Source organism: Gallinula chloropus (genome assembly GCF_964237585.1).
Source record: "Gallinula chloropus genome assembly, chromosome: 3".
Lineage (NCBI taxonomy): Eukaryota > Metazoa > Chordata > Aves > Gruiformes > Rallidae > Gallinula > Gallinula chloropus.
The window spans coordinates 87,942,412-88,014,500 of NC_140087.1; the positions used below are offsets into that span (position 1 = coordinate 87,942,412).

The 72,089-nt window shown below is 43.8% G+C and overlaps 1 protein-coding gene across 1 annotated transcript; it reads right to left on the reverse strand.

The window, feature by feature from the left end:
* Nucleotides 1-16,096: 16,096 nt before the first annotated feature.
* SH3BGRL2 (SH3 domain binding glutamate rich protein like 2) lies at nucleotides 16,097-57,718 on the reverse strand (the record flags this gene model as incomplete). Its single annotated transcript, XM_084261390.1, has 4 exons — nucleotides 16,097-16,141; nucleotides 17,260-17,340; nucleotides 35,570-35,755; nucleotides 57,674-57,718. The coding sequence occupies 4 exons, from the start codon at nucleotides 57,716-57,718 to the stop codon at nucleotides 16,127-16,129; spliced, it is 327 nt and encodes a 108-aa protein (XP_084117516.1). The 3' UTR covers nucleotides 16,097-16,126.
* Nucleotides 57,719-72,089: the final 14,371 nt, after the last annotated feature.

A 72,089-nucleotide genomic window follows, 5' to 3' on the forward strand; every position in this document is an offset into this window, starting at 1 on the left:
CTGGGAAGAATATAGGAATGTTGTCAGGGCCTGTAGGGACACGACTAGGAAGGCTAAAGCCCACTTGGAAATGAAGCTGGCAAGAGACATAAAGGATAACAAAAAGGGGGTTTTTAGATATGTGAATAGTAAGAGGATGACCAGGGATAATGTGTGTCCCTTGCTGAATGAGGAGGGTGTCCTGGTAACGGGGGATACTGAGAAGATGGAGATACTGAATGCCTTCTTTGCTTTGTTCTTCACTTCAAAGGCCCCTCGGGACCCACAAACACTGGAAGAAAGTAACAGAGTTTGGGAAATGAAGATCTTCCCTCTAGTTGAGGTGGGGGTGATCCAGGAATGTCTCAAAGGGATTAATGCACACAAATCCATGGGCCCAGATGGGTTTCATCCACATGTGCTGAGGGAGCTGGCGGAGGTGATTGCTGAGCCGCTCTCTATCATCTTCAGCAGGTCTTGGAGAACAGGAGAAGTGCCTGAAGACTGGAGGACAGCCAATGTCACTCCAGTCTTTAAAAAGGGCAAGAAGGAGGATCCCAGCAACTATAGGCCAGTCAGCCTCACCTCTGTCCCTGGAAAAGTTATGGAACAGCTTGTTCTGGATGCCATCTCTAAGCTGTTGGAAGAGAAGAATGTCATAAGGAGTAGTCAGCATGGATTCACCAAGGGGAGATCATGCTCGACCAATCTCATAGCCTTCTAGGATCTCATGACATTGCTGGGTAGATGGAGGGCGAGCAGTGGATGTCATCTACCTTGACTTCAACAAGGGTTTTGATACTGTCTCCCATAACATCCTGGTAGCAAAGCTGAGAGAGCACGGGATAGATGAGTGGACAGTGAGGTGGGTTGAGAATTGGCTGTCTGACATAGCTCAGAGTGGTGATCAGTGGAGCAGAATCTGACTAGAGACCTGTGACTATCTGTGTTCCCCAGGGCTCAGTGTTGGGTCCAGTCCTGTTTAATATCTTCACTGACGACCTTGATGAGGGAATAGCATCCACCCTCAGCAAGTACCCGATGATACAAAGCTGGGAGGAGTGGCTGACACGCAGGAACACTGCGCTGCCATCCAGAGAGACCTGGACAGGCTGGAGAGCTGGGCAGGGAGAAACCAGATGAGATTCAACAAAAGCAAGTGTAGAGTCTTGCACCTGGGAAGGAACAACCGCTTGTAACAGTACAGGCTGGGGGATGACCTGCTGGAGAAGAGCTCTGTGGAGGAGGACCTTGGGGTCCTGGTTGATGACCAGTTGGCCATGAGCCAGCAGTGTGCCCTGGGGACTAAGAGAGCCAATGGGATCAGGGGGTGCATCAGGAGGAGTGTGGCCAGCAGGTCAAAGGAGGTGATCCTCCCCCTCTACTCCGTCCTGGTCAGGCCCCACCTGGAGTATTGTGTCCAGTTCTGGGCTCCCTGTTATAAAAAAGACAGGGATCTCCTGGAGAGAGTCCAGAGGAGGGCTACAAAGATGATTATGGGCCTGGAGCATCTCCCCTATGAGGAAAGGCTGAGTGAGTTGGGACTGTTCAGCCCGGAGAGAAGAACATTAAGGGGGGACCTTATTAATGTTTATAAATATCTTAAGTATGGGATGCAGGGGGGAATGGCCAGCCCCTTTTCAGTGGTCTGTGGAGACAGGACAAGGGGCAATGGCTGCAAGTTGGAGCACAGGAAGCTCCACACCAACATGTGGAAGAACTTTTTCACAATGAGGGTGACAGAGCCCTGGGACAGGCTGCCCAGGGGGGTGGTGGAGTCTCCACCTCTGGAGATATTCAAGACCCATCTGGATGCCTATCTGTGCAATATGAGCTGGGGAGCTGCTTTGGCAGGGGGGTTGGACCCGATGATCTCTCGAGGTCCCTTCCAACCCCTATGATTCTATGATTCTAATTTTTGACACTGGTCTGCACAATATCCTTGTGTCTAAATTGGAGAGATATTGATTTGATTGATGGACCACTCAGTGGATAAGGAATTGCCTGGATGGTTGCACTCAAAGAGTTGTGGTCAACAGCTCAATGTCCAAATCAGAGATGAGTGGCATTCCTCAGCACTGTTTCACATTTTTGTTGGAGACACAGACAGTAGGATCAAGTGCATCCTCAGCAAGTATACTGATGACACCAAGCTGTGTGGTGTGGTCAACAGACTGGAGGGAGAGGATGCCATACAGAGGGACCTTGAGAGGCTCAAGAGGTGAGCCCATGCGAACAAGACCAAAAGTGGGTCAAGGCAATCTCAAGCACAATTGGGACTGGCTGTTTGGAGAAGCCCTGCACAGGACTTGGGAGCGTTGCTGGATGACAAGCTCAATGTGAGCCAGCAATGTGCACCTGCAGCCCAGAAACCAAACCTTGTCCTGGGCTGCATCAAAAGAAGCGTGACCAGCAGGTTGAGGGAGGTGATTGTCCCTCTCTGCTCTGGTAAGACCCCACATGGAGTACTACATCTAGCTCTGGGATACACAACATAAGAAGGATATGGAGCTGTTTGAGCGAGTCCAAAGGAGTAGCACAAAGATGATCAGAGGGCTGGATCACCTCTCCTATGGAGAACGGCTGAGAGAGAGTTGGGCTTGTTCAGCCTGGAGGAGAGAAGACTCCAGGGAGACCTTATAGCAGCCTTCCAGTACCTAAAAGGGCCTACAGGAAAGATGGGGAGTGACTGTTTACAAGGGACTGTAGTGGCAGGACAAAACAAAGGGTGATGGCTTTAAACTGAAAGAAGGTAGATTTAATTTAGACATAAGGAAGAAATTCTTCCCTGTGAGGGTGGTGAGGCACTGGCACAGGCTGCCCAGAGAAGCTGTGGTTGCCCCCTGCCTGGTAGTGTTCAAGGCCAGGCTGGATGGGCCTTTGGGCAACCTGATCTAGCAGGCGGTGTTCCTCCCCATGGCAGGAGGAAAAACTAGATGAGGTCCCTTCCAACCCAAACTATTCCATCAGTCTAGGATTCTATAAAGCTTTCAGAAAATGGTATGAAGCAGTACGTCAGTCTCCGCAGTTGTTTTCTGCAAAGGTTGGTGCCAGCAGAAAGATGTGGAGAAGATGTTCTATCTATAACAACTTAGATCTTCATCTTCTTTAGCTGTGCCAGGAAGAGAAGTGCACTGTCAAAATATATCTTTGAAATTAATTTCCCAGGAGCCTCCCTACTTATTTTCTTTAAAAATCTGGTTCCCATTGCATTAACAGGGGCTTGAACAACATATTTTTTTATAGGCAGGTATAAAATACACCTAATACAAATGGTGCTGACAGCCTCTCCTCCAACCAAAAGGACCTATCCAGACCCCATTCCTGGTGAAGTAGGGCAGCAGATACACCTTGTAGCAGGACTTGTATCATGTGGTGCTCAGCAACACCCCACAGCCTCCTGTCAACTCTAAGATGGGTGCAGGCTGCCAAGCAGCCAAATGGACCCCAGCATTGGAGCCCCAGGGGCTATACTGGTGCCTGGCCTCCTTTACCTGGTTGAGTAAAGCCCAAGTGTTTCAGTCGTGAGGGCTGCTGTGCCCGTGAATGGTGCCAGGGCAAAGGAAGCATCATCATGCCCCAGGTTTCGTCACTTTATAATGCTTCACAATATGTATATTGTCTGTGCTGTCCTCTAGATGTCAGTGACAGCCAGCACATCCCAGCTCCCCACTCCCACCCACACCCCATCGTGGCTGGACAGGGCTCTTTCCTCCTCCCCCTTCCCTGGCTTCATTGTCTCTGACACAGAACTGCTCCTTCGTGGCAGCACCAAAGGAGATGGTCCTTGAAAACAAGCTGAGATGCAAATCTGTGACCTAAGTTTTTGAAAAGCCTGGTCTCAGATGTTCCTGCAGGTTACTGACCATTGGTAATGATGGTTTCTCACTAGGTGCTGGTAGGACCATCTCACCCAGATCCCCTTCGGTGCACCTTCCAAAGGCTGGTGTGCTCTCCCCAGAAGTAAGCAGAGAAGGATTGTTGCAGCCCCTTGCTCAGGATGGGGAATGTCATGCCAGCATGTGCTGAGGGTGTTGCAGGAGGATCTTCAATAACGGATAGATAAGGAGGTGCAGGAGAAACAAAAGGCTACCCAACAACTCACTATCTTAATTTGTATGAAAGTGAATTTATTATTAATGGAGCTGCTGGTAGAAGAATAATCCATCAAAATCTTTCTCGGTGAAAAATGAGGTGGGTCGAAAGTACACCAAAGAACTGTCAACTGTCTATTTTCTTTGGGGCTTCTGTTTTTGAAGGAGAACGTGAAAAATAATTCATGTATTTATTGCATTGGCTTGTTTTCCATCATTTTATTCTAGAAGGGAAGTGGACCATGCCTTTCATACCCCCCTTTTCATTCCCCCAGGATGTCAAAAAGGTCATCAGAAAGGTGCAATCTGCCTTTATTGATCCCCTACAGTGTTAAGGGTCTATAGGAGGATCTGTTATGACAACTGTTGCTGCTGATTGGTTGAAGACATTACTAGGAAACGGACATCATAATGCTTGGTTCATTGGGACAGGGGAAGCTAAGAATGTCTGGAATGCATTTCTTATTTCAACCATCACCATCCCTGAAGACAGCTTAATTTATACTTTAGGTCACATGTAATCCCGAGAGGTTGTTGAACTGGTCTTAATGGTAAAGCTCCTGTAAAGCTACAGTGATAAAAACTCTCCGCAGTCTTCAGCTGGGAAAAACTGCTGAAGTCGCCTCCATTTCATGTGTCATTCTCAGTGGTTTTAGTACATGTACAACACAGTTTTCTTATTATTATTAACCATGAAGAATGTCTGTCCCATTGGGGTTTGGAGGGCATAAACTCCAAGCATCCCTTGGGCAGTGATGAATCTGCCCTACAGGCTTTCATCTAGCACAGTGAGAGGTGTTTTCTGATGGGTGGTGCCTTGTAACGGCAATTGAGTATCCTGGGGAGAAGGTAAACAGGGTGTTTGTTACATTTCCCCTCAACAAACATCCCCAAACCTCTCACCTATCTTCATAACCTCTCAGCTGGTGACACAAGGCAGGGAGACTGACATGAAGTTGGGGAGGGTGGCATACGGAAGAGGCCATCAGCATGGAGTTGTATTAGAAAGTACAAGGTGTAAAGCAAGAAGATTGGAAGATAAATATCAGGATAAACCTGCTGGAAGCCCAGCTAGGATGGTGTGACAAGGGGGGAGGATTCCGTTGTGGGAGCCTGCCGAGGGCTGGGTGCGGGGAGCAGGTTGGAGCAAACACCTCAAGAACAGTTTCTGGGGCAAACACAGCAATTTTGGCTCACCATGAAGGAAACCCAGGCAGCAGGACTGCACTGGGAGGTGAAGGAGAGGCAGCAGCAGGAGCCAGCAGAGGACAGGGAAGTGGGAGAGCCTGAGCCCTGGGCAGCAACAACAGCATTTGGCTGCTGAAAGGCTGGAGACAAATTGGGGACGTGCTCAGGGAAAGGCGGGCTCACCATGGCACACACAGGTAAGGCCACGGCCGCAACAGCTCTCAGGCCCCTCACGTACAGGGTTTTACACCGGGTCACTGCTGCCTGCCATGGGGAGTCACGCTCCTTGTGCCAATCAGTGGGGAATTAGGATGTACCTTTAACGACTGGTTTTAATGCTCATGGCTACCTATCAAACTGAAATACATTTTTAAGAGATGGCTGGTTACTCAGGCTCTTCCCAAGACCTGTATTTCACTCCTGCAGCTGGTGTGAGTTCAAGGAGCACATCCCTGCCTATCGATTTTTCTGACACCTTTGAATTAATTGAAGGTTAAAGTCTGTCAAGAAAGCGTTTAATTCACATATTTAGCGCACACAGTTCTTTCATCTGCCTCTATAACATGCCCCAGATATAAGTTATGCTGGAGAAATAGTTTGATCAAGGCTAGAATGAAAAACTGTTAAATAACAAGACTTCTGTCAAGATGCTGAATTCCTGAAAGGTGCCTGTAAGCAAGCTGGGGGAGAACTGTTCCCGAGGGCATGTAGGATTGGGACAAGGGGTGGTGGTTTTAAACTAGAAAAAGGGAGATTTAGGTTGGTTATTAGGAAAAAGTTCTTCAATATGAAGGTTTCCCAGAGAGGTAGTGGAGGCCCCATCTCTGGAGGCTTGATGGGGTTCTGAGCGACTAGATCTAATGAAGATGTCCCTGCTTACTGCAGAGGGGCTGGACTAGATGACCTTTAAAGGTCTAGCCTTCCAACCTAACACACTGATTCTATGCTGAAAGCAAGTATCAGGACCACCTCTGTCTTTGTTACACCTCTAAATTACCAATTCTGCCAGCTGAAGTAATTAAAGAGCTTATTCTGGTCTTGCTTCATGGATTTGATATATACTATTGTATAGAGGAGACTTCCACATCCTTGGGATCTCAGCTGTCCCTGGACATCAGTGGCGCTGACAGCAAAACCAGACGATGCTGCAGTGGCTCAGCTTCTTCTTCCACCTTGGAAAAGTGTAGCTAAGGCAGCACAGGAAATGACTATGTAACTAATGGGACAGGTAATTCCTGCCAGGGAGGCTTATTTAAATGACCAGAGAAGCTGGTCATGAATAAACTTCAGCTAGAACTTGAAAGACATTCTGGTTTTGGTACAAGAGAAGTGGGATTTTTGAAACAACCTTCCAACTGGCAGTAGAGGGGGTGAAAAAAAAACCAAACAGGAAAAACAAACCAAGGAAAAAAGTCTTGACTCAGACCTGACCATTGTTTTTAGCTGGAGTTTGGTTGTTTTATAAAACAGACTCTGTGATGATGGAAGCAGCAGAGGATTTGGCTCTGCGACCCAAGAGATCTCCTCCAGGTTGACTAGTTACTACAGACTAAAATTTTGTTGCACAGAAACACCATGGACTCTGCAGGTTCCTGTGCCTGTAAGTGGGTTTGATGGATACCCACGCTTTGCTCGGAGCCAGAATGCTCCAAAGGACACTAAATGACCACTTAGGACTTAAGTATTATAGCCCGGCAGGAGCGGCACTGATGCTACAGCAATTTACCTTAATGACTCAAGAGCGTATTTCACAGCAATACTGTATAACTGTCCTGACCTAAAAGCCCTCTTATGGCTTAAGCTGAAATTTATGCCACTCACGGAAGGAATCTAAAAGAAAAAGCACATCCAACAAAGCCAGGAAGGAAAACAGAAGAATTTAAGGCTGTGAAACCCCGGGGAAGAGAATGTGTTGAAGGAAAATTATACTCGTGGTGCCGATGATCACACAAGTCTTGCAGTAGGAAGACCATTAGCTCAGGGGTCAGCAGTGAAAAGCCATTATCAGCCATTACCAGGCACAGCATGGCAGGACGGTGGCAGGACACCCAGGCTCCGTGGGTCATGGCGCCAGGCAGGGACAGCGCTTGGGGTGGGCTACAGCCAGCAGTTTTCCTATCTTGTAGAGATGACATATGGCCATGTCACTGCTGCAGACGGGTGACGTCACCAAAGGGCTCTGCAAGGGCCATTCCCAGCAGAGACAGTCATTAGGTCATTGCTCAAGAGGACAATATGGGTTCATTGGCAAAGGAGGCTGAGGCAGAAAGAACAGGATGCCTCTCCAGATACAGCTTTAATTAGGAAACATATAATCAAATTATAAAAAGCATGTATTTGGACATGTTAGTATGCTGCTTATTTCATGCTTAAGAGTGATTCAGCCCCCTGTTCTTCACACACAAGCACCTGATCACCCTCTGCGGGTTTCTCTCCCTGCCAGCATCGATCTGCATTTTACTCCTTCAGCTGAACATCAGGGAAACAAATCCCTCATGCAAAGGTGCAGCCAGTGGAGGCCTGGTCCCGTTGGGAGGCAAAGGGAAAAGCAGCTAAAGTCTGGCAGCCAGGGCTGGAAGTCCTGCTCTGCTCCCAGCTCTGGTCCTTCAGCATTAGGTGTTCACAAAATCTTGCTGATCCCCAAAGTGCCTCAGCGAAAGAAACAAGCTAAAAAAAACCAAGGTACAGCTCAGGTTTTTGTTCTGCTGGTTGCCAGTAGAATAACTGACTCTGCCAAATTTATGGAAGGCACTGTAACACACGTGGGCTTGTGTAGGCTCCAGGTGAGGTCTCACCAGAGCAGAGTGGAGGGACAGAATCACCTCTCTCAATCTGCTGGCCACACTTCTTTTGATGCAGCCCAGGATGCTGTTGGCTTTCTGGGCTGCAGATGCACATTGGTGGCTCATGTCCAGCTTCTCATCCATAAGCATTCCCAAGTCCTTTTCCTCAGGCTGCTTTCAAGCACATCAGCTCCTAACCTGTATGAATAACAGGGGTTGTCCCAACCCAGGTGCAGGACCCTGCACTTGGCTTTGTTGAACCTCATGAGATTCACATGGGCCCACTTCTCCAGCCTGTCCATGCCTGGATGGCATCCCATCGCTCTGGCACATTAACCCCACTACCCAGCTTGGTGTCATCTGCAAACTTGCTGAGAGTATGCTCGATCCCACTGTCAATATCATTAATAAAGACATTAAACAGCACTGGTCTGAGTATGGACCCTTGAGGAACGCCACTTGTTACTGTCTTCCATCTGGACTTGGAGCCACTGACCACCACCCTCTGGATGTGACCATCCAGCCAATTCCTTAACCACTGAACAGTTCACCCATCAAATCTGTATCTCTCCAACTTCAAGAAGGATGTTGTGGGGGACCGTGTCAGAGGTTTTGTAGAAATCCAGATAGATTACAACATCTTTTAGTCTAAGTGGAATTGCTCTCCATCTCCAAATAGGTGCAAGGAAAAGATAAGCACAGTTTGATGTTCAGCAGTTATGGGAGACAGCACCTGGACCTGGAAGAGGTGTCCCATCTTTGGGACTCAAGGGGCACCAAAACATTGTGCTGCTTATTCCCACAGTGAGAAATTTACCTTCTCTTGGCACATCAAGGAGCAGGGTGCACGCACGGCTGCTGCATGATGTGAGGTGTCTTCTGATGGCAGTAACATCACATAAGGGGTCCTTCCCTTACAGGGTGACCCCACTGGGACCATCCCAGAGTGTGGGGAGAGGGATGGGGAGTTCGAGGGTCTGCCTGCTTCCCCAGGCAAAGGAAGGAATTTCTTCTGTGCCTACCTACCCTGGCTTTGCAGCAGAGTTCCTCGAGAGGGGAGCTGTGGCTGTAAGACACAAGGCACCTGACTTCTCAATATTACCCTGGGATGAAGTCAGTCATGGCCAGAAGTGCATGCTTTCCCTGGAGAGTGTGAGGTGTGTGAGCAAATGTAGCTGTTCATACTGTGGACACCTAAACTGGGCGGGCAGGTAGGAGTTGGCTCATGTTTCCCAAGGACTCTTGCTTCTGAAATCCCTTTTTCCAAGTCAGGATCCAACAATTCCTCTCCTGACTTCCAAAGGTTTTTGCAAGGCTGCAGCTGACCTTTTGTTTAGGGTGCTAGTTCCTTAGTCCTGTGACTTTTCCAAGGTTTCCCAAATTCATCAAGGGGTTGAATTATGTGCAATGCTCACTTTAAAGTAATTAATTTGGGAAGGACCACGACGCACTGGGCAGCCTGAGGGAAGTCACTTCTGAGGAGAGTGTGAAGGCACCTTTAGCAACAGCTTGGCTCAAGTCTATGGAGCAAATGTGGAAAGTCCTTCTGGCACCCAAAAAGCAAACGAAGTGGATGTGCCAGGTTCAGGAGAACCTTCTCACAGCCCAGATGGGCTGCTCTGGGGGAGGTACAAAAACATGCAGACAGACTGACAGACACACGCACACATTGATGTGTGCACACGTACCTTAAGTGCTTTAGCCTGCTGATGCTCCCCTGGCACAGAAAGCAGATGCAGAGTGGGGCATGAGGGACACAGCTTGTCATCCCATGTCATATGACCTCTGCCTGCCCTCAGCATGTTCTCTGGCAGCCACGTAGGAGGAATAGCAGTGCCACAGGTCTACACACAGAGTGCTGGCAGCGATGCTGCACAAGCAAAGTGATACAGAACAGCTCTTCATCTTCCTCTGTGGAGGTCAAGACATTTCTGCCCACCCCTGCAGCAAAATCTGGCTGCTCCTACCCACCGAGCCACAACAGCTGAGCTGCCACAACTCTGCTCACTTCAGATAGGACCTTACAGCAGCCCCCGATCTCATTTCAGGCACTTCAGGCTTGCCTTCCCACCCATATCTCTGTCACCCCTTAGAGCAGGCAGTACAGTACCTTGCTCCAGGGTGCAGAAGCAGCCACAAATGAGTTTCCATTGTGATACTTAAACTGGAGACAACGGGCACATTTTAGATGGGAATGATAAAGTATTAAAAACTACATACTAGACTGAGAATCACAAGGTTGGAAAAGACCTTTAAGATTGAGTCCAACCATTCCTGTCCTGTGCTAAACCATATCCCTAAGTACCTCATCTACCCAAGGAACGACTGCAGCACTGCAAACCTGTCCCCTGTGTTACTTACCAGGTAAAACACAATTAAATACCTTCTTCAGACTGGCAGAGTAGAGAGGCAAAGAAGGAACTCGCGTCCCTTTCAGACAAGGAAAAGTAGCACTCCTGATGCACTGAGCTTCGGTGTGTGAAAGCTTCCTGGCCCCACTGCCCAAAAAAGCCTTCCCTTTATTTCCACAGGACTTATCAACAAACCCAAGCACAAAAGATGACGACAATAAATCAATCCTTTTTTGTTTCTTTCTTTACTACCATTTACCCGGGGAGCACCTGAACCCAAACCCAGCAGGTCCTCTGCTCACTGCAGTTCTCTCCAAGCCAAGAGGGACGGAAGCCGCTTGGCATTGTACAGAGCCGGGCTCACCCTCCCCGGGTGAAGAGCCCTGCAGTGCTTCCAGCGGCACCCGGCTGTCCCCAGAGGGAGCTGCAGCAAGGATAAAGACCGGCTCTTTTTCATTCCCTGGCACATACACCACAGCCCGGCTGTCTTCTTTTGAATGGCGTTTATTAGACGAACACAGGTTTAATACACAATTCAAAACTCCGCGTGTACACAGCCCAGGATGCAGCGTGCTCCCTCCCCCGCCGAGTTACCAAACAGCAATGCTGTGAAGGTGAACACCAGCCCTGTGTCCTCACAGGGATGTGACAAAGGGTTGGGAGTGGAAGCTTCGCACGCAGGAAGGTCTACGCAGGACAGGACGCAGCACGTTAGGAAGAGGTAAAGGGTAGGGAGTGAGCTGGATCTGCCCTGGCTGAAGAACTGCTCTCAGGAAGCTGTTCTCCATTTCCCCTCCCAAATTCCTTAGGAAGCAAGAGAGTGACAGACAGGTGATGACGCAGCCAGAGTCCCGTGGAGAGCAGCACTGTGTGGTTTCATGCAGGGCACTGCCAGCCACGGGTCCTTGGGAGAACTGCTGCTCAGGGTGCTGTCAGTGAGCTGCGGGCTGTTCTGCACCGCGCCTTCTCCCCTGGCAAACACCCAGGGCTCTCTCCTCCCCCCCACTGCTTGCACCAAGATCTAGCAAGAACAGCAGACAAGTCACTGGAGACTAATGGGATTTGGCACTTTCCTGGTGATGACCCCACTCTTGCACTCCTGTGAAGCACCAGGAGGCACTGCCTAAAACCTCAGGGTCCTACTTCTGAATCGTGGTATTCCCAGAATTGGACTCCTTAAATGAGTGGCCTGACAGGGGACAGGGCAGGGAGGGACAACCAAGAAACCCACTGACAACTTGACAGCTCCTCCTTGTCTCAGTGATAGGACTCGGGCTGCTCAACACCTGAATCATAGGGTTGTTTGTTTTTTAGAGTGTAAACATGGATGCAGGGGCTTTACTCCAGGTCCACTTCCCTTAGAAGGTTTGATTCTAGACAGTCAACAAAAAGAAAAATAAAAAAGATAAAGCCACACGAAGAAAAATCAAGATTTCAGAAGACTTATCAAAAACTGTTTCAACCTTACAAAGCATACATCTTTTGATTCAGGCCTCAAAACCAATTCACTGCATTATTACAAAAATAGCACTATAGAAACTATACCCCCCCTTCTCAGTTCAAAGCTTAAGTGCATCTAAAAGATCCTACAGAAACAGTTCTCTTTCTGGCAAGGCACTATCCAGCAGCGTGTGGCACAAACAAAACTGCCTCTATCAGAGCCACTGATACAGTGAATGTGTGAGTGCAGGTCAGCCCACACAGCAACTTTAGCTGGCTACAAAGAGTTACAACTTTACTCACACTGCTCTCCCTTTTGAAAAGCGGGGTACTCACAAGCATGAGCAAAAAATCAGGATCTTTCGATTCTCAAGCATATGCAAGTATTTTAAACAAAATTAAGAATTTGCTATTTCTTTCCACAAATGGCTCTAGTTTCCACAGACCACTGCAGTTACACCTGGTAGTTACGTTTCATTATTACAAAACCAGTTTAAAAAACTCCAAATCATCTCGTGTAACAAACTAGAACTCTACTCGCTGTAGTTACAAAAATAAGGCTGTCACACAACAGACCAAGTTCACGTTCAAGGAACATATATACACTTCTGTATGGGGTTTTGTTGGGTTTTTTTAGTTTTTACTAGCCACTTATAACTCAAAAGCACATTTTCTAAGGGGCTTGAGCTGCCGACCCACGCAAGCAAGCCGGGCATCCTTGGAGCCAGGGTCGTGTGCTCCAGATGACTCACTACACCCACACATGTGCTCTGGAGCAAGCTAGGTTTACCCAACAGCTCTAACAGGACCTGCTCCCCCCCTCAACGAGAGGCTTCTACTCTACAGTTATCAAAATTGAAGAGGAGTTTTGCAAAAGCTAATTTCATCCCTGGGGAAATCAGTGTGGGTTCTGCCCTTCGCATGGGTGAGCCCGGGACTCCAGCCCGGCTTGCTCATGTGGAGACGCTTCCACACTGAGGTAAGTGCTTCCAAACTGGGACTTCAGGCAGTTCTCAAAGCTTGCAACATATCAAGTACATGATAAATCCAGGATGGCTTCTCTGTAATCAACTGCATAATTATGTAAATTTCTATCTGTATGAATTCACAAAGGTGAATAGTTTTGGGGTTTTTTTAGGAATAGCGATATCGACCTCGGTGAAGTTACCAACATACAGCTCCACCTCGTGCCACATTCCCATCCTACAGGGAGGGTCGTGCCTCAGGAAAACATGCACTGGTGAGAAGAATGTCACAATAGCTTACCACAGACAACAAAATTCTTTAAAATGCACATACAGGTATGTACACGTACATATCTATATATACAGAGATGTATATGCATGTTACCAACTCCCATTCAGGATTCCTCTAGAGAAGGTGCTATAGTTAAGATTTTGACCAGTGAATACAACCACAGACTTTAAATCTGTGCACGCTCTTGCTCCACCTACCCTTTATCTGAGCTGAGAAGGCATCAGAGGAACCAGAGAAACTGATTTACAATGGACTCCTTTAAATAATCTCCTTTTTTAAAGCTTTCTTGCCCTTTGTACTAGAGGAAAAAAACACACAGCTTTAAGCAGTCTGTATCTGAGTCAACACAAACAGGAAGGTAACTTGTATTTTTACTCCAGCAACTGGTAGTCATGAACATTGTCCACATCATACCTCTGTTGTCACGAGTAAGCCATCATCCAAAATCTGAAAGCCTTCAATTCTCCTGCTGTTCAGCATCTTCAGCAAGGACCTGGATGCTGACCTAGCATGCATGCTCAGCAAATCTGAGAGTGGCATCTGAACCTGTTTCAGTGGGTGGTAACAGCTGGCAGATCTCCAGTCCAGTGGCATCACAACCACCTTGAGGACTGGGCTAACAGGAGCCTCATGAAATCTGATATGGACAGGTTGCTCAGAGAAGCTATGGCTGCCCCCTTCCTGGCAGTGTTCAAGACCAGGTCAGAGGGGGCTTTGGGCAGCTTGGTCTAGTGGAGGGTGTCCCTGCCCATGGCAGGGGGTTGGAAGCAGATGATCTCTGAGGTCCCTTCCAACCCAAAGCATTCCATGACTCTTATGTAGAAAGTTCTGCCCTTGGGGATGATGAAGCATGAGCTGGGAAGTGACTGACTGACTACTAACCCTGCTGAAGGGACCTGGGAATTTTAGCAAATGCCAGATTGACCATAAACCAGCAACATACTCACTGCAAACAGGGGAAAGCATGTGGCATGGCACTTCGGGAGAAGTGTGGCCTGCAGGCTGAAGAAGGTTGGGTTGTTATTCCCCTTCTACTCAGCACATCCAAAACATTGTTTTGGGACCTCCTCCCAGTTCTAGAGCTATGTGAACAAACTGGAAAGAGCAGCCTTCATCAAAGCAAAGTAGCCAGGGGCCTGAAGCACACAGCCTGTAAAGAAAGGTCTGAGGAAGCAGGTTTCTTTAGTCTGGTAAGAAGGTGGCTGAGAGGTGATCTAATGGTAGACTGCAGCTATCCTGAGGACAGTTACAAAAAGGATGGCAGCACTCTCTTCCTCTGAGTGTTGGAAAACACAGCAAAGACAACAGCCACAAGTTACAGCCTAGGAGTTGAGGCTGGACATTGAAAGGAAGTTTTCACTCTGAGATACTGCAGCACTGGCACAGGTTACCTAGAGGGTTACGAGATCTTCATCTTTGAATATTTTTACACTCTGCTAGACAAACCCAGACCTGATCCAAGCCAGTGTATGCATTAGTCCAGATTTTGACAGCACTGGCCCAGAGACCTCCAGCTGTCCCTTCCAACTAACATGTCTCAGATGCCACGGTTCTTGATACCATCAGAACATGCGATTCGTGGCACAGACAGTGGTTCTGACACCTTTAAAAGTTTGCCTTCCTTCAAGCCACAGAGTCTGGGAGATGCTGTGATTGCAAAGGTTTCCCACATAACAGCTGTCCTTCATTTACTCAAGGACATAAGGGCATTTAATGGAATGGCACTACCCTGTCATTATGAAATCACTTGAGTAAAAGCTACATCACAGCATAGCTGTTATTTCCATAGCCAGACTTGATTCAAAACGGATAATGCAATTTCACTTCTGTCTAGAACGCTTTTTGTAATGGCTATTGGGAAGTCACAGGCCTAAGTTCTGCTACGTGCATCAACACAGCCCCACTGGAATGATTTCCACTTCCTTTACCTAGCTCTTCCTCTTCGCTGAGAGGACCATTGTGGCCTCATCCAGCAAAGCTTACTCAGCTTTCTCACTGTTTTTGAGGCAACTCCACATTTCCACACCTGGGGATATAACTGGGACAACAGCTGGCAAGTTCAGCATGCTCCTGGACCCTGGCAGAATGTTCAGCCATCAGTGGGACTGAGCTCTGGCTCTTAAAGCGTCCCCCTGACTCATGTGGCTAATGGTGGAGCTGTGTTTTGCTGGCTAAACTCAAGGGTTTGGCAAAATTTCATTTTAAGACAGCCCAACTGTAGTTCTCCAACCTTTGGTGTTAAGCCTCTCTCAGTTAAGAGGTAATGTTATCATTAGCTTTGAGACTGCTTCTTCTGAACTGCCCAGTATTTTCCACCAAGTGTTTCCCTGCACATTTCACCTGTATTTGCAATATGTCAAAATATTTCACTTTGGCACCTACTCTGTGGTAACAGCTGTTTTTAAACAGTCAGTTGCAATGTACATCATGAGACAAACCAAGTTTTCATGAACAAGGTTAGCAGACCATGTCTCCTACAATAAACATGATCTAGCATAAACATCTCAATAAATGCAGGGCAGAAACATGGTAGCTATTGGCTTAGACTGAGATCTTAAGATTGACAGTTTTAACCTTCTGGATCATAACCAGCACAAACATTCTGAAGACCATGAGCACTAACTATCATGATGAGCTAATTTCAACTACAGTAGTTGGATGAATATAAAAAGGCAAGGAATCTGACTATGGAAGTGTATCTGTGAACAACAGGAGCCCTACACTCCTGCTCCTTATCCTCAAACATACATGTCCATTAGAATGTCAGTGCCAGTGGCAAAAGCAATCCAAAGACAAAGTGAAACATCAACAATGAGTATTTTTAAAAAGGAAGATGAGTAGCCTGGCCTTAATCCTGTTTGATATATGTGTTATTAACTCCACATGATTGGAGAGCACCGTCTCACGGCAAGCAGACTACTACTAATGGTGCATGTTTGCTCCGTCACAGTGATCCATTAGGGAAGCTGTTGTGTGCTGAAGAACAGGGTCATTCATCCAGGAGATGTGTTTGTCGACACTTCAGATAGACTTCCTAGGGTTCTGACTCCTATTTAAAAGAAACAAAAATATTATTAGTACTATGAAGAAATATTCACTATCTGTGACCTTTGCCTAGAAAGTGCCCCTACCCCTGGTCCACACAGCAGCTGAGGATGCATCACTTTGAAGTACTACCAGGCTGAAGCAGTGATCTGTCCAAGCTTAGAGAGATACTCCTCTGGGTGGACAACAGGTTATTTCCCAGGAACATAGCTGCATAGAAGCTGCTATTTCTGATTGCAGTAGGCCATCATCTTTTTCCTGGACCACTTCAAGCTATAAAACTTGCAGTAAGGCTGCCAAAACAATGCTGAGGTTCTCTCCTACTCCTCTCCCTCAAAGGGTGAAAAACTACACAAATCCCTGTAAGAAGAGGAACTCCACAGAAACCCAAGAGCTACCATCCAGGCCTGAAACAGTACTGCTACCAAACACAGCTGTGTCCACACTGACCAAGAGAAGAAAAAACCTCTCCCACGTCTGGTCTACTGTGTCTGATATCAAAACTGCACCATACAATCTCTTTGAACAAGTGTCCAGGCTTCCATATGGCAATAAAAATCTCTATTATACTGCAGATATATTTCAATTGAAGTTAAGTGTTCAATGGAAAGATGTTAACTGGCTTTGTGTTCTAACCTGTATAAATGTATTTGTTAAAACTAAATTCTTATCCAAAAAAGTTTGGTACAGCTCCTGACTGCTTCAGCACTTTAAAATACATACTGTGTAATCAATAAATGCCATCCTGGTTGTTCCATTATGCCAGGCAGTCCAGTAAGATGTTTCAGTGACATAAGCTGCAGATATTCCAGTGATTAAGATAATTATAACAGGAAACAAAACTACTAAGTCACTCTCAATTTACACTGATAACATGAAGGAGAATGTATTCTTAAAACTTCCTTTATCTGCTGCCTCGAATTAACATCCATGTATATGCTTGGGTTTATTTAAAAGGCTTTACTTCTCATGACAACAGCTTCAATTACATCACTGGCATGAATTTGATACAGACAAGGTATGGATCAAGGCAGCAGTACATCCAAACACACAGAGTTCTTTTGGTTCAAACAAAATTCAATCTTCAAGAATTCCATTAAAAGTCTCCAATACAACACTGACCTTTGACGCCAAAGTAGGTTTCAGTCCAAGAAAGGAGAAGACAGTGTTGCTCTCCTTTGATTCAAAAAAGCCATCGTAATCCTAGAGAAGAAGAAAAATTCAGTCAACAATTGTATTTGTGTTTTCCTGATTGATCCTACCAGGCCATGTATTAGACTAATAGACAATATGAAATGATGCTCTGGAAAAAAAGGATACTCCTGGACATACCTACAAGCTATTCTAAGCTGCACTGGTATCACCAACTACAAGGGTGAATGAAAACACAGATTCTCTAGCTGCAACACTTTTACTGCTTTATTTGGCAAGAAAACACCAACTTTCAAAGGAAATTTATTGTGGATGTATTTTAAAGGTACATAAGAGCCTAGCAATGCAAGTAAGTCTCTGACCAAATTTCCAGTTTGTATTTTAGCACACAAAGTACTTCCTGAAATGGAAGCTTCCAAAAGTTTCTAAGGCAGCTGAACTCATTATTTCTTCTGAGGTGGAACAGGGACATCATAGAACCATAGAATGGTCTGGGTTGGAAGGGACCCCAAGGATCATAGAGTTCCAACCCCCCTGACACAGGCAGGGCCACTGACGTCCAGGCCTGGATCTACACAGGGTTGCCCAGGGCCCCATCCAGCCTGGCCTGGAACACTTCCAGGGATGGGGCATCCACCACTTCTCTGAGCAGCCTGTTCCAGCACCTCACCACTCTCTCTGTAAAGAGCTTCCCCCTAATATCTAATCTAAACCTTCCCTCCTTTAGCTTTAGTCCATTCCCCCTTGTCCTGCCATTGTCTATCCTTTTAAAAAGTTGATTCCCCTCCTGTTTATAAGCTCCCTTCAGGTACTGGAAGGCTGCAATGAGGTCCCCCCCCAGTCTTCTCTAGTCTCTCTTTGTAGGAGAGGTGCTCTGGCCCTCTAATCATCTTTGTGGCCCTCCTCTGAACCCTCTCCAACAGTTCCAAACAGTTGACCATCGTGTCCTCTGAAATCAGCAATCATATCTCAGCCTTGGACGACCACATAGTTAAATATAAAATGTTACTAAAAAAAAAAAAGCCCTTGTTGTATAGAAAGGTTAACAAATAAGCTTCGTTATCACAATGAGGTTCCTTTTAGGTTTCAGCTGATTAAGATTGGTTTCTGATCTCAAAGTGTTACTACTGGTTTTACTGCTTTGCTTATTGCTCTGGACACATGCTACTCTTCTATCATCAGATGACCTGACAATATTTGATTTTTAAGGGGAAAAAAAGAGAAAGAGCACTGTTGAGTGAATGGATTTGGGATATGACAAGAAGCCAGGAAGTTTCAGGTTCTCTTAAGGGTCTGGCAAAGATTTCCTCTATGACCCCGAGCAAACAATACAGCACCCAGTTTAGATTCCTTTCCCCCTCCACATAAGTGCAAAGTGGAAATATGAATCTTTACTTGACCACTTCTGGCACATAAAATACTCCACAAGTGACAGGAAATTTCAGGTATGTGCTCATCATTACATAGCAATTATCTCTAATGCCTAATGGTAGTTATGCTTAACTTGAAAGCATTCAATGAGAGAAACACCTTTAAATATTGACTGTGCACATACATGCTTTCAACACAGAATATTAACAGGCAGTCTGTGTGTCTTCACATACTTCCCATTCCTGTAGTGGCCATTCCCAATGCACCTGACCCCCAAAGTTATCACTTCTTTGGCTCCTATCCTCTAATCTCACTACTTTTTGAGAGGTCATGTCTCATTGTGACAGTTACAGGTCCTTTTCCTACAACTAAGCCTCAATCTACCTCAGCAGCAGCTGCTTTGCCCACTGGTCTCTCCTTCCACTCCCACCTTCTTTTGAACCTGTAAATTCACAAGCTGCCACCACCACACACGTGCAGTCACAGGGGATTGTGTAAGATGAACAGAATGAGCTGCAATTGGAAAGCAGCAGTCTTTTGCTGACCTGGCTCTTCTTGAAGACAGTCACAGGATATGAAAAGATCAGGAACCTTCTTTTATCTTCCAACCAGTTTACTCATGCCTAGCCAATATCAACTTGTGCTTATATTTTGGCTTCTCACGTCCTAAGCAGGAAGCAAAAACATTCTGGGCAGGCATTCTGCTTCTCAGTACTTCTCTGGGTCTTCACAATCACAAGAGTGAATCCATGAACAGACCTGCACCCCACCTGCCAGACCCAATTATGAGATATATCAAATAACATCCTAGCAGAAAGATGGCTAGTATTTTGTAAAATAACTTTGTAAGGAAAGTCTGTGCTTGTAGATGAAGGCTTTACTTCTCTTCATTGTCTTTTTTCTCACCACTAACCTAAAATAAAAGACTGTTCACACAGAAAATACATAGCCACCATGACAGGGATAATATACCTCCCATGAGATCCATAATAATTTTGCAGATGTGCCAAATTTCTCTTAAAACCTTTACAGTGCACTAGGCAAAGATGCTTTACTAGCATTTCCATAATAATATCCTGCTAAACTAATGTGAACACAACAGTCCAGCCAAAGTGATACTTTGCAGTTGCATAATCACTCATGTAACCACAGACCAGAAGAAAACAGAGCTGCACAGAGGCAGTTTCCCAGCCCAACCCTCTACACTAGAAGTATCTGCCTTGAAAGGCATGGGGAGGCCAGCAGGAGCACATGATGGTTAGGAGGCCTCAGACACACAAGCTTACATAAGCAGGAGTAAACCTTCCTCTTAAGATGTTTTTTTGTCATCATCTTCTTACAAGATGGCATATCACTGTGCTATACACTCGGGCAAGAAGTTGGTATTCCAAGACCAAGCTTTATGCCTACCCATCCCTTCAGCTTTCATGCACATATTTGTAAAGAATCAAGGAAACATTTAGGTTGGAAAAGACACCCAAGATCATCAAATCCAACCACTAACCTAGCCTCAACAAGTCTAACCACTAAATCATGTCCCTAAGCCCCATTTCTACAAGTCTTTTAAATTCCTTCAGGGTTGGCAAATAAACAACTTCCCTGGGCAGTCTGTTCCAATGACTGGCAACGTTTTCAGTGAAAAACAATTTCCTGGCACAACTTGAAGTCATTTCCTCTTGTTCTATCACTGTAACTTGGGAGAAGAGACCAACACCCACCGGACTACATCCTCCTTTCAGGTAGTTGTAGAGAACAGTAAGGTCTCCCCTCAGCCTCCTCTTCTCCAGACTAAACAACCCCAGTTCCTTCAGCTGCTCTTCATAAGACCTGCACTCCAGACCCTTCACCAGCTTTGCTCCCCTTCTCTGGGCTCGCTCCAGGACCCCAATGTCTTTCTTGTAGCGAGGGGCCCAAAACTGAACACAGTACTCAAGGTGCAGCCTCACCAAAGCTGAGTACACACATTGCTTTCTCTATGCACAATACGTAACTTCCAATGAATACTATCTACTCACTTCACTCCATGGGGAGAGTCGAGTTTATTTCCTCTCCCTGCCAGGGGAATGAAACACTTCAAGGAATAAAGCTGTTCTGGAGCAAGGAAAGGTAGACTCTCCCACAGCAATCAGCATCACAGACTGGGAAGCAGACTTTGCAGCCAGATGCTACTTATCATTATGAAGACAGGACTATTAACATTATTTTTTAAAATGCTTACAGATGGAGGTATTAGACACAGTTTTAAGTTCCTTTATTGTTACTTTTAGGTATGGTCTGTTCCACTTCACCTTGAAATTAAACATATAAACAAACAGAGGAAAGAGGCATATATACATACATTCTTAAAAATCTACATGTGATAAACTGATGCTAGTTTCTGATTTCATGTAAATTCACAATTAATAGCCAGAAAGCAGACAGATCTCACAACTAGGCCATGATGTAAGCTGCAACAGTACTGAAAGCAACCCCAACACTACCGTGGATAAAAAGCAGACTCTGAACACCCAGCAGAGTAGTAATACTGCAGCTCTGCAGAAGGATGTTTGATTAAGCCCTTGACTTGAATAACTGCACAGATGCTGTTAAACCTGAAAAAGGTCCAGCCTGACTCTGCTAAAGCAGATGAAAAATCCATGAGGAACATGAGCTGGAACAGCAACCACATGTGAAGGCAGTGACTGATCTGAGAAATAACCTTCATTTTCTCCACTGGGCTCACCTGCAAGTGAGTCACACACTCACACAGTGAGTCTGGAGTGCAGGTTGAGAAGCAGTGGAGGAGTACAACCCACAATGAGAACAAGGGCACCCCTTTATCATGTTTAAATTGCCTTGAACAGCTCATTACAGCCCTGTCAACTAGAAGCAGCCAATCTGCAGGCAGCTAGTGAAAGCACTTCTGCAGCAGCACGACATCATATCCACTCCCCATTAAGAGCATCCTAAGGACATGGAGTTTATATGAAACCCCAGACACCTGTTTGTCTCAACAGTTTATCCAAGAGAAGGGTCAGTTTGTTCATGTGAATCATCATCTCTCATCACCATTTTTGAGTTCTGGTTATTTCCTTAATTGTCTTAATCCCAGTGCTTCAATTAGCTCTAAAACTCACTTCTGTAAGACCACATGTTTTTCACTCTGGTAGGAATTTGGAAAGAAACACAGGATAGGGAAGGATTCACAGCCTGAAAACAATGTTCTAAGAAATAAGGCTGCATTCCTGGCTCTGACAATGACTTTGTGACTCAACTAATGCACCAATAGCCATGAACATCTGTTTAGCTTAACCTCTGTAAACTAATTTTGATATTTACCAATTTTTACTTGCAGAAGTACCCAGGCCTGATTTAGTATGGTTTTTCCACATTTTTACAGATTATTAAACCTGGATTCACTTACTGAAAAAATTGTGAAGGTTAAACAATGAGCTGAGCAAGCATATGTTTGAAAGAGCACAAAGCCCAGTGGGTAGAATAATTTTAAAAGGAGCAGAATATTTAATAACCACAAGAGATTATCCATGAGAAGCAATCTCCCTGATGTTTTGAAATATCTGCATTGCAAAGCACATTAAAATGCTGTTGACACTTTCCTCCCTTCATGGGGGATGGGAGTGGAAGCATCATGCTTCTAGATAAAGCAGCAGTAAAGTTTTAAATGGGAGAATTTTCCTATTAATCTCTGCAATGAAAAATATATGAATTCAAAGGTGGAAAATGTGTTACAAAAATGCGTAATAGTCCTATAAAATTTGAAAGAAATCACTTCAGTATGATAGTTTCTTAAGAGATTTTTGAGAAGCATCATCTGAAGGACTCATCGGTTTTGCTTTGGCACGTAGCAGAGTTCAAAGTAGGCATCCCTGGCATCCCCTGTAATATGGGCAAGATAACAGATGTTCCAAAAGCATCCTGCCTTTGGCCTTACCTTTTTAAGGAGAGAAAGTCTGTGCAGATCTGAGCTGCATGTAGAGACATTAAATTAATGGGTGAGGACATGAAAATCCTTGTCCTGCACGAAGAACATCCCACAGCTACCAGCAGAAGATGCAAAGGCTTAAGAACGAAAACGGTGCCAAGCTCAGTGGAAGCTGAGAGCATCACACCCAGGCAAGAGCCCAACTCACTTGTGAGCCAGCATGTTCCAGTTGGAAAAACTCTGTGGGATGCTGCCTCCCACAGAGGAGGGACACCATCATCCACCATTTTTGGCAAAGCAGTGGCTCCCTGCTTCCACACCACGCTTCACTGCTGATAACAAGCTACTACAATCCCCTTGCTACTGTGCCAAGCAGCTCTACCAAGCCAGAGGGTGCTGCAGCTCTGCTGGGACCAGCTAAGCACTGGTGCCTTGCCCCTGCATGAGGAAGTGGCTCCCACTGATGTCCCAGAGGTGTTCAGAAAGCAGCTGTTAACCTAAAGATACACGAGTGTGGCAAACTGCCACCCAGTGCCCCAATTCAAAAGGCAACTGTGTGTACAAATATAATTGTGACTGTGTTACTTTAAATTATGATCCCTGGCATTTTCCAGAGCTGCTTATTACACATTAATGTATAAAACACTAGCAATGTTAGTAGCTGATAAAGACTACTAAAAGTAAGGGGGGACAGAGACAGTGGGCATGAATTATCAATGATGCACAGATGCTCAACCCCTCTGGAAAAGTTGAAAAGCCACAAAAATACAGCTGACAAATCACAGAGATGTAACAGAGAATGACAAACACCAGTTAAGAGAAAAAAATATCTCAGGATAATTTGAGGGGATAAAGAAGTGACAGGAGTATAAATAAGGCAAGTAAAAAGCTATTAAGTCAGAGAAGGTTTCTTAGCTGGGTAACAGTCACCTGACAGCCTTAGGCCTGGCTTCTCACCTTTAACAGTCAATGGCAGCTTGATCACCAAGTAGCTTAGGCAAGACACAGCCTGTCTGTTTTACCACCAGCATCCTTTGCTGAAAATTAGCAAAGCTAACTGTACTGACATTTCAACAGCTCACCTACAGGGAAAAGCATAAAGCGTGTCTCTGCTCTAAACCAAGACAGAGAAGCAGACTGTGGCTGCAAAGGTCTCCAGGAGCAAGATTACCCCAGGTGGTGCTGGGAGGAAGGCTGTGAAGCTCACTGTAGTGACAGCACGATCAGGTACTAGATGCAGAGCTCAGGGGACCCATGGTGCACATTGCAAAAACACACTAAGAATGCTAAATGGTTACATGGCTTCACCAGAAGTGTGACCTAGTGAAAGAGAAATGTAGTAAGAATTACTAAATACATTCAAGTTATATTTGCTTCAGAGAAGAAACTAGAGGCACAGAGAATAGGCAACAGAAGTATTTTATCTGCTTGATTTGCTTCTAGCCTTTCCCAAACATATGCTTATGGCCACTGTCGGGGGACAAAACTGGGCCAGACAGACCTAGTCTTACACAATAAAGACCACTCCTGTATCTTAAGTCATCTCTTACACAAAGTTTTAAAATAATCAAAGGTCCTTCTGACATTCATGTGGGTTGTATGTAAACTTACTCCAGTAGGAAAACTGTTGGTCCTCAGGAATGCCCTCCTTGGAAATCCCACTTCGGGGTAGCTTCTTTTCTCAACAGCAACTGCCAAGTTGACAAAGCTCAGCTTGGCCACAACAGTAGCTGTACACCAACTGTGATGTGGAGGCCTTAAGTTGGTTGCATCCTGGTGCTGGGAAACCAGATCAGTGTAGTGACATGATTACAGATGCTGCCATAATTAATGTGGCACAGCATTTTGTTAAGCAGGTACAGGGAGGCTGGTTTAAATAGACACTGTCACTGCTGGGAGAAATTGACTGCTCACCCAAGTTAAAACTGGCAGTCCTGCAGGTCAGTAAATAGTTATTTGCGCTTCAAGGGACGTAACACAAGCGTGATGGCATTAGATCAAAGAAAAACATTAACACATTAACACAGACTGCATTTACAATCAGCAATTACAGAGACACCGTCTATCCATTACTACTCCAGTGGGATCAAGGGAACATTTTATCTCATCAGGTTTCAAGGAAAGTGACTGTGAATAAAGTTCATCCCAGCAAATTTCTTTAAAAGAGCAAGTTAGCTTTGCTGCTGTTTGGCTTTAGCTGGTGGCCCGAGGAAGAACACGCTGCTGCGCATCGCAGACACTCCTCACCGCTCCCAGCGCGTCGCGGTTCAGCCCCAGGCGCAGCCGAGCCGCAGCCCCTCGCCCACCCCTCTCTGCTGGGACGGGGAGAAACGGACAGGAGCCCCCGTGGGTTGGGGCAAGGGCAGTTTGCTGGCACAGCACAGGGAGGGAGGGAACAGCAACACAGACCCCAAGACACAACACACAAAGGGCGATAACATGGAGCTCTTACCGAGCAACTGGAGGCTCTGCCCGCACCCAGCCCGTCCCAGACCCGCCCCTCCCCGCCTGACCCCCTTTTATGGGGACCTGAGGGAACGGGGTGTGGGAAACAACAACAACTCGGCTCACCTATGCTGGCTCCTTGGGAACGGGAACTCTGTCCTGGCTGGCACCGAGACGCTGCGTCAAGCAGCCAAAAAACGAGAAACGCACCCTAATGTCGCTTGCACCGCTCCTCATACAGATTTTTAATAACACGCTAATTATTGGACAGTACTTAAATCTGTGGCCACACTGATCTGTTCCTCTTTGGCACCAATTTTTCAATGCACGATTATGATCTCTTCCTTCTTCTAAAAGGGGCAAGGTAATTGCTCCGACAAGGAATGATGGGGAGCTCCCAAACGGATTGCACGGGCTCCGCACTGCTCCAGACTGAATTAATGCTGTGTGCCATCCAGAGCCAGCTGCTCGCATCCTTCCTGAAAAGGGCAGTCCAGTTCTCTAGGTCAGATGACATTCATTTACTGATCTGATTATGATTACAATGGAAAGCTCTTACTCACCACAGCTCTCCTTGGAGAACAAGTGTGTGGGCATATCTGAGGGGGTTTCAATAGTATATAAGCACACAAAAATAAGAAAATCTCCTCTGCACCACACAGGTCAGTCTAAACACGAGAGTTTCCCATTTGATAACCTTCTGATAAGATCCCTGCACAGTATTTTCAAAGACCTTACACAATTGACTCTACAAAGCAACTTGTTACTCCTCTCCTAAGGGCCAGATGTTTATTTCTGTAATCTCTTGTTGTACACTTCCAAAAACAAAGGCTTTAATAAAAGGGAGGCAGATGTCAGCTGCAGCTCTATTGTTTGAACAGTACATGACAAACTCAGGCTGATGTGATGTTTGTCAGCAGCCGTGACAGGGTAGAAACATCAACTCGAAGAACTGGTATCTTTAGCCTCCAATAAATTAAAGTGCAGAACAGCTTCCCCCATCCAACCACTGAAGACCCCAAACTGGCATATTGCCCACCTGGGGCAGGGGACTATTCAGGGGGAGTTAGTGGCAGAATCAGTACTATGGATAACAGGTGCCACATTCCTCTGTTGTGCACCTTCCAACTCATCATCTTAGAATGCAGAAGAGGGGCAGAATCACCTCTCTCAATCTGCTGGCCACACTTCTTTTGATGCAACCCAGGATGCTGTTGGCTTTCTGGGCTGCAGATGCACATTGGTGGCTCATGTCCAGCTTCTCATCCATGAGCATTCCCAAGTCCTTTTCCTCAGGCTGCTTTCAAGTATATCAGCTCCTAACCTGTATGAATAACAGGGGGTGTCCCAACCCAGGTGCAGGACCCTGCACTTGGCTTTGTTGAACCTCATGAGGTTCACATGGGCCCACTTCTCCAGCCTGCCCAGGTCCCTCTGGATGGCATCCCATTGCTCTGACACATTAACCTCACCACCCAGCTTGGTGTCATCTGCAAACTTGCTGAGGGTGTGCTCAATCCCACTGTCAATATCATTAATGAAGGTATTAAACAGCACTGGTCCGAGTATGGACCCTTTAGGACCACCACTTGTGACCATCTTCCATCTGCAGTAATCCAGATAGTTGACATCCGTAGCCCTTTCATTGTCCACTGACACAGTTACTCCATTGTAGAAAGCCACCAGATCGGTCAGGCAGGACTTGCTACTAGTAAAGCCATGCTGGCTGTCTCAAATCACCTCCCTGTGCCTCAGCACAGCTTCTAGGAGGATCCATGATCTTCCCAAGCACAGAGGTGAGGGTGACAGCTCAGTAGTTCCCAGGGTCCTCTTTCCTACCCTTTTTAAAAATGGCTGTGATGTTTCCTCTCTTCCCATCACCAGGGACTACACCTGACCAACACAACTTTTCAAATATCACGGAGAGTGGCTTGGCAACTACATCAGCCAATTCCTTGCAGATTCTGGGACGCATCTCATCAGGTCCCATGGACTTGTGTATATTCAGGTTCCTCAGATGATCACAAACCTTATCTTCACTTATAGTGGAAGGGACACTGTCTCCCTGGCCCCATCTTGTGGGCCATCAACTTGAGAGCGGGGAGGAGAGAGGTTTCAGTGAAGACCAAAGCAGGAAGGTTGAGAACCTCAGCATTCTCCTCATCTGTTGTCACCAGCTCTCCATTGTTGCTTACTGGGAGACGTACACTTTAACCTTCCTTTTCTGGTTTATATACATGTAGAAGCCCTTCTTGTTTTTCTTGGCATCCCTTGCCAAGTTCAGCTTCAGCCATGACAGATTTGAGAGGGAGGAACTGGAATGCCAGGGAGTTAGCTGTGGCAGTCACCCTTCTACATGAAACCCTGGCTAAGAGACCTAACAAACAGTATCTTGCCACCATGCAGAAGACACACGGGCAGGGGTTGCTTTCCAATGCCAGCTTTGCTTCTGTGTTCCTTGCTTGAGTGAAGTGCTTAATCAGAAGGTTAAATAGTGATGTGTCATTGGCCCCAAGTCACTCACATTCAGACAAGGGTCTATGGACACCTGTGACCCACAAACTGCTTCAATGCAACTGCAGAAGGTAATGAAGAACAATTTCAAGCAAACAGCTTATAAACTGTACCTGCAGGAAAGTCTTCCTCTGATGGAAAAATCATCAAGAAAGTTTCAGCTTCATCTCTGAGCAATTCACACTAACTTTTATCTAGCAAAATTACCCCAAGACAGACCCAGACCACGAAGATTTTAAACAAGTTGGCTAAGACATCTCCAAGGGTGTGGGGAATCAAATACAGACTTGCTGAATACTAAATTAGCTGCTCAACTGCCCAAGCTCCTGAAGTAAACACACTACAGGAGATCTGCTGAGGTGAATTCTGCCATGTTGCTTGAGGATCTAGAGCGTTCAAACTCTCTGTATCTGTAGGTTTCAATAATGACAAACTCCTCAACAACAGGCCAGCACAGAAACCGAGGTGGTTTCTAGCCAGTTTTCTTAAATCCTCTTTTCTTTCTCTTACCAACCAGTAGTTACTGATTTGCATTTGACACACATAAAGAAAATGCATATGAATCTTTCCAGGATGTTTAAAAACACAGAAGAAATTGATACCTATCACTGCAAAGAAATCAGTTCCACAGTAATTGCTTCTGTGCTGAATCATTTCTGGAGAACACTGGGCATCTTTCAGCAGCCTGTTTTATTTCTTTCTTGTCTATAGGCCTTCACTGTTTTGATGGAGTTGATACCCATATATCACATTTCAGGGAAGGACAATAAGTACAATAAATATCACATATCTCCATCTCTACAACTACCCACTGGGAACTCTATCAGGACTTAACCCCCCCACCACTCCAAGCCATACGAATAGCTTTCAAGAAATAAAAAAAAAGGGGGGAGAGAATAAGAAAAGTCAGCCTGCTGCCATGTAAATATTTTCCCTTCAGCTCAAACTCCCACCCAGAAACAGTTTTCCTTTTGATTTTGGTTGGCCTAAATTTCAGGCAATCTCATCACTAGCAGATTTCTGCATATAGAACAGTCACCATTTCAAAGCACTAACCTGCAGCTTTGTAAGGTTAAAAATAGAGTGCAGTCTCACTGGAAATGGAGATTTCCAATCTTCTGAAAGATCCAGGAGTCGCTTCTAGTCTACAAAGGGTTGTGTATTCAAATGTGGAGATTTCAGAGAAAGAAAAGGAATGTGTGAGGCACAGGCCTAATTTCAGATATCACTTTTCCAGCACTTCCTGCTTTCTGCTTTAAGAGCTCACCATGTCCAATGTTCTGCCTACTGCAGATCCTGTTTGGGTACATATACCTACTTATCTACCATGTGAAGAAGCTAAAGCCCTAGCTGGAGGCTACAAATTCCACTCCAGAAGCCGCACCCCCAAAATTTAGGCATTTCAGTACTTGGTATCATGCAACTGGCCAAGGCACCAGTCTGCAGTGATCTCTCCATCTGTCTGGACTTTCCCTGGTCTGTGTAAAAAAGGTAACAGTAGTAAGGAAGGATAAGTAACTCTTTGTTAATTCCTTTTAAATGCATTTTTAACCTGCAGGTTAAAGTAGTTAGTACTGTGCAAGTACTTAGAAAGAAGCTGTGAACCCACACAAAATCACTGATCTGGTTGAGTGAAATAAATTCACAATGGGAAGCAGAACATTTAGAAAATTTTTTGTAACCTTGAAAGCAAAGGATTTAGTAAAAATATACAAACTACCATCCTCATGTTTTTACTGAGTCCAGATGGGATGGAGTTAACTTTCTTTACAGCAACCTGTGTGGTGCTGTGTTTTGGATATGAGATTAAAACAGCCTTTATAAGATATCAATGTTTTGGCTAGTGCCAAGCAGTGCTTGCACAGCATCAAGGCCTTTTCTGTTCTCTACTCCTCACTGCCATCTCCACACGCTGGGAGGAAACATAGCTGGGACAGCCGGCCCCAACTGGCCAAGGTGATGCTCCATACCACATAAACTCATGTTCATAAAAAATTGTGGAGTCTTCCAAGGTAGCTGTTGCTTGGAGACTGGCTGGGCATCAGTCTGCTTTTGGGAGATGGTGAGTGACTGCATTTGCATCACTTGGTTTTTTTCCCTTTCCTTCACTTATTCAACTGTCCTTATTTCAACTCACGAGCTTCCCTGCTTTTGTTCTTCCCATTCTCTCTGGTGTCCTGCTAGGAGACTGAGGGGAGGACCAAGCAGCTGTGTGGTTGCTAACTGGGGTCAACCCACAACAGCCCTTTTTGGCTCCTGAGCACACTGACTAAATCTACAGCTGTTACTTGGCAAGCTATTACTTTATGTTGCCGGTCACAATGTTGACTTGATGCCGATTTGATTTTTCCCCTCAGTTGCTCTGTTGCTTCCTGTACATCAAACTCAAGAGCTTGTTAATGGCTGTTTTCAGCTCTTGCTGTGTTATCACTTTCTATTGCTGTACCTGGGAGAGCCATGATAAAAGCATCAACCTCGAGCCAGATCTGGCATTTGGGCCTGCACTGCTGCCATCCCAGTACCCTGGGAACCAACTCAGACAGTTAGCAATTATACCCTGCTCCTCTTCTTGAAACCACTTTGTGGAGTAAATGAAGAATGGCATCTTTTTCCACAGGACAGATGTTCCCACCCTTGTTGCAATGGCCCTTCAGTTTCTCGAACAGCCCAATGTAACAAGAAGGTTGTACTGCTGTGTGCAGCAGCACTGATTTTGGCTTCTCATGAGGTGAACCAACCACTTATAACCCACTGTGTAATTACCAGAAAACTGAAAGCAATACACTATTTACTGATGTCATGGGTCTGCAGGAAAACATCAGAACTGGAAATATGCTCTGTGGAGTCCCACAAGACAAGTCACAAACTGTCACAGGCAAAAGCAAACCAAGCCAGTTATCAGAGGTGAAAGCCAGCCAGCTCGCACTGGACATTGCCAGAAGATGGCCAGTACTCTCTATACTGACTCATGGACAGCAGCTAATGCCCTGTGTGGGTGGCTACAGCAACAGAAGCTGACTAACTGGCAGGTAGGCCCATCTGGGCTGCTACACAGTGGCAAGACATTGCTGCCTGGGTACAGAACCTCATTGCAAGAGTACGTTACTTAGATACTCAGATGTCCAAGAGACAAGTGCCACTGAAGAACATCAGTGCTGGAAACAAGGAGCAAGCAGAGAGGCTGTGAGAACTGAAATGGCAAAGGTGGACCTGGACTGGGAACATAAGGGGGAGTTATTCACAGCTCAGTAGGCCCATGACACATGAGGGCACCAGGGAAGAAATGCAATGAATAGATGGGCTTGTGATCAAGGGGTGGACCAACCACTGAACAGGTTATCCATGAATGCAAAACATGTGCCATGATCAAACAAATCCAGTGGGTAAAGCCTCTCTGCTGTGGAGAACAGTGGCTGGGAAACAGCGTGGTTGCTTTCACCTCAGGAAAAGGCAAACCTGTTCATGGGGCCAGGGTATGTTTGGTGAGTAGTCCAGAAGGATGAGGAAACCCAGTGTTTACTGCAAAACGATTTAACCTTAAGGGAAAATATTCTACTGAGTTGTATGTCATAGCTGTATGTCACAGTACCACAGCAGAAGCCACTAAAACTGAGCATGAGCCTTGCAAAGAACCCAGAAAGACACAACTAGTTCCAATGCCCAACAACCCAACCTACCAGCTCTACCTGTCTTTTTTCTCATCTTTTCCAAATTCTCTCCATTACATTTTTCTCTTTGCAAAAGGGAACTCATGCACTTTGCATCATGGACTATGCACTTCCTTACTCTTATCTAGCATTAACTAGAACAAGATAACTGTAGCAATTTACACTGTTGTAAATTAGAAGAGCAGGTTCATTTGTCTGAAATGTAGACTGTCTTTATCACACACTTACAATGTTATAGTAATGTCATTAAGATGAAACAACAGATTGTAAAGTCATAGAAAATGTAAATTTTATAGTATCAGTGCTATGACGTGGGACTGGATTATCAGTGAAAGAACTGTAAGCACACAAGAACACAAATCATCTTGTTCACAGGAAATAAAAATGGGTTTGCTGAGTACTTTAATTCAAAATTCATTAGCGGAATTTGTAACTGAAAAATTGGGGAGCACATCTCCGAACACTGAGAAAATGAGAAGAAAGATCAATGATCTGTGATTACAGCAACCCAAAAATTTCAAGGTCTTTCTCACTTGAAACATTTTGTGGAACAGTAAGCACTGGTCATCTTTCTGTACCTTTCTCCCCTCCTACACACACAGTCAGACGGCTGTCACCGACCCCTTTTTAGGTACTTACTGAACACACTGAAGACAGACTTCATCCACACTGCAACTACATTCTGAAAAAATATTATTTCAAATGGTAACGTACTAGCCAGAAAAAGCTCATCTCAGATAATACCATTGGGCTGCACACTGCTGAGGTTTCCTACTAAAGGGAATATGCAGATAAGACAATGCAACTATTAATGCTTTTACTAAGAGGGACTGTTATAAGCATGACATACAATTTTTATTTCCTGTGAACAAGGTAATGATTGGTGTTCTTGTGTGCTCACATCTCTTACTGATAAATCCAGTGCTATGTCATAACACTATAGTAGTTTGTATGTTTTTATATGCTTGTGAACCTTTCTTGAAGTAACATGAACAAAATAAAGTACCTATTTTGCTTTGCCTTGTCTAACCCCAGTACATATAGAGGCTCTGCAATGGATCTGACCAGTTTGTGCTGTAAGTCTGTACTGTCAGTAACAATGTGTAAGCCACAATAAGTACAAAGGCAGCTTCCTGGTGAGACTGCAGAAGGGGCAAGCACAAAACCAGATAGTGTTTGTTAATAGAGCAACTGGGATTAGAAATTGCCTGTGCACAGATTAGGAATGATAAACTATAATTTTCACTAACACAACTAAGAGAAAACTCAGTGGGTACTTTTTCAGTTTAAGTTACTTAATAGTGCTTTATTTTTAAGTTATTTCTGTCAACATAAACATATGAAAACACTCCCTGCAGAGATGACAAAGACAGACAAGATATACAATGTCTGTGGACTTCATCTAATTGTGGTATTTTAACCCCCTTTCCAGCATTGACCTCCTTTGCCTCCTGCCTAATGTTTTGCCTCCACTATATTACCCAAGAACTTCTTTAACTAATGCAGCAGGCTACCTGGTGAATAAGAATGTGATCCTGCACATAGATCTTTCTTCATCCTAGAAAATATAGCTTCTTTCAAAGCATGTTTTCTCTTTAAAAGATGTTCATGCAGACAGTGAGGCCCAGTAATAGGATTAACTGCTCAACCAAAATGGCTATCAGCTGAGCAGGCAGATTAATGAGATCATCTCACATGTTGCTAATTCCAAACAGCAATTTCTAAGACAAGGTTAAAACATGCTATAAAGGCAATCTGACAGGGCAATCAACAACGGCCCAAAACACTATTTCCCAGGCAAAGTAAAAATCACACAAATAAAAACATTTACTTTGTTCTGTAAGAGAGGGGCAGTTCCACAAGTGAGGGTCAAAATCCCTTCTATGTCCCAGACATTTCTTTAACTGACATTTCTTACCTGGAAGTAGGAAGATACCAGTTACACTACTGAGGTAACCAAGCAGGGGAAACCCAAAGCATGGAAAGGGATGTAAAAAAAAAAACTTGCTTCAAGCAGCCAATTAGCTGCATCATACCCAATCTGTTGCAGAGGATCCTAAATCACTTGTGCTCTTCCTACATTAAGACAACAGTTGCACTGCAGTTGACAGGTTCTCAATGTATCTGAGCTATCCATCAGCCTGAAGCAGCTTTGTTACAGCACTGTTGAGTCTGGCAGGGAATAAGTTGAACCAGCTTGGATGTATTTCCATCACATTCTAGTCAGAAACCCACACAATAGCTGGACCAGAGTAAATGTGAGTATAACTGCAGAGACTCTCTTCCCCACATCATTTTCTTACTGAATTCACAGACAAACTTTACCCACTCTCTTCCTGACTCAGCCAGGGTGGCACATCAAACCTCTTCTCTCCCCATCAGCTACTCAGTTACCTCAAAACTGTCTCCTACAGGATCTACAAGCCATGTGGTTGAAGTATAAAGAGACGCAGTACAGCAAAGAGGGCCCAGCTGTAGACTTTTTACTACATTTTATTCAAAGGTGAGTATATAAAGTTCTGGTAAGAGTCTCCCAGACTACAACAGTGCCCAAGACTAGTGTACCATGCTGGCTAAGCAGGAGTAACACACTCATACGGTGCCATTCTTGGCATATTGCACTAGCTGATGGAGAAAGTGTTAGTTTACACCATAAGAGAAAACAGTTCACCTGACTGTTGTGAGGTTCATAGGCTCTCACACTTAGCAGTCTTTCAGCAGAAGAGAAGTCTCAAGATGCTTTAACTTTAGGGAAAGATTAAACTGTTCTCCAATTCCAGCAGCAAATAGTTTGTCATTCTTGCTAGAGACCTCTATTATAGGAAGGCTCTCTGAGCATAAGTGAAATTTACACTATGACAGCAACAGAAGAGTAACTGTTGGAGCAAGTCCAGAGGAGGCCCTGGGATGATCAGAGGGCTGGAGCACCCTTCCTATGAAGGCAGGCTGAGAAAGAGTTGGGCTTGTTCAGCCTAGAAAAGAGAAGGCTCTGCTCTTACAGCACTCTTCCAGTACCTGAAGGGGCCTACAGGAAAGATGGAGAGGAACTGTTTACAAGTGAGGGCAGTAATTGGACAAGAGGTCATGGGTTTGAACTAAAAGAGGGTAGATTTAGATTAGATATAAGGAAGTTCTTCAGAGAGTTGTGAGACACTGGCACAGGTTGCCCAGAGAAGCTGTGGCTGCCCCCTCCCTGGCAGTGTTCAAGGCCAGGCTGGATGTGGCTTTGGGCAACTTGGTCTAGTGGAAGATGTCCCTGTCCCCCCTCCTGGCAGGGGGAGTTGGAAATAGATGATCTTTGCAATCCCTTCCAACCCAAACCACTATGATTCTATGGTGATGCATCGGAATACCAGAATCAAAACTCACCAGCCTTGGTGACTGTTAAGCAGGGTATTCTTTATTGAAGCGCTGGGCACACAGGGGATCGCTCCTCCCAATGTGTGCGCCCATTAAAGCCAAATTTCTCATATTTATACAGATTAACTACACATATTCATTATCATTTCTAAGAAAAGGCAGGGTGATGCAAATTATTTCCAGGAAGTCATTTACATTAACTCCTCACAGATAGAACATGCTCAGTGACACTCAGGAGGTCTTCCAGTGGTCTTCAGGGATGAAGGCTGGACGTCTTCCTCTCTCTTAGCACATGCTCTTTACGGTTTTCTCCATAGTTACCAAAACACATTCCTGAGCTCAAATACACATTCCTGCACAAACTAGTTAGGAACCCCTTTTAACTGAAAAAAAGATCTACTCTGTCTCTTAATTGGTTGTTGGTCTCATTATTCATGACTCCCCTATCTGCACTAGCTTCAAGGCTGTTGCACTGTTATGGCAATGTTTTGTAGCAGCTTTCACAAAACAGCTCACACAGTTACAGCCCTATTCTACTAAAATCCAAAAGAAATATATTCTTAAAATACACAAATTAAAGTTATATTAATTGTCTCAAGCCACATCTACATCAATCTATTCAGCATTATTTCATTTCACTGAATCAATGGTTTTATGATTAATTACAGCAACAATCTAGCTAATGTTCTCATTTACTGTGCTAAAGACTTTTATGCTTGGACTAGACCAAGTAGCAAGAAAACCCTAAATCCCCATGTTACTGTGAAGTTTCACAAGGGACTTCACCATTGTCAGGTTATACACCCAAGGGAATCCACCAGCTGAAGACAACTTTAGGATTTGCAGATGAATAATCTGATTTTTCATTTGGATCATTACCTGCTACTACTGCCCCAAACTGTCACCATTCATTCAGATACTATCAACAAGTCACAGTTCATTAAATGGTCAACAGGTTATACTAATAGATTGATTGTTGACAATTATAACAGGTACTTACTCCACAGTATCGATCATCACTGAATATCTGCGGTGGTAGTGGGTTGCCTTGTGCAGGCTGCCTGTCCTCAGGAATATTTTTATACATCCATTGCCTTTTCTCCTCTGACATTGTGATATCCACTTCTTCAAACTCTATGCGATTGGCTTCCAGAAACCTTACCACATCTTGCTGCCTCTTCTTTATCTAGATGAAAGAAAGGGAAAAAACAGTACTCAGACCAAGTCCACCACAGCCTAGACATGGTTACAACCAGAGAACGTTCCTCCTTTCCTGTCCCACTTTCAGGGGACGGGAAGTCAGAAACTCAAAGACAAAGAATTATTTTTCAGCTTCATGTTCTTAAAAGTTAAATACCATTGGTTCCTTACAGGTTGGGAAAGGTTATACTTCCTCATCTCATTTCTAGAAGGATCTCTTCAGTTCAACTATGGGTATTTTAGCCTTTACTTGCTAAAGAGGCTTTAAAAAAATATTCTTTGGAAGTAGGACACTTTGGAAGGAGGACTTAAAAGAGGTAGCTTGTTTTCAGTCATTAGGGCTTAGATTTTTCTAAGTATACAGGCACCTAGAGAAATGCATGGTAAAATCTGTTAAGCCTCAGAAGAGTCTACTCCAGGAAGTGTTCATTGAGATAAAGATGTTGGTACATCTAGAAAAACACCACCACAGCTACACACATTTTTGTTTTCCTAGACACCTACACATCTTTTAAAAACACAGCTTGATGGTTCCCTGAACAAGGATTGTTGAATCTTTAATTAAGAGTGTCTGCCTGCATAATACACATGCCTAAAAATAAGCATGATCTCATCTCTTTTGCACTAGATATATGGTGTTTCTGCCCCTCAAAAAGACTACCATCTTTATACAAAAGCCTTGGAGGCAGAACACTGGCAGTTTTTAGCCAGTTGTAGCTACGATCAACCCTTAACAGCTAGCTGGGCTTCAAGCAGATGCACTCAGCTGAAGACTACTTCTGCCTCAAATAGGGTTTTATATCAAGATAACCACCTTTCAAATGGAAAGCTATAGGACCAAGAAAAGCTACCTGGGCTCACTCACCTAGGTCTGCTCTGCATTCTCTTCAGTCCACACTGCGCCTTTTGCATCTATTTAATGAAATTAATTCTTTTAGACAAGGACTATAATTTATACGCTGTATTTTTTATAGTTACATCAACATAATTATTTGAGGAAAAATACAGCTTTAATTATATTACAGTATTCCTGGACTGTCAGATCTATGCAGTTGCTGACTGGCATAAAGCCCAGGTGGATGAATCATGCCTGTGGGTATCATATGACCTAGATACTATTTGGAAATCAGAGGATTTTTAGAGTGAATGTACTAGTTGTTCTTGTCACACAACCCATTCTATCTACCTAAAAACACCACGAAAAATGCTTAACTTCTGGAAGTAATGCTAATGGAATTATTGTTTCTGTGAAATAAGAGGGTAGCCATCCTAGGGAATTGCAGAGAAAGCTCTTAAATTATTACTGCCTTTCTTAAGAAGTGGGATGCACAGTACGTTTGTGTCTTACTCTTTTTTCTTTTCTTACAGATGCTGATGGGGGTTTGAGGCATACGTGAAAGGATCTTTCATACACCCAGCACCTCCTAAAATTGTGTACAAATAGTGCATTATCAACCACAGCAAAATTACTGCATCAAAGGCAACATGCCTTTCACTGCCTCCCTAAAAATTGCAAATAAATTCTGTAGAAGTGAAAGATGAAATATTTTCCTCTTTCACCAAGAAAAGCTGCAAGAGAGGATTGAGAGACTGAGATTTTTAACGTGAATATTAGCATTTGTTCAAACGGAAATGAGACATCTAAAATGGCGTGTGGGAGAGATCATTTCCTTACAGTGGTGTACTGCTAACACCAATACGGAATTCCCTCCTGCACTGGTCAGAGCAACTAGCAAACCACATACAGTGCTTGGGACAGCCCTCTGGCCCTGAGGCCAAATAGCGACTTCTTGCCAAGTCTGTTAAACCTGCACCCTCTGAGAGTGGCTGCATGTGAACTGTATATTGGGAATGAACCCTGGCATGCTGTAACACCTACATCATGGCCACGACCTGTTTGTGAGACTAGCTAACACCTGGCTAAAGCTGTCAGCAGCCATTCTTCTCAGTTACACAGTACCAGAGAGCTTCAGTGCTAGATCCAGGCCAGGTACCAGCACACATGTATCTATATGTACCCATTTTCATCCTCTGTCTTCTACTAGTCTCGACACAAGTTTAACTGCAACTCAGATTTGATCAAATCCCCACTATTTTCACTGTTCAGACCATGAGAATTCTTCCCAAAACTCACATTTACTAATATCTCCTTTTTATTTTTATAAAGCTAATTAAGATGTTGGAGTGAAATAAATTGTAGGGTGGGGCTTTCTTTTAGCCAGAAGCCTTGTAATTCTACAACTCATCTGCATGAGTTATCAGCTGTGGATGTGCCAGCTGCATACATTTAAACAAAAGGCCCTGAAAATTTTTAGCCCAAAAAGTAGCATCTTCTCCTCCCCCAAGTAATTTGAGTCCAGCCTGTAAACTGAAGCAAGAGCATTAGATACATTAAAAAATCCTATTACATTATGCCTTGTTATTTACGATGGATGCTCAGAGCATCTGCTACAACATAAACCATCTGACGATTCCCCAAGAAAACCACAGGACCTTTGTCTTCCTCTACAACTGGATGCGCGCCGCAGGAGCGCGTCAGCCTCACAATCCTGCCTGCAGCTCTCATCTGTGGCTACCCCAGGCTGTAAAAGCTCCCAGCGTTCAACCACATGAAACACTGAGCAAAGACAACACCACACAAAGAGCAGTGTAGTTCTCCCTCCCTCACTAGCCTGAGCAGAGGATCTGAGCTCCTGTCAAGAGCCCAGTGGAGAAAAATACATCTTCATTTGACAAGCTGCAGAGGTGGATACTTCAGTTCTTTGTGAAATTTAGCCCTGTACCAGGCAGTTTGAGGTCTTCCGCGTGATGTAGCCAAAAAGAGTATTTGTATCTGAAAAGAGCATCATCAGAGTTACCATGTTCAGTAAAGCCTGGTTTGTGGTTATTCATACAACACTTTGGGAAAGCAAAAGTCTTTCAGGATTGACTGCTTTAGCATCAAAATATTTTGGTTTTAATACATTTCAGCACATGAGAATACACTGAGATACACCATCAAAATATATCTCCACTGTGAAGTTTCAGAGGGAAACACTTAATTTTGTAATTATAGCAACTGTAGCTTCCATATGCATCCTAATTATCTCAAACAAGAAGTTCAATTTTGATTACTTTTTTTTAAACCTCCTTACATTCATGAGAGAGCATTAGCCATAAATACAACTACAAACAGGAAATGCCTCTTCTTATGAAGCAGCAACACTGACTTTGAAACAAAATCCACATCTCCAATATGATCCTACTCTATCTTTAACATAGTGCTGAAAAAATCTAGTAGGGCTAATAGTCTGGTCTCATATTATGATGATTGTCTCCCATATTTTTGACAGAATGTTTTCTGAATATCATTTCTCTGGGATTGGTTTTACTGTTGTGTATGTTTCTATTCACAAAAGCAAGGCAGGAAAAATCGCCCAGACACATCTCCATTTTATCACAGGATTTGAAACTGGTTTCATTCTTAGAATTAAACAACAGGAAAATAGGATACCCATTTTTGACATACAGAACTGCTAATCACTTGCCCATTTTTTTTTTTAAAAAAAGAGTCTCTCAACTGAAGTATCCTGGCTTTCTTCCCTAGTTTTCATTTCTTCATACTGATTTGCTCAGGTAACAGGAGGATACTGCTTTGGAGAAATACTTCAAAGACATCCTCAGGCCAGGAGGGACTACTGGGATTATCTGCTCTAACTTTCAGCATCCCTGAAATAATTCCTTATAGGAATAAATCATTTCCTTAGATTTTTTTCCCCCCTGAACTGATAACAAGAGAACCTGCCAGCCTTTGTAAAATGTTGCCATCACTTAAATTTGTTTGCTTCTGTTCAGAATTTGCCTCACTTCCAGCCACTTTTTATATCTTTGGCTAGACTAAAAACTCTTCTGCTACAAGACTGCTGTCTCCCACACAAGTAATATGGGGGAACAGATCTCCCAGCTAAACTGAACAGTGATCTCTGGTAAAAAGATAGATCTCATTGCTCGTTTAACAGTAGAATAAAGATCATAAAGCATGCCCATGTTAGACCATAAGTCTAGCAAAATCAGATCACAGCCTCTATCCAAAATTCCCTGGAAGCTTCTCATCACTTCCAACACAACTAGAGATCACAATTTTCTTCTTCCCCCATAATGTTTCCTGAAACTGTTTGCAGAAGACCTTCTGAACTAGAAAGACTTGCCTACTGGCAGCTGCTGAACCAAGAGAACATATCATGTGGTCTTTCCATTACTAAACAGCAGCAGTATGTCATTATGCTATACCATTTTAGCTAAGATATTAAATACACTGCAAAGCTCTCACTAGTACAAGATTTATCTAACCCAGATAAGATAAATGAGTATTACTTCTACTGTAGTATAGATGACTCAAGTAGCAGTATTAATAGGCACTGTGAAATAAACATAATTAAATAGAACTTCACAGCCTTATTCCATTAGCCCAGTTAACATAAATGGGACAGAGCAGGCAGGTTTTCCACTTCAAATCTCTTCACAATCTCAGTGCCTGGTGCCCACAGAGCTGACCTAGGAGACTGGTCTTCTGTCACAGTTCAGCCCCAGGAACAGCCAGGCAGCATTGCCCCTCATTCTGGGCAACACTCCTACAGGATGGGGAGAAGCAGACAGGACCCCCCACAGGTTGGGGCAAGGGCAGTCTGCTGGCACAGCACAGGGAGGGGGGGCACAGCAACACAGACCCCACAACACACAAAGGGCAATAACACAACCCTCTTACCAAGCAACCAGAGGCACTACCTGCACCCAGCCCATCCCTAAGCTGCCCCTCCCTGCCTGACCCCTTTTATGGGGACCTGAGGGCACGGGGTATGGGAAACAACAACTCAGCTCACCTGTGCTGGCTCCTTGGGAACGCGAACTCTGTCCTGGCTGGCACCAGGCCATCTTCTGATGTGGACTCTGACCCTCACCCACCTTCTGAGGATAAGCCATTCCCTGGGCTTCAGTCCTACTGCCTGCAAGGGGAAGGAGTGACTGCGGGTGACATTCAGGCTGGTGAGCAGCATGTGTAGCACTGGCTGGCTCACAGCCTCTTCATCCTGGCACTGAAGGGACCAAAGGCCTAACCTCAACTGTCCTTAACTGATTGCAGGCAGATCCCAAATTCTCTGCTTCCTAACACAAAATCTCATCCCCCCTAAAAACCACTCAGAACACAGATGCTGAAAACAAGGCTTTGTGATGAGCATCTTCTAAGCTGACTTGTCAAACACAAACACATTTTAGAAGTCTGACACTGAAAAAAACCCCAAGCTGGAATGCATGCCCAAGTCCACCTCAAAGCCTTGTTTTCACAGGCTGGCATATGTCTACTTAGACCTGTGCATCTAAAGATACAGATGGTCCTGCTGGTTCCCTTCTCTCTCTTTCAATCTAGTTACTCCTTCCTGACCTCTGCCCTTACTCCAGAACTGCAGCAGCCATGTCACTGATTCAGCTGAAAACTGAATGTACTGCATTTGGCAGGGGCAGCTTTCAGGTGCAGTCTGATGATACAGCTAAGCAGATCTCACCACTGGCTGTCACCGAGACAACACAATGTTCCTCCCTCCTGCCAAGAAGCTCCTGCAGCTTTCCTTGCACAAGCATAATGCAGGAATCGGGGGAACAAGGGAAAGAGCATCAATAATGTCAGCACCACAGTCTCATCAGTTTATATCAGTAGCAAAACCACACCAAAGAAAATGGCTCAGCAGACGCTGACCCATGACCAGCTACAGGTATTTGAAATACGAACTGCATAAACACTATTGTGTTATATAAACACAAGCTCCAGCTCACTCCCACAGCTGAAAATATCAGATGGGAGCCTCTGCCTTCACAAGTCATGCAAACATAACCCAAGGGATGGCTGCAGTGTAAATTGCAGATGTCATATAGTTGCTGCAGAGGATTTCTAATCTCCGCTTCTCATACAGATGAGGCTCAACAGACACTCCCAGGCAGTAAGGAGAAACTACGCTGTAGCGAAGAGATGCAAGCCCCAACCACATCAGACCAACAGAACTTGCAACAGTGTTAGCCTACACATACCTTAGAAAAGCAAGCTGCAAGGTGGAGGCAAAGCCTCTCACAAACATGCTATAAGCTTCAGGTTTCTACTGTGTTTCTGGTTTAATTCAGATGCAATTAAAAACAATTTCACACATTCACCAAGACTGACATGCAAATCCTGGTGGTACTGTTACGTTTGGAACCTGTAGTGACAGGTTTCCTGCCAAATTTCTCTTTCTTTGCCTGGCTTAGCAAAGGAGCACACAAGTGACCCCTGGCAATTCTTACTGCACAGAGATGCCAGTGCTATTGAAAGACCTTTAAAAAGGTTCATATGATTAATTCATTGTTCTTGGCACAGGAAAATATAACTCAGCTATGTACATAGGCAAAAAGGAAATGAGAAGCTGTAGTGAGTTGAAGGAGGGTAATAAAGAAGGAATTTGAAAAAAAATAAAATCACCATTACGAAACTATTCTCAAAGGTAAAGTACGTGGCTACTTGCCATAGCAAATACTGCATTACATGTGATAAAAGAATAAATACATTATATGTGGTAAGTACAGTCTCCTCAAAACAGACCTCCAAATAGCTTACAACACCCTCAACACTTCATCCTCCAAAAAAGAAAAGTTCCAATATCCTAAAAACTGGGGACAGAACGTTTCAAACTCAAAAGAAATAGAACAGACCCTGATGAGTGGCAACATGCAGCCTGCACTGCCCTGGTCTCCTGCTAGCCACACTCTTCTTTTTGCCTACAGAGACACAATTAAGGACACACCACATGAAATACTCCATTGAACTGGGAGGGCAATCTGTTCAGCTTCACACAAAGTAAGTTTGCAGGTCGCTGCTGAGCCACTCCTTAGCAAGGCACTCTGTACACCTTTACCTCTGTGCATGATCTGTATGGTATCTTTGATGGACCCCAGTATCTAAGCAATGCAAGTAAAATTTGAGCCAGGTTTGTTTCTAAAAGACTCCTAATCACAAGCAGTCAGCAAAGGAAAACATATTATTTTATTTTTCAGTAAGTGTACAGAAGACAGTAAACTGCTCCATGCCCAATGCCAGCTAAGCTTGTATTTTCCTCACCAGGTGTTGCACTATGAAAAAATGCATTTGAATCTATTTCTGTGCATGTATGCCTATTACAAGCTGAAGGGAAACGTTTCTTATTTAATATAGTTTGTAAGAAACCATTGGTCTATGTGCAACAAGGTAACACTCAGAAACCTGAAGGAATCTTTAGGAAGTACAAATACATCTATGTCTGCACAAAACAAAAGCTGATGGGAGTTTGCTCAGGGGGGTTACTTGGTATTATTTCAGTAAGCATAAAGGGAAAAGGATAGACAGAAATGGAACAAACATAAAAAGGGGAAGACCAAGAAAGGAAAAAGAGAAGGTCCTACAAAAGTATCAGCTACAGGCAGTGCTATGCAGGGTGCCTTAGAGCTATGTGCAGCTGAGAAAGCCTCTAAAGTCACCCCTAAGTCTACTTCCTTTGATCTATTCTGTATTTCAGGAAAAAAACCAAGAATTGCCAATGATGTACACAAATGAAGTAAGTAATTCTATCATCATTTTCTTCTTGCAGTAGGAACAACATGTTCCTACGGTGTCGAAAATCCATTTACATGTGAGTCTCTGATGGACTGGAGAAAAACAGATGCTATGAGACCCAAATCGTGGCTCATTACTTCCCATCAAAAGAATAAGAATACCATTGAATCGGGATTTATCTTCTAATTAATGATGTTCCATTGCATCAGTGTGAAACACAAATAAACAAAAAACTGCACTGCTTGTGGAAATAAATTTAAAAAAAAAAAAAAGGCTAAACCAAACTGAAACTTTGGAACAGGGACTGAACCCAAACTTGGAAGTCCAACTGAGTGGATAGGCAGGCAGTTCCAAATCAGAGGGACCCTGACAGACTAGCAGCCAGAGGACTGAGTGAGAAATGTAGTAAGAGGATCCCAAGCCTAGCCTGGGAAGCAGCAGGTGACTGCCAGATGAAGGTCAAGATGCTGGTTTTTCTAGTAGGGAAGCTTGCAAAGCCTACCAACCTACCTACAACAAGAGCCTCATTCTGTAGAATTACACTATCTTGAAAACTTTTGCCTTTGTATTTGAAAAAATACACACTTGAAATCATATTTTTGCTTACAGAATCTTTCCTGGATATACGTATGTTCTTGGGAGGGCACCAGGATGGCATACTGGTTCTTCTTCAGTTGGGCTTCTAAAAAAATAGAGGGCAAATTACCAGAGCAAGCTGGTAATTTGGTCTGGTTTTAAAAATTTCTTAGCCAGCAGTAAGGCAAGAAGCTTCCAGATCATTAGAACATGCTAGGAGTTGTTTTTGTTTTTTTTTTAAATGAGGTTGAGGATCCTAGTGGCTAGCACAAAAGGGAAGAGAAACTTTGAGCAGACTGGAAGATACCAGGGATTCATAAAGCATACTCTCAAGAACTTCTGATGTGTCCTGCTTCCAGCCTGGACAGAGTTAACTTTCCCAAGCAACCAGCACAGGTGAGAGTTGTTGTTGTTTTCCACACCACATGACATCACACACCCATAAAAGGGGATCAGGCTCAAGGGCAGTCCTAATGCAGTCAGGGTGGTCTCAGGGTGAGGTGTTCTGTGTTGCTGCTTGTCATGTTGGTAAGTACCCAGTGTTATCGCAGCATGTGTGTGTTCTACCATGAGTTCTGTTGTTCCTATTTTGTGGTGCTATATCAGTAACTTCCCTTATCCCAGCCCAAGGGGGCTTTGATCACCCTCCCCTGGGAGGGGTGAGTGAGGGGTTTCAGGTGCTCTGCTACTGCCTGGGTCTGAACAACAATGGGATGGAACCACCTTGTAGGAGCAGAACAGCTCATGTCAAAAAACTAACAACCCAAACACTGGCTAGCAGCTAACTTCTTGCAACTGATAGATGTTTTTGTTTGTAACTTACCATATGTTTCAGTAATTCAATAGAGTAGTTGAAGTGTTATTTCTGTGCATTTTTCAACAGAAACCTCCTGAAGTTGCCAGAGAATAATTTAAGTCTCCTGTTTAGCATTCTACATTGAACTCCTCCTCATACTTCTCTCTTTTGTCGAAATGACATATTTATAGCAAGTATTTTACATCATGAAAAAAACCTTTTCGATAAGCAACATCTATCTTCTTTTTCAAAATGTATACCACACATAAATACAAGCATGATAACTGCAACTCTTATTAGTTCAGCTGCTCTAAAGCTATCTCCTAATTAAATCCTTGTTGTTCTTTGTTCTCCATGTTATAAGTTTGCTTTTTTTTATTTCTGTAAGTTACTTGGCTCTGAAGAACATACTTTGCTTCTCAGTAAAGTCCTAGTTGAGTAAGGTAGTTGAGAACTGTCAAGTTCTGAACTATTGGAAACTCAGTCCTTGGTTCTGCAGTGAGGAACAGAAGATGGACCTTTCAATCTCACAGTTCCTCCTGCAGAGTTAGGAGGGTGAGGAACAGTTTGCTGTCTTCCACATGGAAGTCAATGCTGCTGTAGGAGAAAAGCTGCAGACTTGAGATGTCACTTTAACGTGAATCAAGCTGACCCAGTAAAAATACTATTTTGTGGAGAGAAGAAAAACAGATTAACTATGTTCCTTTTATTTTCTTAAGATGCATACGGTGTTTGGAAAATGTTTAAAGCTTACTGAAATGGCACTGAAGAGAGCAGCTTTCTAAGCTGGCTTTGGGAAAGTAATTAAATGCTGTAATACTGAGAGTCAGCAGTGTGCCCTGGCAGCTAAGAGAGCAAACTGCATCCTGGGGTGCATCAAACACAGCATAACCAGCTGGTAAAAAGGTGATTATCCCAATGTATTCAAAGCTTCTCTGGCCTCACCTGGAGAAGTGTGTGCAGTTCTAGGCTTCACCATTTAAGAAAGTCCAGAGGAAGGCAACAAAGCTAGTGAAAGGGCTGGAAGGGAAGTCCTATGAGGAGCAGTTAAGGGCTTTGGGGTTGTCTAATTTGGGAAGAAAGAACCTGATGGGAGACCTCACTGATCTTCAGAGTTTCCTGGGAGGAAGGGAAATGCTGATCTCTTCTGCCTGGTATCCAATGACAGAACACCTTGGAATGGTTTGAAGCAGCGGGGGATGTTTGGACTTCATGTTAGGAAGCACTTCTTTACTGTGAGGGAGGTCAAATACTTCTAGGACCAGACTTTCTAGAGAGGTGCTTGATACCCCAAGCCCGTTGGTCATCTGGACAAAGCCCTTAGCATGCTCTCATGTCTTGTCAAGCAGTTGGACTAGATGGTTGTTGTAGTTCCCTTCCAACTGAAATAGTTCTATTCTGAATTCTGCCAGAAGAGTTTAAAAAAAATCCCTCAATGAGATTTGCATACACTTTGTATTATATAACATGTTTATCACCTAAACTTAAGATGAAAACACATTTACCTTTGTGGCATGGTGAGTCAGCAGAGTGTGAATTCTATGTATTTATCAGTCACACTGTTTTGTTACAATAAAGCACCCCCAGCTATACTTTCTGTAATTACTGCAAGTGATACATAAAAGAGAATTTTTGGCACTAAAAAAATAGGTCATATTTCTTGTGTCTCATTAGCTTTAAGCATCAAACCCAGTGGCATAGGAATACTTATCTATTAGAATGGATAAAAACACTTGGCAGCCCATGAGACACATAAGTAATTGTCCTTGCTTTGTTGGGGTGGTGTCTCAGTTCTGTTAGCTCAAGATGCAGGTTCTGCTGGCCATCTCCTACCTTACCCATGATGCTGCACCCTTTATATTTTGTCAGTCAGGACCCACAGCCCAACACCCAGTTACACACAACTGCAGTTCCAGCTGTTTCTGAATCAAGAACTGTTTGATGAAGAAAGGGGAGCTGTAAGATGCCACATGCAGCAGCATCTCCTGCCAGCATGGTAGACTTCCAAAGACACATTAAGGCTGGCTCCAAGATCAGAATGCTGTTCCCATATAACCACAAGGTCACATCCATATTTCTCCCATGTGACTACGGTTATCCTTTCATGAATCTGAGAGAATGGTAAGACCCCTTGGAAAAAACATCCAGCCTTTCCCTAAGAAGGACTGCACTTGCATTTGTTTCTTTGTTTTCTTATCCTGAGGGATCAAAGATGATATGATTCGAAAACACTACAAAGACTGAAAAACAAGTTTGTGAAATAAAGCTGTCAATATCTTCACTGTTTTATCCACACTGCACAGATGTGTCATTCTGCCAACTATAGGTGTGCACACTCCTGATAATATGGTTTAAAATAACAGCAGTAATGGCAGCACTAGTCATTCAGAACTTGTGCTAAGTTTTAGCAGATATTTACAGGCTTTTCCCAGCAGTATATTAAATAGCAACAGAAAAACACATTTTCAGCTTCAGTCAAATGTCAAATTTCAGATAAAACTGGACTTATGACTGCAATGTTCTATCAGTATGTTTTTATAAGGCTAAGGTGATGGATTTTGTTGATGCCATTCTCTAAACTAGGGCTGACTGCCACTGCTATTATTCAGATCAATAACAGAATTACCTTTGACTCAACTGAGAGCAGAATGAGGCTTCTAACTTTGTTAACAAAGGTCAGTGTTGTTTCTCTTTGAACAACTGCAACTATTTCTGTGTAACTTGTGTGTTCTTGCAGCTCTATGTGCAAATTACTACTTTCAGTCTTCTGCAGCCCCAAACACTGCAGCAATCTGATTATTACCCCATTAAGTGCAGACATGACTCCTGCAAGGACAGCAGGAGCCATCTCCACATAGCCAAAGGTATGCTGAGTAAAACCCACAGATTTTTCAGATTCTCCTGGAGCCCAATGGTGGGAACCTTTACTAGAAAATAAGCCTTGCTGCAGGGAAGCCAGACTCATTGAGCAGGAAGGGACTGATTGCACATCAGGCCTTCAAAGGCAGCTGTCTTTGATCAAAAACCAATTTTGTATCTCCTTTCTAACTGATTTCAACTTCCTAGCAGGTTACTACTGAAGAATTTGATGTATCCAAATCCTTCAAATGCCACTCCTGCCTCTGCTTCTATATAAACATACCAGATCACTCAATTAGAGATGCTTCTGACCTTAGGAGATGCAGATCCAGATCAAAGGTTTAATGCGTACTTGAACTGTGTTTCTTTCAGATTAGATGGGGATAATTTCACTAACCCTGCAGCAAAGTAATGACAGGATTTAGTTGATGATGCTCTATTGTTCATCAGATCAAAGGAAGCTTTATTTCAAGTGAAGACTAATTCACTTGCCTTTCTCTGAGAAACACAGAAACACAACCTTGTCTAGTGGAGGGTATCCCATGGCAGGGGGCTCAAAATCAGGTGTTTCTTTTTAAGGTCCCCTACCACCCAAGCCATTCTCTTATTCTATGGTTTTAGCACTAACTTACACAGATGACAGGCATCCATGTTTACAATGCCATAAGGTCCAGGTGTTCAAATCAGTCATTTTCTGATAGGACCCCATCAGATGCTGACATTAAATGGAGCAACCAATGTTGAGGCACCAGGATGTTACCTTTGTTTCTCTTCTGGGGATGTGAAAATCAGTGATTTGTTTTTACCATGAACAGGACAACTGGCATATGTTGGTTATTCCAAGGTTAGGGAACATACACAGATATTGATATAGTGTATATATGTATATGCAAAAAAGCATATATGTCCAAACAAAGGGTTGTTTTGCATATTTGCAAGAGTCATTTCTGGTCATTAACTTCAAGTTTATCCCTTCCAGTAAAATGAGAAACATCTTGCATATTTTATGATGCATGGTGGGGATTTATCCAGAGGTAAAGCAAAATCAGCAACAAATCCTGGAACTCTTTGCTGTTAAGATAAGCTCTGTCCTACCCAAGGGAGACAGGCAGTGACAGAAGGGCATGCTGTTACAAGTCACTGAACAGCCTTCATCTCCTAGGACTTTCTCTTCATCAATCAGCTAGCAAAACGGTACCCTTCCTCCATGCCAATTCAATTACTCTACAGTGAAGTACAATATTAAATTTAGACCTAATAAGCCTGTCTACTGTTGCAAGAGACAGTTGTTTTTTCTCATCTCCCCCATTAATGAGATAGCAGTAACTTTTTAAAGAAGGTTCTTCAATGCTATGGTTCTTATCACACCAAAAGAAGGATATCCATGTGCTTTCAGACTCAGTGTCTTCAGAGTGGTGATAAAGGACTGACACCACCTTGAACAGAAGTATTAAAAGATTTCACCTCAAATATTTCAGAGGGATGCCTAAAGACCAGAAAGCAGGCTTTGTATCCATGATTTCTTGCTATGAGACAAACTAGGTTAAATCAGTTGCTGGCATTATGTTTGTACCTCAGTCACTTCTTCCCTGTTGCACCTGATGTTCATCAGCAAGTTTAAGTTGCTCCTTGAAAGATCACGTCACACTCACATGTGTCCTACTGAAATGAGTCAACAGTGACTTAGGCTTCTGAATTGACTCCATCTCCTCATCCACTGTGTCCTGACTAAAGAATATACAAACCTGAGGAGAGAGGATGGAAGCAAACAACCTCATGGCTACTGAGGAACTCAGAAACTCTTCCCAGCAATTGCAACTAACCACAGATTGTTTCCATGGACAGCCATGAGTAAGAAACAATACCTCTGCCTCTGTGTTTCCCCTCACCTTGCCAAGAAGGAAATTCACCAACCTAAGGGACCTGTAAAATGTTACTATCTTTTGTAAAATGTACCAAACATTTAGCTGGTATTTGATCATGGTTCTGGACACAGATTTCAACTAAGAATAGACTCCAAGGACTACAGGACTTGTATTCTTTACTCTTCTTATCAAGCTTTCACACTGCAAACAGGATAAGGATTGCAGTATTTTATTGTGGAGAGCCTCCCTTAGGAGCCCAGTGCTTGTGGCTGCAGGTGAGGAAACTGTTGCCCCTAGTGTATTTGCTAGTAAAACAATACAGTCTTGGTTACCAGCTCTGTGACAATTATTTATCTCCAAACTGAACTTAGATTGCTAAAGATAAGACTGACCCTGACTTTATATAATAAGGAACTTCCTTAAATGCTGACTAGTTTTCCTCCACTCCTAATTTCTTCTGTATTTTCCACTTTTGCTAAAAATCTATAGAATAATTATATTGGAAGATGTACAGAACAGTGTCTAACACAGGTCAACTGAAATATGCTGCATTCTAGATTTAGATTTTGCTTTAATTAAAATCAAAAGCATTCATGTAGCAAGTGGAATGGACTTACTCAAAATACACTTCAACTTTGACAAGACTATTAAAACCAGAATATTCAAGCTATCAGCATATAGGATTTTTTTTAAGCTCTTACAAGTACTAAGAAAGGCAACTCATGCAGGATATTGTTCCATTACACTGTCCTGCTTTGCTTTCTGAGCTTTGGTACTGTTAGGCCTTTGACTAGTATGCTTTCACATTTACTGATATGCTTCCACTGCTGCTTGAATATTATCTATAGATCCTTCAATTTTAAAAATGGGTAAGTATTCAGGAATAGAAATCAGACATAACTTTGCAAGAGCTGTTTGTTTCTAGCCTCACTGTGTCACTGGAATGGTGGTAATTCAGGATTTTTTTCTTGCTTAGAATGTGGCCTGTCAGTCATGCAACTGGTACTTGCTTGCCATGGTTTGCACAAGGGCGGAGGCTTAGGAGTCTAATACAACCATTCTACCAACAATCTAGGTCTCTCAATTTAGTTTGAAGATCATATCCTGGGGTTCATCTCCCCTTATTACTAATGAGGATGTTATGTTTGCAGACAGTACTCAAGCAGTTCCAAGTTGGTGCTGGCAGCCTTGTACAGTCTATGTACATGAATAAAAACACTTAGAACAATACACAATGAAGTCCTGAAGTTTTCACACACATGAGACAACATTTAGGTTTAATGGCAAGCATGGAAGCTACCTGGCTTGGATGAAAGCAGAGTTGGTTGATCAAATTTTGCTAATTTGAATAAGCTTTGGATTGCATTTTACTATTTACTATGATAGACCACATCTTAGTGAGTCTGCAGATCACAAGATTTGCATTAGTCCAGTACTGAATTGAACCCAACAGGCTTTTTTAACACCTCTCTTTCCAAAGACACTAAATTTAAAGAAAGGGAAAAATCCCAGATACCCTGAAGGTCTAGTGCCAAAGTAAGACTTCTTGAAAGACAGTCCAGAAAGGAAGTGAGTATCTGACCTAGGTTTACAGAAAAATAGCTGAACAAGTTTTAGGAAAAGTTCTGTGATGCCCAAACAAACTACAACTCAGTTCATTGTCTCTCAACTAGTCTTTGTGGTTACAAGAAACCAGACACCAAGACTGGGGTCGACTGCCCATGGAAAACATACCGCTTTCAACCTGAATTCACCAGATGAAAGTTGCTGGTATCAAGAGCTCCAGTTCAGCAGCACTGAAGCAGCTGCAGTGATGCAGTGGGTTACAGCAAGAGAGGTGCCTGCCTTGCCCCCCTGGCAGAGTTGTCTCTGCAGGAGCAATGTTAGCACAGAACAGTGTCACAATGACTGCTGTAAAAGTGGTAGCTTGATGTACAACAAAATGGGAATAACCAAAGAATAGCATCTGCTTTTCCTCCTCTCTAGAACGCGGACAGGTGAGTTATGTGCCCAAATTAATTTGTTTTACTAAACATGGAAAGTGAAAGTAATCCAAAAGTCATTAAATTGCATGCAAGTTAGTGTCTGCTGTTTTCCATTAATGTAAACAAATTCAGTTATATGTGACCTCCTGTGTTCACTGACACTACAACCAGGATTATGAAAATTAACTTCCAGGCTTTAATGATACGGGTGGAAGATGAAGGAGAATAGGCCACCATCTGTGAAGGATGTCCATTCATGGACTTGCACTTTGACACTGCTATACTTTATAGAAAACCAAGGAGGGGGGAACGTCATTTTAAGAAGTTGCCTTTTATTACTTATCTGGTTCTTTTCAAACCATGTGAATATATTCAAAATGGAGGGCTCAATCTGTAATGAATATCTTACTGCATAGTTGTTAGAGACATCATATGCCCATACAAAGCAGGTCAGTAAATGGAGAGTCAAAACACACTTCAAACGGTCTTCAGAAACTCAGGAGAACAATACCTCCTTTGAAGTTCTATTACATCTACAATCATAGTCAAAGGTCAGCACTGGTCCACATTGCTCATGACACTGTAGTCTAAAGTGTGTTCTTCAATGTAGTATTATTTCTGACAATCTATCTGCCAAGAAGTAGTGTAAATATTTGAAAAGCACTAGAGCACACAGGAATGGTGCAACAGTTAACTACTGAATACCACAAACAGATGAACTAAATCCACCTGTATCCTTTGGCCTAGGGTTCTTACCTGCCTCCCTCCTGAACATGCTCCTTTAAGTTATCTGAAGCACTCTTCAGATCCTCTTAGCTCATGCCACAGGAGGATGTAACTAGAATTTCGACTTCTGGAAAACAGACTTGAATGCTAGATCCACAGAGGGTCCTCAGGGTGAAAAACAGCTAAAGCCTTCAGCGCTGACCTCCCTGCTTTGCAGAACTCAAGAGCAAGTCTCTCTCCCACAGGAGCCCTGCAAAAGGAGCTGACAAAAGCCAGCAGAGATGAATGTGAGCCACCTGACAACAGGAAACTTCGGGAAGGATGAGGGAAATAATTGTCAGTCAAAGTGACTAGATCTAGACAGTCCTCAGATCTCCTGTGGGCATGAAATACTTGCTAATGCCCAAGACACAGATACACAATGTGTCCTGTGACTGAACAAGGATCCAACTTTTTTCTTTCTGTATTGCTGCTTTTGCTACAGCACTACTCTGCAGGTGCACCACCAGAAGCACCACCATCTTGACCAAGTGGCACAGTATGATGATCATGTGAGATTCATAGATCAGGCCTTGAAGATCCAATTCAACAGGTATATCCTCAGCATGCTGACAGATGTTAGACAACACTGTGGTTATGCATTTAAAATACTGTTCTTTCCCACATAAATAGTGCTGAATCACTTCTAACTGTAAAGATTAAAGTGCTGTTTCTGAAAAGCTGACTTACCTGCTGCTCTGATCTGATTTTTAGAAACATCTAATGTTAAAAAAACCCCATGACGTTGTTTATAATTTGCAAAGCTTAATATCATAAGTAGCTGAATTTCCATAAATCCCATACAACAGGCTGTGGAACCCTCCAAATGACTGCCATAACTAATACATTTTTCACAAAAGGCAACTGTAGCAACCAAATCACTTCCAGTTTTGATTGTTGAGCTTCCGGGGTGCAGAGGTGCAACCTCCCCTCCCTTCACCCCCCCCCCCCCCCCCCCCCGCTTAGATGGATATTCTGGAAGTGATGTATTATAAATTAGTTTATTCCACACCTCTCAACAACAAGCACATTCTTTCTGAGAAGTGCTATGAGCACTCTTGAGTTATGAGTTTGTACAAGAGAGGGTGGAGTTGAAATTCATCATTATCGCTAGGAGACAAGCTTAGCCTTAGGAATGTTAGCATTGTATTTGTCCTCATTACATTATCCAACAGCACATGAACCAAACAAACATAACTGTAATTATTCTGACATGCTGATATTTTACACTGTGATTTAAAGTCCTCCCAAGAAACAAAAATTACAACTTGTTCAACCTCCATAATATGCTTAAAGGCGGAACTTTAGTCTATAAACCCTATATTTGCTATAGAAACAACTGAAGTATAACTGCACCTATCTTATCAAGTTTCCTTATAAAAGAAAAAAAAACCCACCACCCACAACCCTCTTCAGTAACAAGAATCAAAGTGCAAGGTTTGATCATTTAAAAAACTCAGTTCTCTTTGCGTTGCTGCTTTTCCTCCCCAACCATCCTGTCCCTCTAAACATGTTCTCATGGAGAATGTGGCTGAGCAGCAGTTGCCCTTGTATGCTAAAGGGAATTCATTTCAGTGACATGTTTCACATCATTTAAGCATGCAAAGAGCTGAATGGGAAAGTGTTTCATGTCTCTCACTAGTCAGAGATGAAGCTCCAAGTCGATAAGTTATCACTGCAGAGGAGAAAGGACAAGTGAGACAGTTGCTTGAAGTTTCTCTCTTATTTGACAGCCCTTCAATGACATTCCCCTTAACAGATCTCGGGTCCCGTTCCTTAGAGAAGGCTGGAGGCTCTTCTGGACATTTCTAGACAACTAGGAATTCCAGGTGTAGAATTCCTTAGCTCATACTACCAGCTTCCTGTCAATTAGAGCTGCTTTAAAACACTGAATACCATTTAACTGAGTCAATACATCGTAGGGTAGCAAAAGCCTAATTTTTTATTGATAGATTGGAAAACATGAAACATTAGATTACAGTCACCTTTGGTGAAGAACAAGGACATAAACTATTTCCTGCTGAGGGAGAAAAGTAAGCAGCTAATTTTAATATAGCTTTTCTCCTACGCACAAAAGAACATTGATTGCCCTTATCAGGGAGGAGTAGCAAACCCTCCCTCCCCAGTCCTACAAAGAAAGGAGTGCTTTGAAATCGAGACACAGCTTACCAACAAGCAGAAATCCAGGTCAGTAAAAGTAGGAGACAGTAAGGCTTGTAGAAACATGCCTGCCTGCCTATTCAGAGGCTTCCCATTGTGATTCAATTGGATCTGCCTAATGCATGCTTAAAACAACATGAGGCTATTTCAAAATGTACACATACACACAAGGCCTCTCTTCTGTCCCACAAGAAGGTTTCTGGAACCTGCCTACAGCATCCCAACAGGGTAAACCCACCGTCCTGCTTCCCTAACACTGCAGGTGAATGTTTCCACTCAAGCAACAAACCGTTTTTAGGATCTGTGAGGTCTTTTAACACACGATGCATTTGTATTTACATGTTTTATTTTTAAATAAACAACAAAAATAGTTACTACCAATAACCTTTCAGGTGTCTAAGAACCTGCAGATGTGAGAAAGATGCTGAAGGGAGAAGTCCAAGACCAAATGGAGGGAAGGTTCGTATTGTTCTTGGCTTCTTCTCACCCACTGTGTTATTTCCTTTTCTCATTCTCCAGAATGACCCCCAACATATTTTTATGCACTCTTAGAATTATGTATGACTACTGCACATTTTTATCTTCTTTAGCACAAAATAAATTATGCCAAGTATCAGGATCAATAAACATTTCAGGAGTTTCCATGGCACGTGCTATTTCTGTAAACTGAAGCTTTTGCTGACTACACCATCTCTCAGGAATGCTTCAGCCATTTGACCTGGCTATTCTGAAGATTTCAAAAGGAGTCATCCACAGAGCATTATCTCATTATATTTGCTAGGTAATATCATCCCTTTCACCAGTTAAGGAAATTGCTTTCACCCCTCCCTCTCTGCAAATTCAAACCAGTCTTATTCCAGGCACAGAGAGGAAAAGAGGACTGAGAAGTGCCCCTGCTCGAACTGTGTACTGCTGGTGAGGTAACCACAAACCCAAAAGCTTATTCTACAGACTACATGGAGGTTTCACTTTAAGATAAAGAGTAATTTAACAAAATATCTCTACTGAGATTAGGAAAGTGAGTCATGTCACCATGACACTGCTTTTAGTTTATCAGCAATTATGACACAGGTAAGTTTTTGGTCAATTACAGCAGGACACACTCATGTCAGTCAGCTACATCCATTCTCACAAGCAGCCAGCCTACAATTTGACTCAAGCTGACCTATGGATTGAAATTAAACCATGGATTCTGACACTTTTTAGCAGGAGACAGTGTAGGATCTATAAGGGGTACTCATTTCTCTAGATGGGGAAATCATCCTGTCTCATGAATTGCACAGGATCCCTAAAAAAGTAGCTGATGTAGTTTGTGCTGAAGGGTGGAGGACACAACAAGGAATTGTATGACTCAAAAAACTTTTAGTTTCCTTTCACTAATGTTTAGTTTAAAACTGTTTAGAAATGTGCAATACACTTAACCATTCTTTTCTCCATGTGTGGATTCCCACTTAACCAGCTGATGACGTTTTTTTTGTCATTTTCCTCAATCACTTGGCCATGATCTATGGACAACCCCTGCGAAACACACAGTAAAGCACCTTGGTGATGTTAACACTGAGCACGGCAGGAAGGTTCCTAAATGCTGTGGTAACATAGATGAAGAAAAACTGGTATAAAAGACATGTCACAGCTCTGGTCCTGTGTAATAGTACTGTCAATCACTAGGTTTATCTATTCTTCTCTGACTAGGCTGTACTTGGACATAACTGCTGTCCAGATGAAGAAAGTTTACTGTCACCAGAGTGCAAACTGTTACCCATATTATATGTAATTTTTTTTGTTCAACCCAGAAAAAAAAGCCAGCAAATGAACTGATGTGTGACTTAATTGTTTGTCAACCTCAGATTTGGTTTGGTGGGTTAACAAATTGTGAAGGGGGTTACACTGCTGCTGTGAACAGGGTATGTACCTTGCAGGCAGAGACAGGGGAAGGAGAAGGGAGAATCAAAAAACTCCCGTCAATAACCTATTTGCAGACTGATCAGAACAGGAGATATGGGTAAGCTAATTAAGTATGTGTCCCTTTACCCCCTTAAAAGTAAAGTATGAAACTATGCATTATTGTTCAAGCTATGAGGCATGAAATAGAAACTAAACCTAGCAATACTGAGCTACGACAGCACGAACCAACTGCCCGTGTGAAGGAGATGTTTCTATTAAGGATGCTTGATGAACATGGATTTTGGAGTTCTGAAGATGCTCTGTGTTTACTTGGTTGGCTGCTGAAATGGATAATTAGTTTTTATTAGCTGTAATGCTGCCACTAAGCATTTTGAACAATTCCTGCCAAAACATATCACAACACATACCTGTCACCGTGCCACTGAACTGAAAACAAGTATCATGCAGTAAGAGGCTGAAGGAAGTGAACACACAATAAACCTTCAAATGGGAAAATACAGTGCTATATCTTTCTGCAGTGAAAAAAATGCCGCTGCCTTCACTGCTGAAGCATAAAGAACAGCAATTATATCTAAGTCCTTCTGATGCTTCTCATTAAAGAACAAATTCACCAGAATGCTTACGCTCAGATTGCCTCAACAGAGATCAGAGATGTCCCATTATGTGAAAATACGGGAATTCACAGGTCACAGGCATAATGAATTCAAGAAGAGAAAGCTGCAAGTACTTCAGTCAAGCAGAGGACGCAGCCATGCCTTTCAAAGCCAAGTTTGGAAGGAGTTGTGCCTTTTCCAGAGTACGTGTTAATGCAGAGAAGCGCTACCGGCCTGAAGCGCGTCTCCGGGCTCTCCTTTTATTTATTCCTTAAACCCGCAGCAGTTGGCAGGCACCAAGGCACGGCACCTGACCGGGCTCAGCCCGCCGCAGGGCCCTGCACCCCTGCACCAAGGCGATGCACCCCCCTCCCAAGCAAGCAAGTTCAGCCCCTGCTCATCACCCTTAAGACCCTTTAAACACACACAACATTTGTCCCCTACGAAGAGGTTCCACGGGGAGCTCGTTTTGCCGAGGCAAGTGAGGAACAAGTTATGCTTTGGTGGCCCTTCGGGAGGGTGGAGGGGGTGTCATTGTCACCTTTTCCCCCCCCTCCTATTGCACACCCATCCCCGGTAAATTCAGAGCTCCGTTTCGCAGCGCCCCACGGACTCTCGGGTCCGTGTCGGCGTGCGGGGCGAGGTCTGGGGGCTGAGGGCAGGTTCCGCAACTGCGGGGACGGCGAGCGGGCGGCTGACAGCCACCAGGCAGCTTCGCTCCGCGCTGCTGCCTCCGGCCCCCGGAGGCTGAGCCCTGGCCGCGGCGGCCCCGCGCCCCGCTCCTCTCCCTGCCGCTCGCCCCCACTTACCGCCACCGAGCCCGAGGAGGAGGCGACGAAGACGCGGATCACCATCTTCACCTCATATGCCGCGCTGCCACCGCGGAGACGGGACCGGACGGGACGGGGCAGCGAGGCTGCGGAGGCGCCGCTCCCCCGCACGGGACGGGGACGGGGACGGGGACGGGGACGAGGCCGCCCCGCTCCGCCCCGCCGCCGCCCCCGGAGGGCGGCCGCCAGCTGCAGCACCCCCTTCCCCGCGGCGGCAAACCCTTGCAGGCAAGCCGAGTCCGGCTCCTCGCTGACAGGAGACAAGCGATAACGGCGAGAGGCGGGAAAGGTGGGGGCGGCGCGCAGGGGCCGACGGGCGCTGTAGTTCTCCCCGGGCGGGGGACAGCGCGCTGTTCGTCGTGCTTCGGCGGGAAAACCGAGCCGAGCCGGCAGTCTGCGTGGCTCAGGCAGCCTTGTCCCCAACGCCTGGGGCTGCCAAGTGGCACCATTCGCTTTTGGGAGGCTGAGAAGGGGGTTGTGCCGCCCTCCAGGTGTGCTGCCTGCAGGTCAAGGTGGCCCTTGCTCATGACGAACAACAAACGCACTTAAATTCATCCCTTCCGCCATCAAGGGCTTCTCCTCCCTGATAGTTCGTCCCACCTGGCCGCTCTCTGCATTCCTACCCTGCGTGGAGCCACCATCTCTGCAGTACTGGGCTTGGGTCCAGCCCACCTGGCCACCATCTAGAGCCACAAAGAGACGGAAAGGCGTGTTGGAGAGGGCACACAGGGACATTCCTGTCAGGGCAGCCGAAAGGGATGAGGCAGGGGAGGTGGGCCGCTGGACAAGAGGATTCTCCGAGACCATATGTCTCAAAGGAGTTAAAACAGCACTATTTTCACTCCCTGGTAGAGATATACAGTTCTCAGTATTGTCAGCTGTGGAACAGATGTTATTAATCAACAGAATAAGCAGATAACCCCAAATAACCCTTCATCAATCAGCTCATCTGCAAGTGACTGAGGGGAATCCCTACTGCCCTCATCAGCTTTTGGGTCTGTGAAGACATCCTGTCTTTATTTAAGGACTCAGAACCACGTAACTGGCAGCCTTATACACATTACTATAGTTGTAACCCTCATCCTCTTTCTTTCCTACATGCAGCCAGATGGTTACTCATTAACTCTGACTAAACTCCCTTCCCACCATTTCACCCCCATGGGGAAGTGCATGGTGTAGCATCCTTCACACCTTTGCATCACTCCCACCCTCAGTGAATTTCCACCATCCAGACTAAGCGTGGACCTCGCCTCACTGCCAAATATGGCCTTACAGCTTTCTTTACATTTCCATATTGATCATTTATTTTGAAATCCTGCAGATCTCACAGAAGTTACTTAGCAAGAGCCATAAAAGATAATCAGGGCACTCAGTGCTCATTTTGAGCTTGATTTTTGTCTTGTGGAAGTCACTGGAAGGCTTTCCACTGACTTCACTGTCCTCTGGAGTGGAGCAAAAAGATCAGCAATATATAGTCTAGTCTTGTAATGAGAATCCAGGTACCAGTATTACAAAGATTTATAACAATGCATCGCTTTGCTTTCATGAGAGTGCTTGCTGAAAACAGAGTAAACTTCATCGGAGTACGCTTAAGTACAAAGGTTAAGATTTTCTGGCTTCAGCGCTCCTGTCTTCATTTGACTGCAGCTCTTACTGTGGGAACCATAAACCAGCGACCAATAAATGTTTACTGGTTAATTGGTACTGAATGGCTGTCAAAGGGAGCAAAGAAGGCAAACTTTTTCTATGTTGGTTTGTAAGGTAGCTCTGAGCAACTTGCTAGAACTCCTTGATAGGTGAATAATTATAGGAATTTGCTGGAAAATTCCCATTACCTTATTCAATGAATTTCCTTCACACTGCGAGATTATTTCTGACAACATATTTTCCTGTTGGACTCTCAATTTTCTTGAAAAGGTGGATATGCTTACTACCAATTACTTCTCTATTTACTCCCTACTAAAAAATACTGTATTTAATATTCCAGTTTGGCCATACTCTTGTTATATGAAGCAAGCAGAATTAGGGCAACTTACTACAGCTGTTTGTATTCAATTGTTTCACAGCATTAATTTATAATATTAATAACAACTCTTGCCTTCTAATGTATTTATCACATTCAACAAACCAGAAAAAAGTAGTGAAGTCTAATTCTGAAGGGCACTGAATATCTTTCATTCTCACTAAACAGAAGACTGGGATGCTCCTGCATCTCAGAGTCAACCTTGACACTGCAAATAACTGTAGCAGAGTCTGAAAGAGTTCAGTAGCATTACCTGGAAGAAAAAAATGCAGCAAATTAAATAAAGTGTCCTTTTAAACACACTTTGAAACAGAATTTGAATGATCTTAAGCCGTATTTCAATTCATTTTCTTGTAATTCTTAATTTTATAAGTAATTTTATAATATTTTGTGCTAAAAATCTTGCATCTACAACATCTCAGTCTCAACTTTGATGTAGCATGGGCACTGAGAACCCAGACAGCTTTTTCATTTCTCTCTTTTGCTGGTGTTTCCACACACACAAAAGAGCTAGTTCTGCCATGGAAGTAATCCAGAAAATTCGGAAAAAGAAGTATTAGGGTTGTGGAAGATTTCAAAACTTGTGCACTGGTATCTTACTTTACAGGGCTTCTAAGAGGAGAACTACTACTCTGTGGAGTGTAAAACCGATCAGATATTGCCATGTGAAATTCCATGCTTCCAGGTGTTGTGCAGGTTAAGACTGGCCATCATCCTCCATCCTGCAGCAGCCACTGGTTAATGTCCCGAGGCCATGCCTTTAACTCCATTTCTATTTTACAGTTGTGGAGGCCTGAAGACCAGATGCTAGAAACAGTTAAATAGAAGAAATGTGATAAATTAAAAACATTGTTGAAATGATTTATGAGCAGTTTTCCATGTTTACATGAGGTGCAGGCTGGAGTTGGAGCTGTGAGTTTATGGGAGACAGAGGGTAGTTTCTAAAGATTTCATGGTGAGGATGATTCATTATTATGCCAGATCTTCATGGAAGATTAAACAGAACTTTACTGCTGCTAAGGTAACAAAGAACACACAAAACCAAGGCTTGAGAATATGTGAAAACAAAAGTATAAAAGTACAACCTTGGACAAAGAAGGTTCTAATCATGATAAAAGATTATTTGTGTTGCAAGATGCAACAGGCAACAGGAGAAAAATCCTGGAGAAATGGAATATTATATTCAGAACTGGAAAAGTGGTTATTACTTCATCTCTCACCTCAAAGGAGCAGTCTCATTCTCATTTTAGTTTTCTGTAGGTTGTTGGTACCCATCAGTTATTTCTCTGGGTTCTGTGAAAGGTTGCTAAGAAGTAGTAAATTCACATAGACTGTATAACAATCCACATACCTGAAATTTCTAAAGGTGCGTTTAGTACTTTTAAAAAATACTAAGTATCAAAACATGTTGAAAATTACCATTTTAGAGTGTCATTAAAAGCTCTGACGGTCCTGAGCAATGTTCCTTGGTAGAAATGTGACTATCGGGCCAGTGAGCAGCAAAAGGAGAAGGTAAATAATAGCGAAAATGGAATATTCCAGCTGCAACAGAGCTACGGAATTTCACCTCACAGTGCAGACCGCAAGAGAAAGCAGATAACTTAAAGGCTCAAGAACACACAAAATGGCCAAAGTAAGGTAAGTATGGGATTGTTCCACTCGTTGAGTAATGGCACTCAGTGTGGTGACTGATGGCTAGACACAGCTTGAAAGCATATGAGATAATGCTGTTTGGAGCCTGACTCTGCACATACATCCTAGAAGCCACTGTATTTGCACAGCATCAATTAAATCACAGAAGGAACTCCAGGGCACACCCTCTCACTTGTACATTAAAGCCTGCAGTCATGGCTTGTGCATAACATTATGACTCCTGCTCTACACGCACAACAGGTCAAGCAGCTGCTAGTCAAGATCACCCTATGCCTTGCAAAAACACTTTTAGAGGTTTCATCAATCCCACCAGAGCATCCCAATAACAAACAGAGTTTCACGCAGGAGTCTTTTGGCTTTTTTTCCCAGAACCTTGACTGTGGCCAGAGGTTTACATTCAGAGCATTTCACAGCTTTCCCCACTGTCAGATTTTAGAGATAATGTCAACAGAATTAAACACTATCCCAAGAGAAAGGCTTTTCTCTTTTGATTTGAACTCCTCTGAAGCTACTACAAAGTGCAGATGTTAAAGCAGGCTCTTAGGAAGACACAGACCTGGAACAATTTTGAGAAAGGTTTTGATTCTTGCATTGACAAATTTGTGGGATATTGAGGAAAGTGGGAAGGTACGGCTGTGCTTGATTTCAGAATGATTTTTTTACCATCTCTTTACAACTGATAGCTCAAAAAAAAAAAAAAAAAACCCACAGAGAGCTGAGTAAACCATCCTTCATGCAGTTTAAACCAAAATATATCTAGATCATTCCAAAGCTATAGAAGAGTCCATTCTCCTCAGCTGCTGCCCTTCAGTTGAAGCCCTAATCTGCTGCCCTTTAGATGAAGCATGACTTGTTGTTAGTATCTGTGCCTGCTTTGATTCCACACCTCCCCCCATGAATTCCTAATACTAAGGACCTTTGCAAGCAAAAAAACACTTTCCTGTGAAATCCATCATCTGATGTAGCTCAGCCATCTGACTTGCAATAACTGAACCTGGAGGTAAAAACATCTTTCATGCTCTGTATTAAATCATTCATCATTCCTTGTGGAAGAAGTGCCAGAGTTCATTTCACACTCATGTTTTTAAAGATCCTGCCACTGCTGAAGCTGGTGGCTCTGACTGAGGAGCAGAAATCCAGGCAGTTTTCAGTCAGTGGTCAGCCTTCTACACCATCTGCTCTCTCAGCCCAAGATACTGCAAACAAATCAGGCTTAACAATGTCAAGGCTAGTATTTCTTGGTGAAACCAAACTTTTTGCTTTTTCCTTTTTATTTTTTGCAACTTAGGGAAAGGATTCATCTTTATTTCTTCTAACTTGAACAACCTTTATTTATCTACATTACGTACATTACTGCAGAAGGATGAGGGATGAAAACCCCCACAAATCTGCATCTCCAGTTCCAATGCAACTTAAATTGGCAAACACTCGAGATGCAAAGTGCTCTCAGGGAGCAGTCATAGAGCATTACATTCCCTCCAGCCCTTTTCTGGGAGACCTTCTGCCAAGCCCTTGGAAAAGCAATCTACCACCACATTCATTTTGGCCATTTTCCAGCTGGTTTTCCATGTCTGTCCAGTTCCACTCTGACAAGGCACTTTAAAAGATTCATGTCTTGCAGGATGCAGGAGAAGTGGGGCAGCAATAATATTTATGTATATAAGGACAAAGAGCGAGTAATCTTGTGGAGAATAAGAAGCAGCTGAGTACATGAATACTGGCAACTTTCCTAAAGCGTATGCACCAAATAAACTAAGAATAGTTATTATTTTTATAGTACTTAGGGGTTTTTTAGATGTTTCACAAAACAGAGAAGGAAAAAATTAAACTTGGAACACTGACATAGATTCAAGGATGCAGATTATGCGTGTGCTGCATTTGAAGTGTGTGTTTGAGACCACAAGCAGAGGCCACAGTCATGCCACAGGGACACAAGGCTGTGCTCGGGCACAGGACAAGAGGAACCAGCAGTGATGTCTTTGTCCCACACTAATCCCCACCTCAGAGCCAAAGGAACCTCCGTGTGTGTGTGCTGTGCTGGCCCCTACTCCACTGTAAGGGTATCTCCTCCCTCTGGAGATGCTGCTGGGTGACTAGCCAAGTCCTTACTCACAGGCAGACTGTGTAAATGGCATGAATTAACTCCATAAAAGAAGTGCAGGCAGCTGCAGCCAACCTACCGGCATCCTTCTAGACCTTCTAGCATCACAAGTGTCACGGGCAGGGGCCAAGGGGGATGACGAGGTGGAAAAAGGTTGTGGGTCCTGTGTCCCAAACTGGAGAGGGGACAAGCAAGTGGGAGCCAGAGCCAGTGGAGGGAGAAGGCAGAAAAGCACAACATGGCAGCAGTGATTAGGGATGTGCTGCAGTCTGGTTGTATTGACCTAAGTGGGAACTAATTACAATTTCATAAGGTGGTTTGAATAGAGAGGACCCTCTCCTGCCTGGACAGAAGTGAAAGGGATGTGGATTTAGAGCAGGAGCACGCTGGGCTGAAACCAGCTGCCTGGCCTGACAACTAATGCGCTGGGCAAAGGAGCATGTAGGAGGCAGTGTAAGCCTGGCTAATCACCAGCTAAATAAACCAGAAACCGTGCAACTTCTCAAGTGACAGGCAGACAAACCATTGCCCTTCCACGCATTGTCTTACTGGTCTCAGCTTTTTTTGCTAAGCATGAACCTGCCTGTCAAAGCAGATGCACATTTTGTATTCTTTGGTAAAGTCACCCTGCAAAATCTGCTAACATTTATTCATTCCTTTCAGATTTGTAGCATAAAGATGGTTACATTTTGCATTTCCATGTCCTGGATTTATTTTTGCACCATGTTCTCCCAGATCAGATCTTCATTGCAGCTGTTACTCTGTCTCAGAGCTATGTGAGATTTATTTTCTACTGCCAGAAAGGTACTGAGGAGGTAGCGGTTGGAAAGTAGTATTTTCCATAGAGGACTAATTAACGTGTAACTGTTGTTCAGTTCTAAAATGTAAAGTGGTGAAAATGCTAAGTGGCATTTTTAGCATTTCCCAGAAGTTAGCTCCAAAACTCAGTGCTGTTACCCCAGGTCAAGTTTGACCTTACCAGCTCTTCTTTGCAGAAAATAAATGACATGCTTTGTGTCCATGTTTTTTTCCATTGGGAGAACTACTAGTTGACACGATAAGTACGTATTACTTTTGTTAGTGAACACACAGCTTAGGACAGCTTCCAGACGATTCAGAGTATGACTTGGATGGTAAGAACAAAAAAACTAATTCAGCTTGGGTTTGTTTTGGTTGGGTTTTTTTTTAATTAATTGAAAAAAGGCAGTGAAAAGAACACAACTGGTCTTCATCAGAAATCTGTAAAACAAACATGGCAAGCCATATGAGAAGTTATGAGAGGTTAACAGAATTTATCTTGCTGCAAGAAATGTTATTTGCTCGATTCACCAAAATCATCTTCAGGATACATGCTGTCTGTTTCAACGAGCCACAGGCACATACATGCAGGCAGCAGGGTCAAGTCTGCTGTTATACTAATGGCATGGCAAGGGTAAGCATGTCAAAGCTGCTATTGATTTCTTCTAAATGCAGCTGGACTGAACTAGAATTACTTCAGAACAGCAGATACAAAATAACTAACGAAGGTATGGCCAAGCAGCTATGATGCTAAACCTAACAGAAACCTTTGACTTTCGGATTCTTTTGGGGACTAATTTGAGTGCAGAATATGACCCTGAGCTATGTAAAACTTCTGGAGATTGACCTATATTTCAAAATAAAAAAGTATGAAGGAGGTTTTCTGGCAAGTAGAAATATACCTCAGATCTTAAGATTTACAAGACTAATGCACACAAACTAGCCTATTTTAGGCAACACACCTGTCTCAATCATAACCTATTTTAGCCATGAACTGAGCAGCATAGGCTGCTCTCAGATAACTCCTGAAAAAGAAACCACATTTAAAAAAAAAATTAATCTGTATTTTGTGAATTATTTACTTCTTTAGTTGTCTTTTGACCACAAATGGACAAATATGGTACCATAGCTTTATCAGAACCTAAGTGGGTAAATATCTGTGATGCCCAGTCTAATTTCTACACTTACAAAAACCCCAACACAGTTCTATTTAAAATAACAGGAGGTAACTTTGACTCAATAATAGAGTTTAGTATCGATGACTGCAGTCTATGAAAGTCTGAGAAACATTAAACTCAGCACAATGGATAATTTGGTATCATAATTGGATGCAGCATTTCTTAATGGATTCTAGATAAGAGGATGAACAACAGACACTTCCTCTGAGTTTCTGGACTACAGAATAAGCTGCACGAGAGGCTAGTGTCCAGAGTTCTTCCTGAGATCCCTCACATCATCAGCAAGTCAAAGACTCCTAAGGGTCCAGCAAAGACCTCATGGAAGACTTCAGCTTCTTCATTTCAATTTCCTTGCCTGACTTCCCATCTAATCACTAAACACCATAGCTTCTGCAGTCCTTACTCCTTCCCATTGGGTAGACCTCACTCAGACAAGTAGCATCCAGTGAAATAAATGGGACTGTCTGCGTGAATGAATGCTACTCAGCAAAAGGGGATGAAGATTCAGGCTCTGAGATAGCAACTGCAAATCAATCTGAACTCAAACAACAGACTTCTTTTTAGGGTATGGCCAGTGAGGGCCTTACAAACCTTCCATAGCATGACCCCATGGTGAGACACTGGCCTACAGAACAAGAAACCTGTCTCGGTTCTGAGTTTTGCAGCAGACCTAGTGTACAGCAGGTGTATCTTCTTTAAAGTGATTTCTGAGAGACTGTTTCAGTATTTCTTTTATGATCTTTCCATTTTATAGCTTACTGGGATATAACTATTAAGAACGATGAGCAGTAGATAATTGTTAGTCATGGTTTACATACCTACAGATATCTCCATCTTGGTCAGATTCAGCTGTACCTGTGGTATCTTCACGTTACCTCCATGTTGCTTTCACTTCCAAGACTGGGTTGTCTCACCTGTTTATCTGAGTGCTGCATCTAGATGTTGAAGAGAATGAGCCTGATTTTTATGGGACTTGGATATAACGAGGATCATGGTTGAAGATGTTGCTTCTGTCAAAGGCTAGAATTCATATATCAAGAATAAATCCCTTAGGGATTTGGAGCAAATTTCTTGTGAGCCTGATCAAAAACAGTGCTGTGAACTTCCCCAGGAACTAAGGGCTATTTATACTTCTTGGTACGAGTTACACCAACATATAAATAAAACCAAGTGAACTGGCTTTTGATACTTCTATGTTTGGAGCTCGCTGAATTCCAACAGAGATAGGAACCTTTGTCAGCAAAGCAAATCTTTTTTGTCCATCACATGGCAATTCATGTCTTGCACTAATATGGGAAATGAAAGGCTGTTCCCAAATGGGTATAGTGCCACAGAGCTGGTTCTCACACAGAAGCAGCTCTCTTTTACCTACAAAATAGTTGTATGGACTTATTAAATTAGAATTGCCCCTGCCTCCACAGTACATTTTATTATATTTTCATTCTTTGGGAGCGCAGGAGACTAAAGGAGGAAACAAAAAAACCTCCATACAGTCTTAAGCTCAGCTCACCATTCTCTGGTTCCTTCTCTGACCTTGCAGTTTTTTGTACTATTTATTTGTAGCATTCCCTAAAATATTAGTTCTTTTCTAAAGGTTTTGCTGTCCTAATTTTTTTGAACCTATTATGTATTTATTTATTCTCATGGAGGGGAAAAATAAAAGTAAGAGTTTGGTTTAGTTGTAATGAATGATTCATAGTTCCTACAGATCATCCAGGGACACCATTCATAGTTAATGATTGAAATGCAGTAATAAAACATGCATGAAAGTCAACAGTGATGCCTCTGAAGGTAGATCTTTGACAGAAAATGCTGACAGCATCAGAAACTTTCTCTCTATAAATACATATATACAGACATACTAATTTCTCTATTTATTCTTTTCCCTTTTGCCTTCTCTCCCTTGCAGGCATCTTCTATATGTGCTGTTTCAGGGTCAATATTCTAGCAAGACGACAGTTTGTCTATAATTTAATTTAACATTTTTCTTCCTTAATTTACATTTTTACTCATTTTTAGCCTGCAGTGATTATTTGCATGGAAAGAAATTGTCTTCAAAGGCTATATTTAGCCTGATATATCGGATTAGAAATGTAAGCCAATCATGCAATGAGGTTAATTTTAAATCCTGTGGAAATTGTACCACTCCATTCAGTTTTCTCAGCGCTGGCACCCATCTTGTTTGAGGTCATATGACCTTTAACTCCAGCATCGAATTTAATTTTCCAGCAAAAGGAGTACAAGCAATCTCCTTAAAATAGGCATTTTAGAACTCGTAAGGAGAAGAAGCCTGAGCAGATTTATTTTTTTTAAAGCTGGTGATCTGCGGGCTGTGATTGTGTTTAAAAATATGCAAAGAATGAACAGAAAAACAAACAAACAAAAGAAGCAGAAACTTATGCTAGCTCTTCTCATCCTACTACACAGAGTCTGCACCAATTGTTACTTCTGGGTCACCCACCACTACTGGTAGATGTGTTTCAGCCAGTGTTGTATTTACGATATTGAGCCAATGTTAATATCAGTTATGAGACTATTTTTGAGGTCTACAGTTTCCATAACTGCTTTCTTCTACCTCAGTTGGTCCCCATTCCACACTCCCTCCTCCCTCTCAACTCCTCCCAAAAAAACCCCAAACATTTTGGATTTTTTTTTCCTTAAATAATATCACTGTTTTCTTGGCAGTGACTGCCTAGGGATGACTATCACATTCATCGTCCCCATCAAATCTATTTATATCTATTGGTTAAAATTCAGCTTGTGATCACTGAGCTGCAGATGGAGCTCCCTGAACAGCAAAGGAGCCCACGAATCCGTGCCAAGAACAATTGGAGCCAGAGTGGAGAGGGGGCTGAGAGGATCTGTCATTGCAGAGTCTTTATCCCTTCAACCTCAGAGAGGTGACAAAAAGAGGCAAAGACCGCTACCTCACCTGAGTGTTACTGCCGGGGCTTTTGGCAGACTCAAGCACAACCTGATTATTCGGGGGGTTTGCACAGTGACATGAATTTTTTTTCTCTCTTTAATTAAAGAGAGAATATAGGGAGTAGATGTGATTGTCAATCTTCCAATGAATCATTAGCAAAATACTAAAAAGAGGTATTTTTGATGTATGGAAAATGCAGAGTAGCGCTTCTGTTTAAACTGTGTTTTTCCAGCAGAAGTCATTCAGCACAAGATCAAGGCAGCTCCATTCTAACCTATAAACTTCTGGATGATCTGCTATAAGGATATTTTTGTTTTCTAGGGCATGGGCTCACTCGAATTTTTCATTTCTGAAGTGCACGAACAGAAGCTGAAGAAAGGGTTTTAGAAAACAAGGAAGGACCAGACAACCAGAAAGTATGTTTATCTCCAAGGCCAGGAGCTGTGCGGGAGGGTCCCCATCCCTGTGCAGGGCTGCACTGATTTGGAAAGGGCTCCAGATGGACATCAGAGTGTCTCCTCTTGGAGCGCTGCAGAATTAGGCTAAACTGAACATATTTAATATGATCTCGGACAGCTAAGCTGCTTATCACTGTGTGTCAGATAATACATTATACAGCTGAGTGGCTAATAGATTAAACAGAGAAAGGCTGGTGGCAGGGCATTTTCAGTTGCTTTGCGCTATATTCCTTCCCTAGAAATGGCACTGTGAACTTGGAAGGCACAGGAAAGGATTCTCAGCCTCATGCTTTTCCAGAAAACCTACTTTAAAATATGTAGAAAGTGAACACTGTCTTCTGTATGCAAAAATTTGAGCAATCCTAAAAGTCATCATGCTTCACAAACCTTCACATGATGGATCTTAGCCAGGAATAAGGAATTCATAATTAGATATAAGTATTTTTTACAGAAAATCAGTCAAACATTAAGAACTCTCTCTAGTCCAGTTCTGAAATTTCACTTTCAAGAAGGGGGTTCCACCTACAGAAGTGTGAATGAAATACCGGTGCTGATGTAAAGATGTTTGTGTATAGTCACAATGGTGCACACAAGCCTTTGGTGACACCCGTCCAGTATGGGGCCTGAGAAGGATGGGGACCTCACATCTGTAGCTATTGCCCTTAATGAAAGGAAGGGAATGAACAAGCTAACAGCACTTGCATGAGAATAAAGCAATGCTTTTATTTTTCCATATTTATATTTTACGCTTCTGGGTTTGGAAATTCTGTTATTTACTTAAACCACTCAAGACACTGGAACTCAATCTCCTTCACTGTTAAAATTGTGGGCGTGGCTTTGCCCCTAGGAAGGCTGCACTCCCCAACGATCCCCATGCAGGGTTTGGGAGGCAGCACGGGCCAGGGAGCATTGCTGGTTTGGGTACAGCCCCACGGTTTCCCAATCACAGATGCACAGGCCGATGTAGTTTGGAAGGGACTTCTCAAGGTCATCAGTCTGTCTGGTCAAAGTAGGGGCAACTAGATTGGGTTGTTCAGAGCTCTCTCCAGTCAAGTTTTGAGTATATCCAAATACAGACACACCATGACCCCTCTGGGCAGCCTGCTCCAGTTTTGACCACCCTCTCAGTGAACATTTTTTTCCTAACATCTAGTCAGAATCTCCCATGTTACAACATATGTCCAGCAGCCTCTTGTCCTTCCACCAGGTGCCTCAGGGAAGCGTCTGGATCAATCTTCTCCACACCCTCACAGCAGGTAGCTGTAGACAGCAGTAAAGTCTCCCCGAAGCATCCCTTCTCCAGGCTGAGCCAATCCAGCAGCCTCAGCCAGTGCTGGAACATCCTTCTACCTTGGTGGTCCTTTATAGGAGTCACTCCAGGTTTTCAATGCTTTCTTTTCCTGGGGATCCCAGGGCACATTGCTGACTCCTGTTCAACCTGTTGCCCACCAGGATCCCAGGGCTCTTTCTGAAGAGTTGCTTCCTGGCCTATGCTTGCCCAGCATGCACTGCCACATGGGGTACCTCCCTCCCTGAGGGTGACTGTGGGGCCTGAAGGGTGTCACTGCCTGAGGCCAGCCCCACAGCGCTTGCAAAGCTGTCAGGGCCAGGCTGGGACAGCGATGGGGTCATCTCAAACCCTGTGGCCACCAGGCTGGTCCACAGCCATGGGGCTGCCTGTTGTTGAGCTGAGAGATCCTGTCCACAGGTCAGCATCCTCAGCCCAAGACCTGAAAGCAGGTCCCAATGGCAGGGGTCAGCCCTGGCTGCAACCTCTCCACGGTGCATTCGGGAGTGCCCCTGCACTTCCCAGAGGTATGGGGTCACTCTCAGCTGTACTGGCAGGGAGCTAGCCCCAAGCCCAGCAGGCAAACACTGGGAGTGGAAATATGTATGCAAAGCCCTGACAAACTTCATCCCTTTGTCCAGCTAAGTAATAAAGACATTAAACCATACTGGCTCCAGTACCGTCCCTGAGGGACACCTCTAGTCACCAGTAGCCAGCAGAACTTCTTGCCACTGATCACAAACTTTTGAGTCTGGTGGTTTCCACCCACCTTATCGAATCTCCCTCTTGAAGTGTTCTGTGGAGGCTGCAGGCATTGAAAGCCAAGGAAGTGGACAAACCTGCAACTGGCAGCCATGTCACTGAGAGGATCTCGGTGTGTTCAGTCCACTACTGCAGGGACAGAGTCCCAGCCTATAGCCCAGACCCTGAATCGCATGCTGGGCCAGCTCTTCTGCCTGCAGAGACCCGGGTGTTGGACCAAGGCAATGTCATTGCCTACTAGTAAGATGTGAGGTTGAGATGTTCCAAATAGCATAGAGGACTTGTGGATGTATTTCCTACTAACAAGGCTACACCATGATGTGCAAACCTTCACACATAGTGGCTGGCTGCCACACAAGCAGCCTGGTCTAGCTGAAGACGTCCCTGCCCATGGCAGGGGGGCTGAAACTAGATGAGCTTTAAGGCACCTTCCAACCCAATGTGATTCTGTGATAAGATAAACTGGACCAGACCCAAAAAAAGAGATTTTCTCAGTTAGGAAACAGCCCAGCAAACAAAGCAGTGTGAAAAGGCAGTTAGATCAAAGGAACAAGGACGAATTTGAAGACGGGACAAAGCTGTTTCATACATCCCCCTCTCCCCGTTGGCTCGAAGGGCTGGTTTGCCGCCCGCAGAGGTGGGCCCGGCAGCTCGCTGCCTCTTGCCGGTGCTCAAGCCCCACCTAGAGCATCGCCGCGCTACTGCGCCCGCCCCGCCCCGCCGGGGCCGGTCACCGGCAGCGCTCCGGGACCGGGGAAGGCGGGAGCCACAGATAACGCGTCAGTGGCTTTTAAGAGACAGGAGAAGGGTTAAAGAGCCGAAGACCGAGCGGTCTGCGCGGCCACCCCGTGCTGCTGCTGCTGCTGCTGCTGCTGCCAGGGGGACTGGCAAGGGCAGGTCCGGCAGCCGGGCTTCAGGCTCGGCGTGGGACGAAGTGTGGAGCCCGTGTTCTCAGACAGTCAGTGCCATCGCTTGGGTAACCGCGGGCAGCTTTAGCTAGCAAGTGCCATCAAGCAAACCAAGGGAAACGCTGACATGGTGTACCAATGAAAGCATTAACGGATTACGGATTTGTTGGTGTCAATCCCAGGAACTCTGACTGTCAAACAGTTTTGATACTGTTCGAAATGAGATTAAGCATTACACTGATAACGAAGATTGTGGTTGAAATAGTGTCTTTAAGCAAAAATACGACATAACTTTGCATT